A 72,089-nucleotide genomic window follows, 5' to 3' on the forward strand; every position below is an offset into this window, starting at 1 on the left:
TTGTTCTTGCTGGCTTCCAACCTTGATCCTCCTGATCTCTACCTCCTCAGTAGCTAGGGTTACAGGGGTGCCCACTGGCTCCAGTACGTCTTGACTCCTTGTTTTCTTCTCTCCTCCCTTCCCTCCTTCACGTAGGGGACGTAGGGGACCTGTCCCCCCTCTCCCCGCCATGAAAGTACACAGGTGAATGCGTTCCTTGCATAGTGCTCGGTACCTCAATTCGTCCATTTAAAAATAAGTCCTTCCCGCGGGCTGGATGGCTCAAGTGATGTAGCAAGTGTGAAGCCCTGAGTTCAAACCCCAGTGCCGCCGAAAATAAAGTAAGTGATTCACAACCCATAAAGAAAAAAAACCTTTCCCTAACAAATGGAAATGTCTCCATCCCATTGCACTCAAGGTTCCTGTAACTTAACAGGAACGAGGAGCTTACGTGGGGCAGGCCGTGTCCCGGCGAGGGGACTTGGGTCTGAATTGTGCGCACCATGGGATCCACAGTGAAATCCCCCCGTGTTAATAACGAACACTAGAAAATAAAATGAGGGGCAGGACGGGCCAGAGCAGGGCCGGTAGGCCGGTGTGTTTGGCTCGCGAGTGACTGGTGAGTCCAGCATCTGCCTCCGTCCCCTCCGCACAGTACAGGACGAGGGACGCCAGGGTTTGGACGCTCAGTGTTGCGACAGCGGCCTGGCGGGCGGAGAGGGAGGGACGAGCGGCTGGCCGCTGACGCTGCAGTCGGAAAAAGGGAAGGGACCTGGGCATGGAAACACTGTAAGGCTGCTCAGTTTTCTGTACGTTAGGAAACAGGCCTAGTAATCACTGCTCCCAAACGTCCTTTATTTACAACACACGGAGCAAGTTTCATCCGGCGTTTTTTCTTTTTCTGAACGCCTGGGGGTAGGGCAGGCCCTCTGCACCCGCTCCCAGATTACACACGGCACTCCTTCCCCACCCCCGCGCCACGGAAATTCCTAGATCTGGGCGGGCCTTTTTCTACTGAGCGCTCAATCAAGCAGCAACAGGACAAAGTGGCTGCCAGTCAGATATACCAGATACCCGGATGTGAAGCGGTGCGCGATACAAAGGCGAGTTTCCACCCTAAACTTCAACTGGTACAGTGGCCAATAGCCATTCCTCAGGCACTAAGTGACAGGAAACGTAACCAGTTACAAACTAGTTTCTGTCACGCATGTGGAAATTCGCTCGCTTAATCCAACCTACTTCTAATTGGGATTGGACAGAATTGTGAAGAGCGTCAGAGAGGTCCAATTAGGAGCGGAAGCGAGAAAAGGCACAGCCAATAGAAAGGTTCTCAGGGGGTAGGGCGGGGACCTAGGCCTTCGCCTCGGCGGCAGAGGAGACTCGGGGGCCATTTTGTGGAGAGACGAACACTGAACGGTTGTGTCCGTGTTGTCGCCCTCGAGCAACAGCTTCTCTGCGTAGAACCTGGGAGTTGGAGATTCAGGATCGAATCTCTGCTCCCTCCCCCCTCCTGGTAAGTGGAGGGTGCGGACGTAGGGGAGGTTGGGTTCCTCCGGCAGTGAGGGGGTGTGGGAAAGAAAATGAGGGAACCGTCCTCTCGGAGTAACCAGGCCTCCGTTTATTCTCTTCGCGTTGGGGATGAGGTCTGAAGCCGGAGAGTTTCACAGCCGTCGGCCTCCGCGTAGGTCTAATCTATCGTCCTCTAGGATCACGATTCGCAGGGAAGATGTTCTTTTTTTTTTTTTTTCCGCTCTCGGCGTTTAACGGCTGCTTTCCTTTCAGACGCCGGCTGAGATGTCGGAGGTGCAGGAGGAGATGTTTGCTGCCCTCGTGGAAGCTAAGGCGTTGCTGCCTTTATTACCGCTGGCTTCCGACTGGGAACCAGCGGGGGTGGGGGAGGGTCGCGGACGGGCGGCGTGCGTCCCCGGCGCGGCACATGGCACATGGCACAGGAGCACTCTAACAATAGGGCCCTCGGTTCTGGTGAATTTTGTCTGCACGCGGTGCGGTCCCAAGGAGTCATTTTCAATTCTGTCTGTAAAGGAGCTGCCGTGGTGGAATTGTATTAACAGCAACCTTTTGTCTGCAGGTCACAAATCGTTCGAAATTCTTAAGTTAGTGGAACTGTGCTTGAGGTAGGTATTCACCGTCCTTCGCAGTCGGAAACGTGCGGTCTAGGAGTGTTGGCTGCCAGAATCACATTAAGTCAACAGCGGAACTTGTAACGAATTTGACCAGTCGGTCGGGCACGTAGTTCTAGGTAGTTATTCCAGTGCTAGGTACTAAACAGACTGCTTAAAGTGTGTAGGAGAACCCAGTTGGAGAAACCTCGAGGGAACTGGACTTGGGACAATATTTATTGAACGCCTTAGGAAGATAGTCTATACTGGACTTGGGAAAAGTACTTAATTACAAGACTTGAACTTATTATTAATGTGATTTGTAAGACGACAAAATTTGAAATTAATCCCATCCATCTAAACCTTTGCAGAAATGCAGTTATATTTTAAATTGGGACTGGAGGGGTAGCACAGTGGTAGAGCCCAGGCTTAGCATGCAGGAGGCTACCTTGGGTCCAATTCCTAGCCAGAAAATAATTTTAAAAATTAGGTAAGCCTTTATCTTTAAGTAATTAATATTCACGTATCTGGGAAATTACCTTCTCGTTTTTTTTTTTAACCTGTGCATAAGGTTGGTTGAATTTATTTTTAAAAAAGCTACTAATAGAGTTTAAACCAATTGTGTTCAAAATTTATTCCTTAAACTTTAAGAAATTAAGATAGAGATCAAAATTGTTAACGCTTTTTTTGATGTTGGGGATCAAGGTCAGGGCACTATGCCTGCTGGGAACGTGATCTGCAGTTGAGTCATATCCCTAAACCCATGCTTGGTTTAGCGGTGCAGGGGACCTGTCTTACTGCCCCATACATGATAGGTAGGTGCTCCACCACTGAAGTACACTCACAGCAAACCATTTAAATTTAAACTGTAATCATCTATATTGCACTTGGGCTTAAAACCAGTTTATTGCTCTGACGAATGATCAGGGCTGAGGTAAGGCCTACCTGATTAATTAGAAAATTGTCTGTTGAAAAACATTGTTGTAAATAATGTCATATATTGATATAAAACAGGAGACTTTTCTTGCCATGGAGAAAAGTCTCAAGGGTTCCTGGGGATCAGGAATGTACCAAGGTAGAGAATTAATTCCTCTCAGTGATTCCTTGGTCACATTATAGAATATCAGACAATTCTAGATGTGTTCTCTACTTGGTAAGTGTTGGTAACATTTTCGTTTGACTGATAAGAGTTCAGGGTTTAAGGTTGACTAAGTTCCAGGTCTTTGACCTTATTTCGGATGGTCAAGCCATTCTTGGAAATGGTTGGGGTGCTTGCTCTTGAGAATTTAAACATAGCTTAGGTTTGTAATTAGATCTCTAGAGGGATTGACATAAAGTGGCATTTTCGATGGAATGGCTGTAATAAGAAATTCCAAATAGGTAGTTTTTCTTGTGTTACAGATTAATTATGGTGAACATGAGGTGTTTACTAGGGAGTGTAAAGAATCTTGGCGGAGGAGTTAGAACTGGATTTTAATCCCTTTGTTGATTGTCTCTATCAGTGTCAAGCAAAGTAATTAAAACTTGAGGGTGTCAGTTTTTTTTTAAATTTTTTTGGCGGTACTTGGGTTTGGATTCAGGGCTCTTTGCGCTTGCTAGACAGGCACTCAACACTTGAATGATGCCTCCAGCCCCAAGATACCAGTTTCATAGCCATAAAATAAGGCGGCCTATATGTTTTTAGTTAATTTTTAGTGGAACTGAGATTTGAACTCGGCTTCACAAAGCAGGCGCTCTACTGCTTAAACCACACCTCTAGTCCTAGACTACCTGTTTCAATTCCTTATTTACAACTCGACATTTGTTGTGAGAAGGCTGAAAAGTGCAGAAAGTTTTATTAAAAGCAGTTTTCTAAATCAGTAGGAAGCATTATTTGCTTATCCTAACTATGCATACTCATTCACTCTCATTGGGAATAGGGAAGATTATGGTTTTGTATCTGTTAGATTGACTAGAGAATTGCTGTGTGTACTGTAACTGCAGGTGTTAGATACTGAGAATTTTGAGTTTATAAAAGGAAAGAAAATAAGATGGTCATAGGTTTCACTTCTGATACATTTACTGTAAGAGGTTATAATGTTCTCATGTTTATTTGTATTACGACATTTGAAGCCTTGGTAATCCAAAATTGTTTGTCTCAGTGCACTGGAAAGATGAGACACTTTAAGGAATTGATTCTTAACTGGGGGGAAAGGGGGTTCCTTTTTCAAAATCTCACAGTGTTCTCAAAGAAGAGCTGACAAGAGAATTAGCAAGAGGGCTAGTTAAAACAGATGTGCCCTCCACTACCAGAGTTTCTAATGGAGCAACTCATGTGACCATAGAATTTGCATTTCTGAAATGGGTGAGGTGATGCTTGCAGTAATCCTAGCAGTGGGGAGTCTAAGGCAGGAGGGTCTCCAGTTGTAGACCAGCCTGGACCATAGAAGAACAATCTCAAAAAAGGTTTGGTTTCAAAAGAGTTTGGTTTTCATGTTATTGCTTGGTGTGACTCACTTCATTTAGAAGTTCAAATCTCATGGGGGTTAGAGGAAAACATAACAAAGTGTAGGGGTACCCCTGATTAAACAGCATTACAGTTGGTTTCCTTATTTGTTTGGTTTTCCCCTCAGTTTAGCATATCTTGGGGAAGACATCCCCACCTCTGCAAAACGGGATTGAGCTTGCATGAGCTGTATGACTTGAGCCATGCCTCCAAACATTTTTTTGATTTGTATTTTATATTTGAGATGGGGTTTCACTAACTTTGCTCAGGCTGGCCTCAAACTATTCCTCTTTCCTCCCACTCTGGAGTGTCAGGGATTTCAGGCTTGATCCACCACACATGTCTACATTTAGTGATACACAAATGCCGTTTCACATTGCTGCGTTTAGTTTTTGTCTGTGGCACACTTGTAAAAGATTTATGGCTGAGCCATAAAGCTAAATCCTGAAAGTTTGGGTACTAGGTTCAGGCCATGACTCCAAATAATGTTTTACTAAAGTTATAAAATACTGACTTGAAGGAGACAAATTTAAAATAAATGTACACTTTTTTTAATTCTACACATAACCTTTTCCCACAGTTTATTAGCATTTGTACAATTTTTTACATTAAAATACATGTCATGCCTAACTTCATCTACTTAAAAAACTTGTAGTTTAAAAACATAAAAAAATCTTAGAGTTATAGTACCTGTTCTCTTTTATTAGTATTTGGCTCAAGGAACACTTTTAAAAGCTCAATTTAAAATTTGAGTTTAGTAAAATTAGTATGAAATGTGAATGCAGTCAACTCATACTTAGGTGCACAATGAGCTAGTCTTAAGTACAATTCTTGTTTTAGCTGGTGAAACAACTGGTTTGTGTTACATATATTATTTTAGGGTCATTAGGTATCACATTCATATCCATACGTTGGAATTAGATCTATTAGATGATAAAAAGGAAGCACAGAAAAAAATTCCATAAACACCATAGTTTTTGACTTGTATTAAATATTCAAAAGCCATAATCTCCCCCCCCTTCCATCTTGTATGTTTTTTCATTCTGTCAGTGAGTGGACAGAAAGGACTCCTTATTTGAAACATCTTTCTCCCTAACTGTAGAGCCTTATCAAGGCTTGTGGTTTTGAGAATATATGAGTCCTCTCTAAGAGTGTATATATTCATGGTACACCATTCACCTTCAGTTTGTATTACTAATAGGAAAAATACATGGCTTTCCAGTTTAAAACCCATACATCTGCTTACCTTCATAATCTCAGTATTTGACATTTACTCACTTCATCTTTTATTTGTTGGCCTGTTTTTTTTCTGTATTTTCCTTGCCCAAACTGCTATTTACCAAGATGAACATTCAAATGTATACTCTTTATGGAGTCCCTTAAGGGGATAGGGACATGAATTTAGTGAGTTTTAGCCACCTATTAATATTGAAGAGTTATAAAAGAAAATCACTGGTATAAGTGATGATTCTACAAATGCTCGCCCCATCCCAGTGAAATGTTATGCTTTACCAAAATGTGTTAGATGCAATAGACAGATGTTTCTGTCTTGGGGGTTTAGGGCACAACATTTCTGAGGAACTCTGACTCAATCTGTCCCTTCTCCTTTCACAGGGCAGCAAGGCGAACCCCATCCCTACTCACTGGAGCTCAGCTTTGATTTTTAACCTCCCTTCCCACCCTCCCAGAACACACACATTCCCATTCCAAAACTGATTTTATAAAGACATTTTAAACATAATGATGCAACTTGGTGTGCACTACAGCAAATTTACAGGTGTTTTTTTTTAAATTGTTTCCAAAAAACGGGACCTGGATTTAAGGTGTAATTTTTAAAAGTTCTATTTCTATTTTTTCTGCAGCAGTTGGGTTAGAGGAGGAGGAGCCTTTTAGCCTCTCATAAACTGACCTCTCTATTTCCTCGTGTATTTTTAAGATTAATTGATGATGTGAAAAGGGCTTTGCTTGTCTGCTATTGAGAACATTACCCTTGCGGTTTTTGTGGAAACTGCTTTTGGAAAGAGAAAAAAAATGAACTTTACTGACTTGACATTTTTGCACCTCCCGTTTTTCTAATCTGGGCTATTTTTATTTTTGTTTTTTTACAGTGAGATTTTTTTGATCTTCAGCTACAGTAAGTTATTCCAATTTTTTTTTTACATTTTTCCTGACTTTCCGCTGATTTCCTTTTTATTGTTGTTACTAGTTATTATTTATTTATTATTATACTTATGATGGTGATGATTATGATGGTAATGGCACTTATGATTTTTAACCGGATTAAAATCGAGTTTTTCTGAATGTTCATAAGAATTTCTTCGGCCTCCTGATTGACTTTGGAGTTTTGCATCTTGGGAGAGAAAGTGAAGGCATTAGAATTTTTAAGTGGATTGATCACATAAACCTTTTCTCTCCCAACCCCACCCTTGCCCTCAACCCCTTCCCCCACACTGGAAATAATTTTACTGGCTGTTAAGTCTGTTACCTTATTTTTCCTGATCTTTAACTTAACTGTTTTAGAGCATCTCTGGACGTCTGTATTTTTAATTTTTTTATTTTTGTTTTTTATTTTTAATCTTTCATTTGTTAAATTTTTAAACTGTGCTGCAATAAAATGTGTGTGGTACTACTTAACACCTATGATGGTGGTGGCATTTTCCCAGAAAGCCATCTTCCTCCTGTTTCCCTTGAAATCCCATCCTGCTTGTCCTGTACACTACCCCTCACAAACCACAAGCCGCAGCAACATGGATGGCCAGCCTGGAGCAGCATCAGCCAGGATGACCTGGAGCCAGGGGGGCCTTCGGAACAGATGCACACCCTTCCTGGGTGATGGTAAGAGGTGTGAGGTCCACTTGGTTTCATTGCAAAGACTAGGAAATAGTTCAGTTGATGTGGTATAGGTCAGAGGCTCTCCAGTGTTTGGGCTAAGCCTGTTTTTGTGTGTATCTTGAGGTGTTTCCCAAGAGAGGCAACCTCAATTTGTAAAATAATGGAATGAATTTCTGATTAACTTGGACTGATTGGAGAATTTTTGATAGAACAGCTGAAATTTATTTGTACTTTGGAATGAAAACTGTTTCTTGTTTAAATGGTTAGCAACAAGACAAGAACATAACAGTCTTTTCAGAGTTATTTTAGAGTAACTTTAATGGTTTGTGACAGTAGTTTTGGATTGTATTTAATCTCGTTGAACATGAATCTTAACCACAAGAGATGTGTTACAACATTAAAATGATACCTCAGTGAAAGGTTTTTAAGAATTTGAGAAAAGGGTAGTTTCAGTTTTTAACCTCAAAGTAGGAAGATCTGTTTAATTTCTGGATCTGTATCAAGATCTTAGGATAATTGAGGCCCAGCTAGGTCCTGGAAAATCCAGTGTGTTCCTGAGGGTGGTGGCAAGGAATGAATCCTGATTATTCACAAGAGTAGTGCAGAGATTTATGAGGATGTAAATAACAAGAGTTAAGATTAGAACCCTGGCTAGGCATCGGTGGCTCATGTCTATAATCCCAGCTACTTAGGAGACAGCGATCAGGAGGATCGCTGTTGGATGCCAGCCTGGGCAAATAGTTCGAGAGACCCCCCCCCCATCTCACAAATACCAACACAAAACAGGGCTGGTGGAGTAGCACAAGTGGCAGAGCACCTGTCTAGCAAGCATAAGTTAAAATCCCAATACTGCCAAAAAGGGAAGAATTTTAATACAGTATTTTACTGAGTATAGAATTTTTTTCCCCATACTGGACTTTGAACTTTGGACTTTGTCTACCACTTCAGCCATGCCCTCAACCCTTTATTTGTGTTGTTTTTTTGGGTAGTCTCCAGGGTGTTCTAAAATCTCAATTCTCCTACCTACTACTCCCATGTAGCTGGGATTACAGGAGTGAAACACTGTATGTGGTTCTCCTTTTTTCCTGGTGGAATGGTACTAGGGCCTGGATGCTTGGTAGTGTGGCACTCTGCCACTTGAGTCATGCCTGCTAAGCCTGATTACAGAATATTTTGATGAACATTTTAGGTAGAGTTCAATATGTAAGGTAAGTAGCATGAGTCTCTCCCTCCCCTCCCCACCCCCCCCCCCCTTTTTTTTCTTTTGGTAGTACTACGGTTAGAACTCAGTCTTGTGCTTGCTAGGCAGACAGACACACTACCACTTGAGGCACTCTACCAGCCCTAGAATGACTTTTTTTTTTTTTTTTTTTTCCTCTGGCAAGAGATTCTTTATTGCCGGGTGGGAGAGGGAGAGACCAGAGAGGGGCAAGGGCTTAAATACCCCTCAGTGGGACTCAGCATGATCTGGTTGGTTAGGATCTTATGGTTCATGCTGATTGGAGGTGGGGGCAAAAGAAAGATTCAAGCTAGACTTGAGGCAGGACTGTGATCCTGGGAGGCAGGACCGTGACCCTGGAAAACAGAAGCTTAAGTGTGCAGTAAGAACTTTTTAAAGGTATATTTAGTGCTGTGGTACTAGGGTAAATCACATACCTGTCTTTTCCCATACTTAGTTTTGTTTTTGTTAGTAGTAGTGGGGTTTGAACTCAGAGCCTCACACTTGCTTGAGAGGCAGGCACTCTTACCACTTGAGCCATTCCACCAGCCCCCTACCTTTTCCAATACTTGAATCAGAAGAGTAAAGACTGGGTCAAGTGAACATCAAAGGTAGCCTCACTGAAGGAGACAGAAGAGGCCAAGTGTGGTGGCTCACGTTTGCCATCCTAGTTCCTCAGAAGGCAGGATTGAGGTTCCAGGCTAGCCCAGGCAAAAAGTTCAAGATACTTCCCATCTCATTCAATAAAAGCTGGGTAGGTGGCACTTGCTTTGTTATACCAGCTACTAGGGTAGTGTAAATAGGATCACGCATGTCCAAGCAGACTCTTCAAAAAACATAAAGCAGAAAGGGCTGGAGGTATGGCTCAAGTGGTAGAGTGCCTGCCTTAACAAGCACAGGGCCCTGAGTTCAAACTTTAGTATCTTTAAAAAGCAAAAAAGGAAACTGAATGAAAGTAAGTAAGGTCCTGAAGTTTTCTGGAACAAAAATGGCACCTTTTTTAATAGGTCAAGTGTTGATGCATTATATTGTGTGAAAGCTTTATCTTTTTGTTGCTCTGTATTGTATGGCAACTGTTCAGTTTCATTTATTTTTTAATTCTACAAGTCTTTTCGGCAGTATTGGATTTTGAACTCAGGGCCTCACACTTGGTAGGCAGGCTCTTTTACCCTAGAGCCATTCCACTAGCTCTTTTTTTGTGATGGATGTTTTCCAGGTAGGGTCTCAGGAACTGTTTGCCCAGACCGACTTTGAATTGTGATCCTCCTGATCTCTGCCTCCTGAATAACTAGGATTGTAGTAGTGAGCCACTGGTGCCCACCTTATGTTGGGTATTTTTGAGATACAGTCTGGAGAACTATTTATTTGTCCTGTCTGGCTTGGAGTTGTGAGCTTCCTGATCTCTGCCTCCTGAGTAGCTAGGCTTGAGCCACAGGCGCAAGTTTTTGTTTTTAATAAGGGTCAAGTTTTGGTTTGGGTGAGGGAGGGGAATACAAAAAAAGTATAATAGGTCTTATCTAAATAGATTTGCAGCCTGATGATGGATACAGGTGATCCAGATAATGACATGATTAGAGATAAGCACACATCCCAGAAAAACATTCAGAACTGCCTACCTAATGGACTCTTTAAGAGGTCAGGGAATGCATTTAAGAGGAAGGGAAATAAATCTTAAGATCAGATCATTAAAATTTCAATATCATGTTAAGAAGTTTGTATTTTTATTCAATAGGTAAACTATTGAAAGAGTCTAAAATACGAAGTGACAACAGATTTTTATTTTTAGAAATGTCATAGCTGTGTGGAAATGGCTTATAGGAAAATGAGACTGAAAGTAGGTGAGGAGAAAGCTGTTAATAAAATTCAAGGAATAATGATAACTTGACCTAGAAAAAGTACTGCTAAGGGGATTAGCAGTTATGGGATAAATTTAGGAGGATTTGGAGTGATATGTTATCTAAGTGGTAAAGTTGGCGTTAGTCATGGTTTCTAGCTTCTGGAATGAAGGTAGCCATTGGAGAATTTAAACAGCGAACAAATATGGATGAATTGGTGGGAAAACATAATTGCTGGTCTTTGAGGTGTTTAGTGAGCATTGAGGGTACAGATGGTTATTCATTAAACATTTTTGAGTGCTTATTCTGAAAGACATTATTAGAATTGGGCACATAGGGATGAACAATTCCATTTGGGAATGTAAATACCAGTTTTCACAAATCAATAAAGAACAGTGTGTGTGCTTTACTGGAGGGAAGATTGGAAATCACATTTAATGTCCCTAGATTGTGCATACCAGCAATCAATCCCAACACTCAGGTGTTACGAATATGAGCGAGGTTTGCAGGTTGGATGCCAGCATGGGCTATATTAATACCCAGATCTTGCCTCAAGAAATGAACAGAAACCTTGAGAATGTAAATGTGAAAGGGGTGATGCCAGTGAGGGATCAGTAAAGGAGTTAATGGTGAAGCTGTGATCTTGAATTTCATATGAAGAACAGATAATCAGTTCTTGGAGTAGGAAATAATATTGGGAGATACTTACATGTATAAGATCTAGACTCGGGCACAAGAGGTATCTATAGAAGGATTTTATCTTGTGTGTGTGAGTGGGTGGCTGATGCTGGAGATTGAACTCACAGTTGAGTAATGCCCTCCCTCTACCCCAGCCAACCTCTGAAGGATTTAGAGGTGGGAGAGATCTGATTTATTACTCCGGAAGTACCTTCTGTTTGTAATGTGGGAAATCTAGTCATGAGGAGTAAATGCAATGTCTCAGTCTCGTGAAGAGAGCTGTAGGCCAAGGGATACTTGTACTGGTTTTTCCAAATGAGTTTTCTTTTGTTAACAGGATGCAACTATAAATGGTCTGAAGCTGATAGACTGAATGATATTTCTGCAACACCCAGTTAATTGCTTTCTGATTTAGAAGGAAAAGAGTAATAATGACTTGATCCTCCAAAGTTTGGGGTTTTCAGAGTAGAGATATTGAACTGGTAAAAGTCTGTGCAAGTGTTTGAAAACCCAAAATGTAAAATACTGCCAGTACACCAAGTATTTTGGATAAGGGATAATCCCTTATCTAAATCAAACACTTGTGTCTACCACTGTTAATGCTCTTAATTTGTGGTAAATTGCTGTAATTTTGAGTAGATACTATTGATATTCTCATTTTAGCGGTGAACATTGAAGCACAGGATATAAATTGTCTCAAGTTAGATACATACCCAGTAAGTGGCCGAGCATGGATTCAACCTTGGCAATAAGACTAGATTTCATCTCTTAATGATTATCCTAAATTGTTTGGATCACCTTAATGACAGATTGAGTATTCTATAATAATATGGCTAAAGTAAAAGTACTCCTCCCCCTAAAAAAGAAGAAACCCTGTGATTTTGGATTTTTTTTTTTTTGATGGCACTGGGGTTTGAATTCAGGGCCTTACACTTGATAGGTGCTTAAGCCACTCCACTAGCCAGTGGATTCATACTATTCTTTAAGGCAGTTGCTTCTGCCATTTTCAGCTAATGAAACTCCAGTTTCCATGTCACTCAGACCAAAAAATTTGGAATTTTTTGGAAAAAAAAATTGGAATTAATAAGAAAATTCATCAAGAACCTGAATACAGCTAGTGAACCACACCCATAATCCTAGCTACTGGATGGTTGAGATTTAAAGGATCACTATTGGAGGCCAGACCAGGCAAATAGTTTGAGACCCCATCTGTACCACATAATCACTCTGCCAATCCTTCAATATGTATTTTTAAAGAGTAAGGACTTAAAAACTAATTATAAGTAGTTATACTTAAAGCTCTAAATTAGTACTATGAGGACTGAGTAAGGGATTCCTCAGTTCTGTTTTTTTTTTTTCTTTTTTTTTTGCTGACACATTCCACTGATATAGGGAATGTCTTTTTTAAAATTGTGTGTGGTGGCACACATTTGTAATCCCAGAGGCAGAGGAAGGAGGATCATGAATTTGAGGGTAGCCAATAGATTTTACCTTAAAAAAGAACCAATGTATTGGTTGGTTGGTTGAAGTTCTGGGGATTGAATCCTTTGTGATTGCTACCTACACCCCAAAATTTTACTCAAGGCTTCTGAAATTATTTTGCTGTGCTGGCCTAAAATCGTCTATCCACAATCCTGAAGTTTAAAGATACCTTTTTTTTAAAAATTGTGGTGTATGAGGGTACGTTATGACATTTAGCAAAAGTTCGTAATTTTTTTTTTTTTTTTAAGGCGGCACTGGGGTTTGAACTCAACACTTGCTAGGCAGGTGATTTTAACACTGGAGCCACTCCACTAGCCAAAAGTTCTTACACGATCAAATGTATCATTCTTGAATTCATCCCCTCTGTGGTCCTCCTTTATTCTCCTCCTCCCATAAAAATCTTAACTGGTTTTCATTGATTTAACATAGACTCATTTAGCAACAAAGTCTGACTTTGAATTACTTGGTTAAATTTAATGTGTTCATATCTACTCATGCAAGGATATTAGTATATTTGATTTAATATCAGGTTGCTTGGTAGGTGGTTTTTTTTTTTTTTTTTGGCAGTATTGGGGTTTGAACTCAAGGCCTTACACTTGCTAGGCAAGAGCTCTACAACTCTGCTAGCCCTTTTTTTGAATTTTTTTTTTTTTTTCGAGACACGGTCTCATGACAAAAAGATGGTGCTTTCTAGAAGATAATAGTGAAATGAAGGCTTAAATATAACTGCTGTCTTCTCTTGAATATGAACTCTAAATGTGGTGTCAGATGTGAAAGCTTCATAGGCGAAGTGAAACACATAGAAATACTGGTTTGCACGTTCAAGAGAAACACTGGTCTTTATTTTTCAACGCTCTGCCCCCACGCATTTATTTTATTTTATTTTATTTTTGGTGGGACTGTAGTTTGAACTCAGGGAGTCAGGCTTAGAAAGCAGGTTTTCTACTGCTCTGGCCACACCTTCAGTTCATTTTGCTCTGGTTATTTGATTGCCTTTTTTTTTTTTTTTTTTTTTGGTGGCATTGGAGTTTGAACTCAGGGCCTCACACTTGCTAGGTAGGTGCTCTTACTGCTCGAGCCACTCCGGCAGCCTTGCTCTGGTTATTTGGAGATGGGGTCTCATGAACTATTTCCCTGGGTATCCCTTGAAAGGCAATCCTCCCAGTGTCAAGCCTCCCACATAGCTAGGGTTACAGATAAGAGTCACTACACCCAGCTTCCACTCATTTGTTTTAATTTCGTGCTTAGGAGTTAGAAGTTTTGGTGTTTTTGATGTTTGGTGGGAAAGTTGAGGATTATGGGATAGCCACATTTTACGTAAACTTGAAATAATACAGTGTAAAAATGATTGCTTTATATACCTATTTTCAAACAGTTATTTCCTTAAATTACAGATAGAATTAACAAGTAATTTTGAAACATGTGTGGTCTAGAAGTGGTGATAATACATCAGCTCTAAAATGTTATATTGAATTATCTGAGTACTTATACATATTTTATATTCTGGTATAATTTGACCAACCTAAATCATAAGTAACTCTAAAGGGTCACATTCAAAATGTGAACTTGTGAATCAATGTGAGTTACATAACTATATTCTCCCCTATTTGTGATGCTGGATATTAAAGTCCAGGCCTGCATGTGTGCTAACCAAGCACTCTACTACTGGGGTACCTCTCTATTCCGTCTTTAAAAAACAAAACAAAAAACAAAAGCGAAGAATATTATGATTTCCTTATATAAAATTCCCCTTGAACTTTCTGAAGGAAATTTTGGCTTAAGACAAAGTCCTTAAATGTGAATGTCTAAGTAGAAACTTTTCTTGTCCAGGGGCATACACATAACCATGTTAACTGTGATTCACATTGATTTTCACCTACATTAGGAATGATAGGATTCTCTTAATGTTTAGTTACTTGTGCCTGTTCCCTTGATGCTTTCCATCCCAGTCATGATTAACTTCAAGCATCTTTTCTAGTTGTTTTGATATTGGTGATTCACATACATCTCCTTTTTAAGTGGCTTAAAATAATCCCAAAGTAATAGGTTCTGGTTGAAGAGAAATTTTACTACGTAAGAAAAAGTGGCTCTAGTTTTTTAAACCTGGTGTAACACTTGTAGAAACAAACATTTAATAATGGCACAATTAAGTATGACGGTTGAGAATGTTGAGAGCAGTCCAATGAATGGAAGTCCGCAGATTATAGAGTTCAGTATTCTGGTGAGTATATGTATTGGTGGTCTAGAGATGCCTATCTTCTTGTGCAGTTAAGAATTTTATTTATTTTTTAGTACTGTGGGAAATGTGATCGCAGCCTCCTGTTTGATAAGCAGTTGTTCTTGGGCCACACTTAGTTGAGAAAGGTAAAAGATTATTGACCAATTTAGAATTTTATAGAGGAACTTTGCTTAACTGAAGGCTAGCCATATATCGTAGTCATTAAGGTCCAGTGTAACATGCTATCTTTGCAGAGTAAATAGTAAACAAAAATTGAGAAGCTGGGCATGGTGGTTGGCACACCTGTAATTCTAGCTCTCAGACTCAGACAGGAGGAGAATCTTGAATTAGAGGCCAGCCTCAGCTACATAGACCCTATCATAAGAGAAAACTGAAAAATTGGGATAAGGAATATTTAAAAGCCTTAGAATTAATTATATGCATTTTGAAATGTCTAGCACCTAGGCTATAAAATTACTTGCGCATGCTCCTTAACATCTTGATCATCACTCACTGTCTAATGGATCCTATTGAAAATAGTATACACAGGGCCTGGTGGCACATATCTGTAATTCCACCAACATTTTGCAGGCTGAGGCCAGGGAGGGTTCAAGGCATGAGGACAGCTGGCCATCTCAAACTTGGAGTGGACCCATTCCAGTAGGAATTTTTCTTGCTTGGGAGAAGGAACATAGTATTTGGTTATATTTAGATTGTCTTTATGGTTATCCTTTTGAGTCCTTGAGCCATTGTTTGATATTAATGTACCAAAAATAGTAAATGATGTGTTACAAACCAGTTGCTTTAACAAACATGCTTGTTATGTACTGGTCCAACAGTGTTTACGGTTTCTGTAACTTATTTTAAGTAATACTTAGTTATAATGGACATGGCCTGAATTAATTTTTTTTTTGAAGTAGGCATTTAAAATTTTTGATATTCTTTTTTTTTCTTTTTTTTTTTGTTACTCCTTTTCAAGCCTAAAGCAGTAGGGAATTTCAGCATGCAAAATATACAGAAAAGCTTCTTAGTAGAGATTGAGTTTTCTAATTATCACTGTTGAGAAATAGAATTATAGCATGTTTGGTGGCCCACTTTGAGGCGGGTATCACTAGTATAAGACCAGCCTGGGATGTATATAGCCAGACCCTGAATTCCCCCCTTACCCCCATTTCTTTTTTTTTTTTTTTTTAACCCCCATTTCAAAAGATGTATATCATGGAAACTTCTTTCTTTTCTTGAGGGTGTAGGGCTGGACTTTTTTTTTTCTTTTTGTGCCATATTGGGGCTTAAACTCTGCCTACACCTTACCGCGATGGGTATTTTCAAAATAGGGTCTCGTGGAATTATTTTGTCCTAGGCTGGTTTCAATCCTTGGTCCTCCTGAGTAGCTAGGATTATAGGCATGGGTCACTGGAACCTGGCCAGCAGAACTTTCTTGAATTCAGGACTTGCCAAGCTGGCGCTCTTAGCAGTTCAACCATACCTCCGTTTCATTTTGCTCAGGGTTTTTTTGGAGATGGAGTCTGGAGAAATATTTCCCTGGGCTGGCTTTATTCTTATATTCCTCCTGATCTTACCTACCCAAGTAACTAGAATTATAGGTGTGAGCCATCAGTGCCTGGCCTGACTCTTCTTTAAATTACTTAGATGAGATTTCAAAATGAATCCGTGAAGTATACTCGTGTTTCCTCAGTGATTGTATTTAGATAGATATGAGAGTGAGATTATATAAAATAAAAACCTTTGTCCTTCATGTACAAAGAAATACAAAAAAATTACCATATTAAATCCATAAGGTTAGAATTTTTTTTTTCATTTTTCTTTTATTCATATGTGCATACAAGGCTTGGTTCATTTCTCCCCCCTGCCCCCACCCCCTCCCTTACCACCCACTCCCCCCCCTCAAGGTTAGACTTTTTACTTAACAGTGTGTTAGTGTTGATAGTGCCAAAGATAGAAATAGTGACGTCTGGATAATACAGTGTGTTACACACTTAAATTCCAAGAGCAACCAAGTTTGAACTGAAATTTTCCAAGTGATGTTGACACATTCAGCGATAACTAGTTATAAGATACAATTTTTAATTTAAGTTCTGAATTAAATATTAGAGTGTTTTGTTTTTGTTGTGCTAGAGATCACACCCAGGGCCTTGTGCAGGATACTAGGCAAGTGCTCTACCACTGAGCCACATGTCCATCCCAAATACCAGTATCTTTTGTGAGTTCTGGGCATGATAGCCCAGTCACTTGTGAGCAAGAAAGGATAAAGGGAAACAGCCTCTGAGTTTGGGTGGAGGACTGTTCAGCTACATGGTTTAACTTTGTTCAATATTGAGGATATGAAAATATTTAAATATACTTGGCAGTACCAATGTTTGAACTCTGTGTGTCAGTGCCTGCTAGGCAGGTACTCTACCATTTAAGCCATTCTGCCCCCCCTTTTCATGTTGGGTATTTTGAGATGGGTCTTAACTGCCTCTCAAGTAGTCCAGCCATGTCAAGATATTTGAAGATATGCCTTGCATACACATTCATAATTTCACAGGAAACTATCTTTATTCTAAAAGTGTTTTAATAAAGAACATTTGAAAGAAACATTGATACAGGTAAAGGAAATATTCTTCATGGGATTTAGACTTCAAATCACTATCAGCAGCTTAATATTTGGGGCCTGTTCTTCATACAGCTGTAGGTGTACATTTATGTATTTAACAGTATGAGATTGATAATAATGGTCTTTAAAGCCTCTTTGTATTTGTAAGTATGTTTCTCTCATTCTTCTAAAATCTGCTCCAAACAAATCTGCTTTAAACAAATACGGCATAATCTGAACTTTTACATTTTTTTTTTTTCCCCTTCTGTAGTGGTATTTCAACTCAGGACCTTACTTCTAGGTTGGTGTTTGACTGTATGGGTCAAACCCCAGTCTTTTTTTTTTTTTTTTTTTTTTTTTTTGCTTCAGTAATTTTTTGGTTAGTATCTCAACTTTTTGCCTGAGGACACAATATGGATCCTTCTACTTAAACCACCTGACCAGCTGGGAACTCATACACAGTTGTCCCACTTTTCTGTTGGTTGAGATAGGTTCTCTATTTGCCCTATCTGACCTGGATCCTCTATACTCCAGATTTCTGTCCTTAGTCTCTCAATTGCTGGGAATACTGGCATATATCATGGCAGCTCACCTTTGAAGTTTGAAATTTAACATCCTTAATTGCATAGTTAATAAAAGCATTTGAACCTCTTCTGCTATTGCTTACCTCTTTTTGCCTTTGGAATTTTATTTCCTTGTGGCGATAGATCAAACACCCCAGACCTTTTATGTGGTAGGCAAGTGCTTCTATCACTAAGCTACATCCCCCACCCCATTACTTACATCTTAAGAATTTTCAGGGATTAGGGTTGTAGCCTAATGTAGAGTTATGTCCTTAGCAAGTGGGAGGTCCTGGGTTCGTTCTATCTAACCCCAGCACCTCTCCCACCATTTTGTGTGTGTGTGTGTGTGTGTGTGTGTGTGTCTCTGTGTCTGTGTGTTTGTGTACCTATATGGATAAGGAACCTGTATTGGTTTACTTAGCAGTGGAAGTGCCAGTTTTACTCCACTGGGTAATCATTCTTACTAGCATATTTGACAGGAAAAAGTGCAAACTTGCTTTTATGGGATATTATAGTAGGATTTTACAGACTTTTCAAGTAGACATCTGTATATGTGTAGAACACACAATCTATTTCGGCTGGCATCTTGTTGTAGCAGCAACTGTATAGATTGCTATGCTGTTTCCTGTATATTTTTTCCCCTGTCCTGAATGATTCTAAACTCATGGATATACTTAGGAACATCATGTAAGAACTTGGCTGTGGGCCTGTGGTGTGCAGAGGCTCGAGTGGTACACCTGCCTACCAAACTCAAGGCCCTGTGTTCAAACTTTGTTACCACCAAAAAAAAAAAAAACCAAAAACACATTGGCTTTGTCTCCTTATAGATAATTTATGCTGGTAAATATTATCGAAACAATAAAAATTGGACTTGAGGCATGGCTTTTAAGAGGTAGAAGGCTTGCTTAGTTTGGTGTGCAGGAGACCAAATTGAATCCCCTACCACAAAAGCAGTGAAAACTCAGTAAGAGTGTCTCTTACGCTGTGCTGGAATTCTCTAGTAACCACAAAAAATGCCTTTTGTAGTTGCAAATGAAGTTGCAAACATTACTTTCTTAGTGCTGCGTATGTGTATATACACACATGGACATGTATAATGCCCTATAAACGTGATTGTTTTGTTTTCCCGTACATAGAACTAAGTCAAGAATATTGTGTAGGTGATATGTGCTTGTTAACTATTTTGGCAAATCAGGAGTCATATAAAGTGGCTCTGTAATTTCAGTTTTTTTTTTTTTTTTTTGGCGGGGAGTGGGGATGATTTCCCTGAGGTGGTAAAACCTATATAGTCTATAAAGATGCATGGTTTCCTTTTGTGCCTTAAAAATAATCTGCTTCCTTATCCAAATTAAGATTTACCATATTTTGATACTTTCCTCAATCCAATATTGAAAAAATACCAAGTTTTTGAGTCCGGGTATCTTTTTGTACTGAGCTGCACAGCCCTCTTTTTTAAAATGTTGGATATATTCGAGAGGGTCTCACGAACTATTTCCCCGGGCTGCCTTTGAACCACGATCCTCCTGATCTCTGCCTCCTCAGTAGCTAGGATTACAGGTGTGAGCCATCAGTGCCCGGCTGTTGGGGACTGTTTTGTATTTTGTAGTTGACTTTTAACAATTGCAATTTTTCTTCCCCTCCCCATCATTGGCACACTTTTTATTGCTGGGCAAGTGCTTTACCTCTGGATCACACCCTCAAGTCTTCACATGTAATTGATTGTTTAACATGTAACTTGGGGTCTATCTATAGTACATAAGGTATCTATGAGTGAGTTTGGTCCCAACATTTTAAAAGATGGCTACCTAATATTACCAGTTACTGAATTGTCAATTTCCTCCCGTTTTCTTATAATATCACAAGTATTAAGATACTTATTTGACTTAAGTATTTATAACAGTAATATAACAAAAGAAAAAAAAAGTTCCTCTCAAAAATAACCAGAGCAAAATGGACTGGAAGCGTGGCTCAAGAGATAGAGCACCTGCTTTGTAAGCATGAAGCCCTGAATTCAAATTCCAATCTCACCAATTAAAAAAAAGTTATGGGAAAGTAGCATGTGAGAGAGTATCAAAAGGGAACAAGGAACCTACAGGGGCAAAATAGGAGGGGAACTGTTTATGCACATGATGATGCTGTAAATAAAAAGAAATTCACAAATGGTAAGAAACTTAAGGAAATGGAGAAAGACCAAAACCTTGAGTCAAGATTGTTACCCCTTTAAAAAATGGTTCCAAGTCTTTACTGCCATCTAGTGCACTGTTTAAAAAATTCTCCAAAGGAAGAAGGGAAATAATTTTATATATTATTAGGAATTTCTGTTGAATTGCAAAGGTTATTTTAGGTTTGATGAAATAGTAATAAAATTTTAGAGGAATTTGTATTTGTTTGAATTAAGGGCCTCATGCTTTCTAGGCAGGCGCTCTACCACTTGAGCCACTCTACTAGCTGTGAATTTATTAATCTGAAACAGGTTGTTTGCCTTGTTCTTTACTGTGGTTTGACTTCTGATAAGCCATTCTGGTATTGTATAATCACTCTGGCTAGTGTTTAATATGATAAGGTAAACAACTTAGTGTAAATAAAGATGACAGGTTTGATACATCCTGTGTGTGGAGTTTTTTAAAAATTTCTTGGTTGCAGCATCTGAGAAGGCAAAGTAGAGACTGATTTCCATATCCATGAATCATAAGCATTTTTGTATCTTCACATTGCTACTAAAACCCCTTATTTTTGGAGTATCGGTGGTGATTCATGTAAATGCTGACCATTGAATTTGGTTCTGCCATCCTGTTTTTTTAATGTGGAGATTAAAAACTTAGTTGTGTTCTCTTCCAGGAAACCAGTTTATTTTCTGTTAGTGTGTATGTATCTAGGATATTACAATTTTTTTTCGATAACATACTTTAGTCTGAAGTAGGGTACAGTGTAACCTGAGATTATCTGGCTTTTTGGCAGGGGCTGGAGGGGTGGTAACTGGGGTTTGAATCACTCAGGGCTTCTTGCTAGGCAGTCTTCGAACTGTGATCCTCTTGATTGATCTCTGCCTCCTAAGTAGCTAGGATTACAGGCATGAGCCACTAGCATGCATCTTATCTGGCTATTTTTAAAACATTAAGGAATGCTACCCCCTTTTTAATAATTCTAAATAAAACCTGTAGAGTGTAAGCTCTGTGAACTGTATCTATATTATGATTTGTTTTCTGAAGTGTATAGGAACTTAGCAAATATTAAGTATTTGACAAAACACGTATACACGAGACAGGTTTATGCCCTTGAGAGTTAGTTTGTCATAATACACTTAATTGGTAGGCTAACTGGTACCTTTCATAATTTAAGGTTCTGTAGTAACTAACAAGGATGAAGCAGAAATAAATTAATTTTGTTACTTGAACCATATTCATGTTTGGGATAGAATGGCAAGAGCAGCAGACCTACATATAAGCTGATAAATTGTTAAATAAAAACAATGTCTTCTAAAAAAGAACCTGAGATGGTATACTGTGCACCTATAGTTGTAATAGGATTGAGCCTGTATTATTTTTTCCCTTCTTAGCTTGTCAGAAATTTATTGAGGAAGTTACAAGATCACAATGTTGATAGATCACTACTATATTCTGTAGCGCCATAATTTTTAAACTGCCTGGGGAGTGGTATTCTCTTTTTTAGCAGCTTCTGTTATCTACACTGTGTTCTAATGGCTAGTTTTATCATCTTCACCATCCAATATGAATAAATGTCCCAGATACAAAAAAATAGATTTTAGTCATGTGCCCCTATCGGAAGGTGGTATTTTTCTTTATCTTATGTATCTGTAGCATATGATAAATCAGTTATTACCTGGAAATCTATTTCCAGAGTAAATTAGATGACTTTAAATTTATTTTTTGTCCTATTTTATAAGAAGTTATATTCGAATGGTAAGGAAAGTAGGCAACGTACATTTAGCTAAAGAATCATTTGAGGTAGGCTTCGGGGTTTTATCTATTTTGGGGGAAATAGGTGATCCTTTTTAATATGTAATACAACAGTAATCAATAGTAAAGTATTTTTGTTCTTTTTAGTAAAGTATTGTTAAAACTAGCAAGTTGAAAAAAGTGGTAGAGAGCTTAGGGAATTCTGATTGGGTTAAAGACTTGAAATTACAGAATGGTCACTTGAAACTGTTTAAGAGGATTGTGTTGTGGTCTGAGGAAGATTTTTGTCCTATGTGAATTGCTAATCTATTGGTCTGGAATAGGAGTTGTTTTCTTTTAATGAGCACTAGGGGCAATAGGCTGTGAATAGATAATATACTTGATGCTGTAAGATTACTTGAGTGATTCTGTAGGTAGTTAAAATTAATGGTTCAAGATGAAAATTTTTTATCAAAGAATACTGTGAATCACATGAATGCTTTTTTTTCTTCCAGCTTTTCAGCTTTGTTAGAAACCTATCATCAAACACGATGGCTAGCAATGTCACCAACAAGACAGACCCTCGCTCCATGAACTCTCGTGTATTCATTGGGAATCTGAATACTCTTGTGGTCAAGAAGTCTGATGTGGAAGCAATCTTCTCGAAATATGGCAAAATTGTGGGTTGCTCTGTTCATAAGGGCTTTGCCTTCGTCCAGTATGTTAATGAGAGAAATGCCCGGGCTGCTGTAGCAGGAGAGGATGGCAGAATGATTGCTGGCCAGGTTTTAGGTAAGGTCTGGGTTCTGTAAATAATTTTCATTAATCTAATTCAGGTCTAATCTTTTTCCGTTTGATTAGCCACATATTCATTGTACAATTCTTTCTTCCTCCCTGTCTCTGGTAACCTAGTTTGAGATATAATGGCATGTTGTAGCTATAACTTTAATAAAAATGTCAGGCTTACAGATGTAGATGACAAAATGAAGGCTATTCTTCATTATGGCTTGTACTGGGGCTTGAATGCAGAGCCTCACACTTGCTAGGCAGGTGCTCTACCACTTGAGTCACTCTGTTTTTATGTTGGGTAGGTTTTTTTTGTTGTTTTTTTTTTTTTTTTTTTTTTTTTGTGGTACTTGGACTTGAACTCAGAGTCTACATCTTGAGCCACTCCTAGCCCTTTTTTGTGGTGGGTTTTTTTTGTGATAGGGTCTCATGAACTATTTGCTCAGGCTGGCTCGGAACTGTGATCCTCCTGATCTCTTGAGTAGCTAGGATTACAGGAGTGAGCCACTGGCACCCAGCCTTAATTATGCCATTTTGTGAGATAGTGATTGGCAGTGTTCAGGTTGATGGGCCAGATGATATTTAATAATGTGGAGATGCTACCTAAATGCTCACGTACTCTGGGAGAATTGTCCTAAGTCAAGCCTGGTTGTGGAGTCGGGCTATCCATTTTGCATTGGTGTTTCATAACTTTGTATGTTGAACTGGGCACATAGCATAGCTGAGTCTGTTAGAATGGACATAAGTCTAAGATAACACCTGTGTGGCGAGAGAATTAAGGTTTAAATAGTGATGAGAAGAAACTTTAAGCTTCTGGTATAACTCCCAAAATGTTACACTCATGAAAGGGTATGGAGCAGTTGTGGCTGAAAATACGAAATAGGTTTTCACACTCATTTCTCTTAGTACAAGGAAACCAGCAGTAACTTGTGGTGAAAATAACTAGAAGTTTTATCTTAAAATGAACACATTGCATGATTTATTTTGTCCTTCTATCATGTGTATGTCTCACTAAGGTTTTTTTTTTGTGTGGCACTGGAGTGTGAACTCAGGCACTGTGCCATGTGGTCCACATCTCAGTCCATTTTGCTCTAGCTGTTTTGGAGATGGGATGAACCTATTTAACCAGGCTGCACTCAGAACTGTGGTTCTCCTAGTCTCATCCTCCCGAGTAACCTGGATTGCAGGCATGAGCCACTAGTGTCCACCCTTACCAAGTTTTGACATTAGTGTTTGACCAGTCCTATTTTTTCAATTTTCCCTGTATCTCTTTTCAAAATAGTGCTTTTAAGACCTCAATGTATGAATTTTTAAACTTTAAATAAAATGTAAACCACATTCTCTTGACCAATTTATAGTACTTTCTTAACATCAAATATTTAATCCAAACTGAGACTTTTTCCTTTATTGTCTCAATCTTAAATTTTTTTAACTTAGTTTTTTCATACAGAATACGACCCATCAATACATATTATTTCTGAGATAATTTTATAATTTCTCATTATTTGTCCAAAGTAAAAAAACTTAATGGCAGAACATTTAAAAATTTAAAGACATTTAGTTTGTTGGAAAAATCTTACAATTTTCCAGATTGTACTTGTCTCATGAAACTCGCCCTTTCCCCGCCTTTTTTTGTGGCTGCATTAGGATTTGACCACAGGGTCTTGTGCTTGCTAGACAGATGCTCTACTATTTGAGCCATCCGCCTTCCCAAACATGTTCTTTTTTTATTTTTGTAAAACTGGTAAAGCTAAAATAGTATTGTCGAATAGAAATGCTATTGTGAATTGTGTTACTTTAAAATTGATTTGGATTGTTACTTACAGTGTTAAGTACTGCTTTTATTTGTTTTTGGTAGGAGTGGGGTTTGAATTCAGGCACACTGCTGCTTGAACCACCTTTCTAGACCACTTCTGCTCTGTTTATTTGAACTGTTTGCCCTGTCTGTACTGGAATGGTGATCCTCCTGATCTCAGTCCCCCAAGTAGCTCTTACCACAGGTGTGAGCTTTGGCACCTTCCTTGTGTTATGTGTTCTATATTGCTTTAACAACACATGGTGTAACATGGTTGTCTTGTTTTCAAGTGATGACAGACCTCTTCATTAAGTTTCCTGTCAATTCTTTATCTTATGGTGATCATTTGTTGATGATTACTACTTAGATATTTCATTAGGAGTTGCACAGCAGTGATTTTTCTAATTGTCTATTTGTTAGCTGTACTGTTTTTCAAAAATAAATTTCCGGTAAGTGTACTTGGATGGGGGGGTTCTGAGATTTGAACTTACCTCATGCTTTCTAGGCAGGTACTTGACTTGAGCCATTCCACCACCCAAATGTTTGTTCTTAAAATAGTGTCTCATTACAAAGATCAGATAAATATTGCTTTGATTCTTCATTGTTTTTCAAATTTCGACATATATCAGTTGGTAATGATTATTTGTAAATATAATAATGTAAGTTTAGTGATACCACTAATATCACTATCACTCTGTCACTGAGCTTCAAATTTGGCACTGATTTTGGTGTCGTTTTTCTGGGTGGGACAAGGGTTTGAACTCAGGGCTTCCACACTTGCAGTGTAGACACTTTATCTCTGGAGCCCTTCCTTCACTCCCATTTTGGAGATGAGATTTCAGTCAATTTACATGGGTTGACCTGGAGCAGTGATCCCCTGGATCTCAGCCTCCCAAAAAGAATTTTATGTTTTTAAATTTTTTAAGAGTTCAAAGTATCTTTGGCTAGTAGATAACCTTCAAGTTGATTTCTGGGGTTTTAAAACGCTGGCTTCTTTATTACATGGGAAATGGAAACCAGATCCTGTAATCAAGACACATTTATAAAACACATTTGTGTTTTAATTGTTTTAGGTCACTTTATTGAAGCAGGACAGAAGAAAAAGAAAGCCTTTTTGTTAATAAACACAAAATTTGTAATATTCAAATTGTTACCTCCTGTACAACTCTGGGTAACTTTTTTCTTAGCTTGTTTTATATATGCATTCCTTTAGTTTCACAATCTCATGACTTTTTACTAAAAAATTAAGATTACTAAATACTGTATTTGAACTTTTTAAGTACTTTGTATACATTCTAATCTGGAATTGACTGAAGTATGTTAGTTAAGAGTAACAAAATAATTCCTTGATCATTTTATTTCCTTTTTTTTTTTTTTTAACATCTTACTACTTTTCCAAAAATTTGTTTGTACCTTGGTAAAAAAAATGGTTACCTAGGCAAAATTGGAAAAGCAAGCGTGCTAAACTTTAGACATTAAAAATTAGAAATAAGCTTATGAAATCAAGAACTCAAGATGTCAGTTTTTCAAGTGATTATTTTTGTTGACCTGAATTTTAGAGAACTGGTTTTTCGTTAATTGGATTAAGATGGTCTTTTTTGTTAGAACAAGAGAGAACACAAACGTTTCTGCTAGGCAGAGGATAGCAGAATAAGTTTGGGCAATCAAACAGATTGTCTTAAATGTTAGACCTTTGCTGTGTTAGTTTTAGATGTGATTTGGATAGGGGGAAGGTTCTTCCTTCCCCCCCACCCCGTGCCTGGAATTGAACCTTAGGACCATGGGTATGAGGGGTTTTTTGTGGGATTTTTTTTGGTGTTGCCTCAGGATTTTCATTTTAAACAATACAAGAGTTGTCATAATTTTTTGGCTTTGTTTTTCTTTTTTTTTCAGATATTAATCTGGCTGCAGAGCCAAAAGTGAACCGAGGAAAAGCAGGTGTGAAACGATCTGCAGCGGAGATGTACGGGTCAGTACCAGAACACCCTTCTCCGTCCCCTCTACTCAGGTCCGGAACTTTATTATTTATAACTGCATTGTGTCCATCAGTGGGCATCTTCTCTATCTGTTTTCTGGATGTGGGGAGGGTTTAATGTAATGTGTTTTATCTTTGTAAAAATAATGCTTTACTAATGTTGTGTTACTATTCTTCATTTTGCCCCTTTCTAAAGATTTTTTGCTATTAATAGTGTAGTTTTTTTTATATATATATATATATATATGTATATATATATAGCATAAATTGACATCCTGCAAGAGGAATTACTTAGCATCTAACAAGCTGGGGAGTAAGAAAGGGAAGGGACATGATATAAATATAACTTAACTGTTGTATCTTTTTTTCAGTGCTTTTGTTTTAGCTGATATGTTGTGTTTTAATTTTAAACCTAAATTAAGAATTTGACTACTGCATGTTCAGTAGTCTAAGATGATTCATATTTAGTGATGTTATTATTTTTATTGTTATTATATACTAATACTGTTGATCAATTTGTTGTGGATATTTCCTCCCATCTATTGTTGTGAATTAGCATCAGCAGCTCCAAATTAATTTTCCTTGGTATTTATTTTTCAGCTCCTCATTTGACTTGGATTATGACTTTCAACGGGATTATTATGACAGGTATGTTCAAGGCATTTTCTTTCCTCTCTTGTAAAAAGCTATCTAGTAAAAGCCATTTCATTTTTTTTTTTTTTGAAGTAATGAACTGCATACATTTTCAGGCAAGTCTTAGTTAACACCAGAATAAGAAAAAAATGTGCCCCTCTGAGTAGTCAAGTAAACTAGGTAGGGCAATATTGCTATTGACTTAGCGTTGTAAAGTCATAGCAAAATTATATAAACCGTCGCTAGCCATAAATATCAATGTAATAAGCAGCATATAATGAACTAATAGTAGAAATTTCCTTAGAACTTAATATTTAAAGATTTATAGCACTTACAGGTTTTTCTAAGACACAATGAGGTTGGAATACTTATGATTTCTTTCTTGTATTTCCTTATTTTTGATGGTCCTGAGGTTTGAATTTATGAATTTAGGTGTGCTAGACTTAAGCCACAACCCAAGCCTTTTTTTTGGTTTTGTTTTGTTTTTTTTCCCAAGATAGCGATCCTCCTATTTGTGCTTCCCTGCATAGTTCGGGCCCATACATTGGTTGAAATGGGTTTTGCTGACTTTTTTCTTAAACTTTTTTTTAAACTACTGCCTTTCATTTTTAGATGGATTGTTCAAAGGAAGTCAGTAGCTTAAATGTTTAAAAAACAGGGGAAGGCAAAATCTTGGGCTTACGACAGTCACAGAAGGCTGGTCAAGGATCTGTATTCTTACAGAAGATAAATAGTGTGACTTTCCCCAGGTTCAAAGTGATTCTGCAGGTGTCACAGTTGTAGGTGTGGGACAGTACTTACTGCTAAGGCCTTTGGAACAGATCGTGCTGTTAGACAATGCAGGTTAGAGAGTGGGACAACAAAAAGTAGTCAAGGCACCAGCCAACATTCCTTGACTGGGCATTCATCATGTGAGTACAAAAGATGTAAGCATAGGTAGTATTGGGGTAGAGATGTCAGAAGCTGTTCACTAGTGCCACATGCTGCAACAACTTCCCAAAACCTTGACGCTCTTGAGGATTGAAGCTAGCATTCTTTTTGTGTCCCTTGGGGTTATGAAGGTTGATTTCTTCATTAGCCACATTGAGGTCCCCACGTAACACAAGCCCCTTATGGGAATCCACACCCTTCAGAAATTTGTGAAAAGCTCATCCCAGCTCTGCTGATATTTGTCTTACCAGACTGCTGCCTGCGTCAGGTGTGTAGGCTGTCAGCAGCACCATCGTGCCTTCCTGAACATGTTCCTCTTCAACAGTGCTGCAAGAGACTTAAATTTTTATTAAAAAAGTACAAAGTTTATAATTTTTTTCCATAAAGTCTGTACTATATCATTCATGAACCCCTGTGGAACATCAGCAAAATTCAAAAGAAAACATGATAAAAATATGTTATGTAGACCAAAAGTACACATTGGATCTTTTAACTACTATCCAATGTGTTTATGGTTTTGGTTTTTTTTTCTTTAATTTTTTATTATTCATTTATTCACATGTGCATACATTGTTTGGGTCATTTCTTCCCCCATGTATCCTTCCTTATGATGGAGCTGACCAGTATTGATGAGATAGTCCAGTCAGTTCTGGAAGTTCAGCTGGTAATTTGTTCTTCTAACATTTGGTCTCTTGAAGGCACAGGGTATTTCGGGCTGCTTTTATACAATCTGGGAGCCAATCCACATTACAAGAGCAGATACTGAGTGTAGTGGATTTGCCACTGGGTAAGGTTTTCTGATCTGGAGTGTCCTCATACATTATGGGGCCCTCTCCTAATGCCTCTTGTTTTTCTTTGCTCTTCCCTTAATCTTCTTGGTCTTTGGCTCTATAAAATGAGTAAGAGATAATGATGAGAGTTGTAGAATTAATTCAACCTTAGCCAAGACCTAGGAAGAGCCTTAGGTGCTCAGACTTCTCAACAAACTCCTGCAGCAATATGACTATTTAACATTCATGGAGGAATTTTCAACACTTACACCACAGCTTGTAGGGACGTGCTGGTTTTGTTACCAGTCTTGGGCTCTTCTGCATCTTCGGCCTGTGTTCTCCCATTTTCTCAGGCTTTGGCATCCCTTAAGGCACGCCCATCGAAGCACTATTTTTACCATGTTGCTTACAGACTCAAGGAAATTATGAAGTAGGCTAGGGAGAGGAACACACCTCTCTGTCATGACCGACCTCAGGTCCTGGCTTTCAAACCATCTGTGAGTTCTTTCCCTGCCATTGAGTACAGTAAGCCCTTTAGCACGTCATCCACATTAGGTCATTTGAGCGCCTGTATTCACAACTTCTGCCCTTCTGCCCACTGAGTATCTTAATTACCGTCCCAGTTCAAGCTTGAGGATCAGACAAAACCCCTAAGAGGAGCAGAATAGTAATCCTGAGTCTCTTGCTGGGCTTGCCTCAAAACTTTGGTCTTCCTGATAAAGCTAGGGTTACAGGCAAGAGTCACCATGCCCAAGCTAATCATAATTTCTCATGCGTTCAGAGTATCATTAGTGGGAGTTATCTAGGAGTAATGTATAAGCCGATTGATCTGTTAACATTGGTCTTCATACTAAAAAATTATGGGCTTTATTTGGATTGCTCCTTCTGAAATAAGTAATATGTGGGAAATACTTCTGCTTTATATATACTTCTATTTTTATATATAGTGTGAAGGACTCTATTGCTTTTTTTCCATCTTAGAATGCCAGTTTTCCAAATACCTATTTTTATGTTAATATATGACTTTTATACATCTGTCTTTGCTTTTATAGAGTGTAATAGATTCCATAGATTATAGAACTTTTCACAGAATTATTCAAAGGATTTATATAAAGGAGTCAAGTTAGCCAGTTAATACTATGGTATACTATGGTATATTAAAGCTGGAAAAATTGAGTCTTCATCATAAAAGTTCTTGGATTATACATTAAGATCGTATGGTTTGGTGCTGAAGACATGGCTCACTTGGTAGAGCACGTGCCTAGGAAGTGGGAAGCCATGAGGTGAAACTGCAGTGTCATCAAAATTAAAAAAAAAAAAAATATATATATATATATTTAATTACATGTTTTGAATCTCAGTGCCTCACCAGAATGGTTATTTCATTTGTCTGTTGAGATTTTTTTTTCAGATCCTTATTCATGTTCAAACATATATTTGAAAATTAATGCTTTTGTGTCTAGAAATTCTGTTTTTAAAAGTGGGGGTAGAACTTAACACTTGAAGGACTAGATCTAGGTATTTTTTTTGCTGCTGATTGGTTTGATGGAATGCATTTAAACCAAGTGTGAATGAAGCTCCCTGAGCTTAATCTGTAGCACCAAAACAAAACAGAACAAGAAACTGGGGATGGAGGGAAAATAAACCCAGTGAGTTAAGGTGAACCAGCTTCCATATCTGTACATAGGAGTCGCGTAGCCACATGTTAAGTGTAGTCAGGCCACTACACCGGTTAGGGATTGTTACCCAGCTAGTCTTAGGTAGACCCTGAGGTTACTGGTATCTTAGTTTTGTTTTTGAGACAGTCTTAACTGTGTAGGTCAGGGTAATTTGGAACTCTTGAACTTCCTGACATAGCCTCTATAGTGCTGGAATTGGAGGCATGTCCCACCGCATTCAGATATACTACTTTTTTTTTCTTTTTAAAGTTCTCTGTATGTTTGTGTCAGGGTTGACAATCATTGATACAATCTGAAGGTGTGATTTTTGTTTCATGACTCTCTTTAGAAATATTTTAATCTGGTGCCATAAATTCTGAGAAACTCAAGTTTTAAATTGTGAGTGTATAGAAAACTGTTTTGGTTGTGGTGTTGTGTATACAACCCAGGAACTATACTTCAGCCCAGTATTTGCTGCCTTTTTGGCAGGTACTCGTTCACTTGAACCACACCTGTAATCTCCTTCTCCCACAGTAGTTACTTCCTTTTTGGGAGGTTGGCACTGGGTTTTGAACTTAGGGCTGCATACTTGCTTCTCAGTTGCTCCCTGGCTTGAGCCACTCCGTCAGCCATTTTGTGATAGGTCTTTTCAAGATAGGGTCTTAGGAACTATATCCTCAAGATCTCTGCCTCCTGGGTAGCTAGGATTACATACAGGAGCCAACATTGCCCTTTTTAATGAGAAAAGTCTTTAAGTTTTAATCTTGATGAGACAGATGGCTGTGAATTTGAAAAGAAAAGTTCTTAGTGGGGGTTTTGGAAAAAGTAAAAAAATAGACAACATGGAATGTTGAAGTAACTTTATATTTGCAAAAATACTTTCACATTTCAGATTTCTTACCACTTTGTGGTCTTGTTCTTGAAGTTCCTCAAGATACTGTTAGCTATTCTCTGATGAATCAGTTCATATTTGAGTATAGTGTCTTCTACTCTAGCTTTAGCCAATACAAAAAGTTTTCTGATGATTAATGGAGCGCATAGATGGTAGCTGGTAAGTTGACTCCACTAGAGTCCTGCGATTTGTGGTGGAGAAGTAACTATGTTTATTCAGGAGTTTTAGGAGATTATTACATGTTGAGAAGGACTTGAATGCCTCATATTGACTTGGAGGATTCAGTTTAGGAAAATGTTACTCTTGTAAGAAGTCATTCTGAATAATTTGTAAGGTTCAGGTTTTGTTTTAAGTCAGTAACTTAGTGAAGTTTATAGTAAAAGAAGTTAAAATTTTGGCTCTGACCTGTGCTTGAAAGTGTCTACTAAATTGGAATTTCTTTAACTACATCTATAATGAAATTTTCATGATTCATGATACAGTTTTTTTTTTCCTGAACTATTAAGTTCCATCATGTATTATTTTGATAGGAAGGTAGGTATACGGAGCAGAGAAAAGAAAAACTGAGAAATGCAAAAGCCTTGTCAGTTAACAAGACAAGCTGTGACCAGAGCCATTATTAAATAATGTGGTTCTTTTGAGGGGAAGAATGGAATTTCAGCTCAGTGCTTAGAGTTTGCAAAGCAGGCACTATATAGCTTGAGTCATGCCTCCAGTCCTCATCTCTTCCTTACCCCCCTGTCAACGCACCCCACCCCAAACCCATCATCCTTTTGGTATCAGCTAGGATTATTTGTCTGAGCTACCCGCACTTTGCTAAATGATGAATATTAATGAGAATAATACCTACTTAATTGGGTTTCTCTGAAGACCATATGAAACATGAATCATGTGGCCTCATGTTAACAAGTTTTGCTGTCAGCTATTTCCTTCTATGTAGAGAATAAGGATTCCTGTGTTTGACATTTTACATAATTTTATAAGCAGGATTTTTGGAGGGGGAGATTTATTCAGACTGAGTCATAAAAGGCGGTATTTGAGCGTGACTTCTGAGATTAAGAAGTTTTTAGGCAGACAGGGCGAGGGTACAGCTCTGGTAAAGATTTCAGTAATAAGAAGTTTCCTTGTTTGCCAGATATAGTTGGAAAGAAATGCTGATTGTAAGGGCTTGGTATAATATAAGAAACTATGTCCTACAGTTATTGACAACTTAGCAGAAGTCTCATAGCTAGAAACGAGGAGCTTGGGAGAAGTGTATTAAATAGTGAACCTTGTCCAGATGTTGAAATGGAAAGGAATGGATTCCTCTGGTGTGTTCTGGTGTGTGGTTTTTTTCTTGCTTGTTTGTTTGGTGCGGTTTTGTTATTTGGTTTTCTTTTGGTGGGACTGGCATTTGAACTCATGGCTTTAAGTGTGTAAAGGAGTTGATCACAAAGCAGGCTCTCTGTATCACTTCAGCCATACCTTTATGGCTCCACTAATTTTGGAGATGGGAGTTGTAAAATATTTGGGTTGGCCTTGAACTGTCATCCTCTGGATCTCAGCCTATCAAGTAGATAGGATTGTAGGCACGAGCCACCAGCTAGCATTGTTTGGTTTTTGGTACGCAGTCCTGAGAGCTGGGATATGTATGTGCCACCACCCTAAGTGTGATGGATGTGAATAATAGTCAAAAACTATGATTTGCTGGGCTTCAGGTAAATCACGTCTGTAATCCTAGGAGAGATCAGGAGGATTTGAGTTTTGAGAAACAAGCTGTTGATTGTAGAGGGCATCTTCCAGAAAGTATCTTGATAGACTTTGGATAGTAGTTGATGTGAAATACTTGCAGTGTAATACACATGATAGGGAAAATCATACTTCTTTATTTTTCTGTGCAGAATCCTGCTATTTTCCCTAGGTTGAAAAAAGATGTTAGACTTTCTATTACATTATAACAAGTAAAATCCAAAGAGCATTAGTTGATAAACCAGTCCCCGTCTCAGTTAGATTATTAGGACCTAATAGTTCGCTCTCCTTTTCCATATTCTGACACTCAAAAGAATAACTTTGTATGGATGTGTGAAGAGAGAGCACTGATACAGTTAGTGAAATTTTGGAGTGACTTATCTGGAAAGGATTTTCACTGTATAGAGTAGCTAAGAGATGACTTCATGTGACTGGGTGGTTACTTTAGACTTTATTATTATTATTATTTATTTTTTTATTTTTTTGCAAAAATCCAGAGCCCCACTAATTGATTGTAACTTGAGAACCTGAATAATCTGCATATGTGCCAGGAGGATTTATTTATTTATTTGTTGGCTATAATGGAGTTTGAACTCAGTCACTGAGGCTTGTTAGGTAGGCCCAGGCCCTCTATCACACAAGCTACTTCTACAGCCCTATGTTGACTTTTTTTTTCTGGCATCTCACTTAACATTTTGCCCTAGCTGGCCTCGAATCTCAAGCCTCCTGATTCCTGCCTCCGAAGTAGCTAGTATTTAGCAGACATTGAGCCCCTGTTCCCAGGAAGATTTTAGAACCTATTTTGCTTAACATTATTCTTAAGCTAGGTTCCTGTTTTTATTATGTCCAAGATGCAGTTGATTACATGAGATACAATTCTTTGAAAGATAAACATTTGAGCCTGGATCAGAGACTCTACTATGACTCCAAATTGAGTTCTGTTTTTAACTATTTCCAAGTTAGCCTCTAGGGTTTTAGAAATCTACTTCATCTAACAGATAACACCAACTTCCTTGTTGTTAGCTTTTCCTGTTACTTTTATTGTGATGTAATTTATACTCTCTAACTTGCATCTGTTCAACTGTAACTTTCATTTTAATATATTCAGTCATAACCATTATCTAATTTGAAAATACTGTCACTCCCAAAACAGACCGGGAGTGCACAAGAAGTTGCTTCCTGTTATTCCCCATCTAGGACTAGATAAACCACTATTCTAGTTTTGTCTATAAATTTTCTTATTCTGTACATATTACAATGAGATCCTACATCTCTTTAGTGACCGGGATCTCCATTCCTTTTATTGCTGAATTATATTCCATTCTGTGTATAATACCATGTTTAGTTTATTCATCACTTGATAGAAATTTGTTTTCACATTTTGAATATTGGTACAAGTTTTGTATTGACCTGTCTTCATTTCTTTTGGGCATTTATGTAAAAGAATTTTCGGGTTGTATTCAATTCTAATTTAATCTTTTGAAGGATTGTAAAACTTTTTCACAAAAGTTAACCAGTATTTATTGATTTGTAAATTTTGTGTATCTGCATTGTTAAGTGCAGTACCACATGTGGCTAATGACTAGTGGCTTGCACAGTGTCTAGAATTCTACAACCTTAGCCTTTTTGGATTTAGTGAGCTGTGTTCAGTCTAAGAAATAAATTTTTTTTTTCATTTTTCTTTTATTATTCATATGTGCATACAAGGCTTGGTTCATTTCTCCCCCCTGCCCCCACCCCCTCCCCTACCACCCACTCCGCCCCCTCCCTCTCCCCCCGCCCAATACCCAGCAGAAACTATTTTGCCCTTATTTCTAATTTTGTTGTAGAGAGAGTATAAGCAATAATAGGAAGGAACAAGGGTTTTTGCTGGTTGAGATAAGGATAGCTATACAGGGAGTTGACTCACATTGATTTCCTGTGCGTGTGTGTTACCTTCTAGGTTAATTCTTTTTGATCTAACCTTTTCTCTAGTACCTGTTCCCCTTTTCCTATTGGCCTCAGTTGCTTTAAGGTACCTGCTTTAGTTTCTCTGCGTTAAGGGCAACAAATGCTAGCTAGTTTTTTAGGTGTCTTACCTACCTCACCCCTCCCTTGTGTGCTCTCGCTTTTATCATGTGCTCATAGTCCAATCCCCTTGTTGTGTTTGCCCTTGATCTAATGTCCACATATGAGGGAGAACATACGATTTTTGGTTTTTTGAGCCAGGCTAACCTAAGAAATAAATTTTAAAAAGCCTACTTTGTAAGCAGGAAATGGAAGAAACTTAACTGCAGTTTTATCACAGAGTTGGCAAGAAGTATTGAAAATGCTCAGTCATCCAGGGTTATTTTTTTGTTGAAAGACAGGTTAGGTATTTGCTAATAGGGTAAGATTGCACTTTGATACCTTTTGAAGAAATGTAGTTAAAGAAACAAGAGTCTACAAAATAGAATTTGACTTGTTAGAGCCAACCATACCCTCCACCTGGAATTTTACTATGGTGATGAATGGACAGTGACTGCAGAGTAAGTGGAGTTTGATGAGGTAGACAATATTTGCAGCACTTTTTAAAAATGTAATAATTAAAATTTACCTCTAGAAATTTGAGTTTATTTCCATATAGCGTGTGTGAGACTAGAAATCTCAAGTCACACACTGTATAGCACAAGTTTTATTTATTTATTTTTAGTGTTGCTGTGGTTTGAACTGAGGCCCTTACTCTTGCTAGAGAGGCGTTCTAACAGGAGCCATTCTGACAACCATTCTTTGTGTTGGATTTCCCCCGCCCCACCACCACTAGTTTGGACTTACTTAGCTCTAAGGTAAATAAGTGACTTATCCTCCTATGAGACAGTATATACAGAGTATATACTGCAGGTTGAAATGCTTTGTGCATTTTAAAAAGTATTGTGTGTAATCATCTTTTACTCTGAATGAGATTGGGAAACAGAGCAGTAAGAGGTCTTAATGTGATGCCTTAAAGATTGAACTTAACAAGATCACTCTTGAAGGAGATTAGAAAATAGGTAGCTGTTATGTAGCTTCCTAATGAATCCTCCCTCTTTTGCTCATACAGAGAATTAGACTCAGGGCAGAACTTCAGTTGAGCTCTAACATGTGAGATACAACCCCAGCCTTTTTGTTTAATATTTTATTTTGGTTTTGAGATTGTCTTGGTAACCTGTAAGTAAGTTGTCTTCGACCGCCTTACTAAAATCACTACATTTTAGGGTGCGTTCTTTCATATTTTACAAGTTTATAAAATTCAAATAAAATGTTCTGGACAGCAGATTATATTTCTTACAAAGTTATTGAGTGGAACCAATCTACATGTTTAGGCTCTATTGATTACTCGTTATAGTTCAAATGTGGCATTCTCCAATTTATTTAGATTAGTGCTTTTGGACAGATCTCAATCCACAGGTTGATAATGAAATCTTACCTGCTCCCTTCTGTGCTTGGCTTGCTTTTTCAGTACGGTATTTTTATGCTCCTATGTTTTGAATGGCTCTGTATAATTATAGTGGTGAACCAATAGGCATGCTGATGTATCCTTTAGTCTGTTTCAGGTGAACATAGCAGAAATAACACAAATCCTAAAAATCTTAGTTGTTGTGTTTTGAGTCTCAAGAATAAGAGTATCAGTTTGATCCTGAAAATAATTTGTTTTGGGTCCCATTTTGACATAGCTTATTTATATTATAATAATGAACCATAAGTGCCAAGTTTTTTCAGTCTTTTTTTTTTTCTTAAGCAACTTTAATAGCCCTGTTTACTTACACCACACAGAAAACTTAAGGGTTTTTTTTGTCTTGTTTTTTTGCGGTATTGGGGTTTGAACTTAGGGTCTCCAACTTGAGCCACTCCACCAGCCCTTTTTGGTCTTTCTGATCTCTGCTTATTGAGTAGCTAGGATAATACGTGTGAGCCACTGGCACTTGACTTTTTATTTTAAAGAAGAGTATTTTTATATAGAAAGTACAGTTTTTTGGTATTGTACAAAGGATTGATTCCAGGATCCTTCTGGCTACTTAAGTCCCTTATATAAAATGGCATTGTGTTTATTACCTATGCAGTACTGCTTTATACTTTATTTTTTATGGTGTAGTTTGCACAGACTATCACCACAGGGCTTTTTGTTGTATACTGGGATTTGAACTCAAGGCTTCAAGCTTGCTAGGAAGGCACTCTACCACTTGAGCAATTTCACCAGCCCTTTTTATTTGTTTTAAAAGCCAATTACATTTCATTTAATGATGCTGGGGTTTGAGTTCAAGACCTCATTTTGCTAGGCAGACTCTGTACACTTGAACTTCGCCACCTTCTTAAATTCAGTTTTCTTTTGATTACCATCTTCTTATTCTTGGATTTATACTTACTTTTCTCTGTATCTCTAAAAAAGCATGTTTTTTAAAGTGACCACGAAATAGTCTAGATTTGCTCTTTGTACATTCAGATAAACTGGAATGTTTTACTTCTGGGCCTATGTTTTTTGGCTTTGTTTTTGTGTTTTACCTTTTTATTAATAGGTACACTCAGAATTTTAGCAAAGAGGAATTCTCAGGCATCATAAATGTTAAAGTAGCTAGTTAGTTTAAAAAACAAAACCCTGCATTTTCCAGGAAAATCAAGATCAAATTGAGCAAAAATTATCTAGAAAGTTTATTATAGACTAAATATAACGGAGATGGTGGCTCATTCCTATAATCCTAGCTTCTTGGGAGCTAGATCCAGGAAGTTCAAAGTCCAGGCCATCCAGAAAAACTTAGGGAGACCCATCTGACCTAAAAACTTTGTGAGTGGGATAAGGGAATGGGTCAAGTACCTGACTAGCAAATACAAGGCCCGGAGTTCAGATTTCAGGACTACCACAACAAAACAAAAAAACACCCTAGTAGTAGCTGGCTGTGGTGGCAAACCTCTATCATGCCCATCTATAAGAGGAGCATAAATAGCCTTCCCTGGTCAAAGAGGGGATAAGGGCTGTGCCTCAAGTGGCAGAGCAGCTGCCAAAAATAGTAGCAATAATAGTAATAGAACTCCAGAAAAAGTACCTTCCATACATGAGGGTGAAATTATAGTGGGGTTGCATTGTTAATCTGAATTTGGTAAAACCAGTGTTGGCCAAGTAATTTGTTAGTAAGGATTAATTTTTAGAAAAATCATTTGAGCAGTTCTTGAAATTCCTAATCTTAATCGATTCTTGTGTGCAAATTATTTTGTTTCAACTTTTATTCCCATTATAGTTTGCTCTCCCTGTTGTAAGATTCTGTATGTGGATTTAACTAACTGATGATCAGAAATAATGGGGGGTGGTGTTGTCTGAACATTTCCTTGCTCTGAAAACAATTGTTTCCATAGCATTTACTTCCCCAGAGCAGTTGCCCGAGGAACTATATACTCTTGAGGGAAATTATATCTGAAAATGAATTTGTCTCCAGAATTCCCTTCTTTTTAAGAATTGCTATTTTATGATAAAATCGTAAAAATTATGAGATGAAAATACTTAGCCCGAGACATTTGTAAATATATTCAGGGGAGTCAAGTTAATAGAAAATTCTAATAATTTCTACTTTGGTTTTATGATTGATTAGGAAGATTTGAGGTGCTTGAAAAGTCACTTATGGTCACAGAATTTTCAGTTTTGAGATGATTGACAATGTTGGTGTAGTTTTGAATGGAATTTAGCATGAATAAAGTGGGGATTGACAATTTATATTATCATTATAATGTTTATTTTTGTATGATTCTTTAAAAGAGGTGAAATGACTGCCCTCTCATAGGTACAAAATGCTTGTTTACAGATCCAGTTTTTTTTGTGAGACTTGGGGTTTGAACTCAGCCTTACACTTGCTTGTTCTTGGGCTTTGAACTCAGGGCTTTATGCCCTCTAGGCGCTGTACCACTTGAGCCACACTTCCAGTCCATTGTTTTCTCTGGTTATTTTTGAGATGGTGTTCTCTCACACTATTTGCCTTGGTGGCCTTGCACCTTGATCTCCCAATCTCAGCTTCCCAGGTAGCTAGGATTATAGGTATGAGCCACTGACATTGCCTTGCAGTCCTTTTTATGAGCACTGTATTGAGCTTTATATGAACTGTTGATTGTAGCTACATCTGAGAAGAATAAAATCACAATAAAGTCCATTATTTTAAAAAAGTAATGTTCTGGTTTCAGACTAGCCCTAGGCACAAAAAAAAAAGTTACACCGTATCTGAAAAATAAAGCAGAAGATGGCTGGAGGCACGGCATAAGTGATAGAGTGGGCACCTTGGCAAGGACAAGGCCCTGGTTCAAACCTCATTACTATAAAAATAATGATGCTATAGTAGTAAGGAAACATGCCAACTGAAGGGACAGTCAACAGCATCATTTGGTATATATGTAATATTTTCTTAACAAATTGCTGCAGAAGTAAAGTCATTTCATCAAGGAATAGAGGCTTTAGCTAGTCTTGTGCCTACTACTTACTTTGTGCCTACCTACTTTGTAGTCTTGCTGTTGGATCTTGCTGAGCTTTGTGAAGGAATTTTTATTTTTATTTTTTTATTCAATAGGATGTACAGTTACCCAGCACGTGTGCCACCACCACCACCTATTGCTCGGGCTGTAGTGCCCTCTAAACGCCAGCGTGTATCAGGAAACACCTCACGAAGGGGCAAAAGTGGCTTCAATTCTAAGAGTGGTCAGCGAGGATCATCATCCAAGTCTGGAAAGTGTATGGTTTATTTCAGCTCTTTGGTTCTTGTATTATTGTTTTGAAGTGGGTAAATTATTAATAGAGTTCCAGAGTTCTGTTATATAGCTTTGCATGAACAAAAAAGGAGGTGGGTAGCTCATGCCTGTAATCCTAACTTCTTGGTAGGCTGAGATATGGAGCATTCCATTTAAGGGCTCCCCAGGCAAATAGTTTGCTAGACCCTATGTCTAGATGGGTCCATCCAGAGCAAAATGGACTGGAGGTATATAGCTCAAGCAGTAGAGCACATGCTTTGTAAGTGCATACCCTTGAGTTAAGCCCTAGTCCCTGCCCAAAAAAGGAGGGTGCAGAGAAGGGGTTCTACTCTACAAGCCTTGTTTTTTTTTTTTTTTGGTGGAGGGGTGGCTCTTATAAATACGGAATACACATACATATTCTGTGAATTCATGAAATACTCGTATAGCTTTAAAGCTGTTTAGGCAGCATTACTGCATATGGGAAATTGTTTGGGTTTTAGTTTCCTGTATTAATCTTCATGTTAGTAAAACATAGAAAATGTTTAAAATAGAATTGACTTCTTACCTGTGTCATCATGCCTCTGATAGAAGGCACTAGGAATATTAGCTTTTAACTTTTTAGCTGCAGATAACAGATTGAAATTTCTTGGCTTCTGTTGTATAAATGGTTATGTTGCTCCCTGGAGCTGTTTTTGCTTTCTTGTTTATTTATAGTAGAGTGGAAATAAGTGATTAAGTGTGTATATTCGGGTACATTTGACATTTCGTTTCTGTTGAAGTGAAAGGAGATGACCTTCAGGCCATTAAGAAGGAGCTGACCCAGATAAAGCAAAAAGTGGATTCTCTACTGGAAAGTCTGGAAAAAATAGAAAAGGAACAGAGCAAACAAGCAGGTAAAGGTCTCCACTTATTGGATATAAATTGAGGTAGCTACCAGAGGTAGTTCAGAGTCTCTGAAACTTGGGATATTTGAGTTGGCTGGGGCATTTTTGTGGGGGGTGGAAGTTAGACATGTCCTGCATTTCCATAATCATTAGTGGTGATTGCCTATATCCTGTGGGCATACTTGGCCCTACACAGACTTTTGTCTTTTTCATCTCCAGTAGAGGTGAAGAATGAAAAGTCAGAAGAGGAACAGAGCAGCAGCTCCCAGAAGAAAGATGAGACTAATGTGAAGATGGAATCTGAGGGGGGTGCAGATGACTCTGCTGAGGAGGGGGACCTACTGGATGATGACGATAATGAAGATCGGGGGGAAGACCAGGTAAAAAGTTTGGGAGAGGAAAGGAATAGGTGATAGAAGGGGGGACCAAGGAGTGTCTCTAACTCCATCCTATTTGTGTCTGTTTCTTCCACAGCTGGAGTTGATCAAGGATGATGAAAAGGAGGCTGAGGAAGGAGAGGATGACAGAGACAGCGCCAATGGCGAGGATGACTCTTAAGCACATAGGGGTTTAGAAATCTTACCCCTTATTTCTTTACCTAGGCGCTTGTCTAAGATCAATATTTCACCAGATCCTCTCCCCTAGTATCTTCAGCACATGCTTACTGTCTCCCTATCCTTCCCATGTCATTCATTCATATTGCTCTGCGCCTAGTTCCATTTTCACTTCCTTTGATGCTCCTAGTAGTTTTGTTAAGTCTCTCCCTGTAATTTTTGCTTTTAATTTTGATACCTCTTTATGACTTAACAATAAAAAGGATGTATGGTTTTTATCAACTGTCTCCAAAATAATCTCTTGTTATGCAGGGAGTACAGTTCTTTCCATTTATACATGATTTCAGTAGTTGCTTCCCTAACTGCAAAAGCAATCTCATTTAGTTGTAGCACCTGAGAGCCGCTTTGAGTTGGAGGTATGTGTGTTTTACCCCACATAAGTACTGTGTGGGGCTGTTCAACACAAATGTAACAATGTATTTTTGTGAATGAGAGTTGGCATGTCAAATGAATCCTTTAGAAAAATAATTAGTGTTACAGTCTTAATATTTGTTTTCTAAAGTTGATACTGTGGGTTATTTTTGTGAACAGCTTGATGTTTGGGACCTTTTTTCTCAAAATAAACAAGCCCTTATTAAACCAGGAATTTGGAGAAAAACCCCTGGTTTTTTTATTTTTGTATTTTATAATTGTTCTTGTCATGATCATTACGCATACTACGTACACTGCTCAAGTTAATTTTACCAGGATACATCTTGCATTAAGAAATGAAGTAACTGACATTGTTGTCCTTTACTGGATTCTGAAGTTTGCACCTCAGTGTCACGTGTAAATAGGAAAATGTGCTCTTTCTGATTGTGTGCTTTCGTCAGGTAACAAAGAATTTGTGAGGGTATAAGTTTATTTTCCTTAAGTGCGCAATCCCTGTGAAGTAATCCTTAGCCCTAAACTAGTCTAGGCTCAGTTTAATTTATATTTTATCCCTCAGTTTTTCTCACAAAGGATTCCTTGGAATTTCCTACTATTTTAGAACTTGCAGCACAGGCAATTTTTCCCATCCTATGTATTTTGAGAAAATGTCCTACTTATAAAGGATTTCATAGGTCTTTTTATGCAACAGGTAACAAATCTAGACAGAATAAAGAGGATAGAATAGATAGAATGAACTGGGGTTTGGAGTTTCTATTGTATGTAAATTTAATCACACCAATCCCCTTGTACCCACTCTTGGTTTTTGGTCTTAATGTGATCTCCGTTACACAAACATTTTATTTAGCAGGTCATCCATGGGTGCAAAATCATCTGTATGCTTAGTTTTACAATTTTACCGCTTAACAGTATTTAGCACTTTGTGTTCTGTCATATTAGTGGTTATTTTTAACTTCAGAAACTGGAAAGCACATTCTTCAAGAAATGACTGCACACATCATTGCTAATATCAGTGTACTTGTTTGTCTTAATGGGGAGGAATCATTTCATACACTAGGACTCAGGCTATTGTGAATTAAGGTTTCTTCCTGTATCTAAGAGAAAAACACAGGCATACTCAGTACTTTGGTTCCTAGGCCAACGCTAAAGCAAAGTACACATGTTTGAAAAATTAAGTCTGTAGTAAGTATCATTTGAAATCTGATCAAATGCATGTTCGTGCTTCTCAAAGGCTAATGGCCTTCAAGTCGTGGGTCTAATAATTAGGTACTATTGTGGCATTATTTAGTTCTGGGCCCTGGAACAGTTGAACAGTAGTTGTATCAACACACACAGTTTCTCAATATGCAAAGAAATCTGACAAAATAGCCTGAATTCTTATATGAATTCAGTTTTAAGTTAGTGAGCAGGAAATATGGGTGATGATTAAAAAGAATATGTTTGAAACATTTCTTTTTCTGGTGGTGCATAGTTTCTGATTTGGAGACTTATTTGGAGCCCACTGATCTGTGATAAATTTTCTAATTTGCTGATCTTTCTGAAAGTGGTCAAGGTACAGTATCTGACAAGTTTAGGGTGCTTTAAAGGAGGGCTCTTATTGTATTTCCATTCACATGATACCTCAACATCTAAGACCTGCAAAGATTGTAAGGTTAGTATCCATTGCATTTGATACTGTGTTCAGATAGAACCAGTTACAATAGAAAACCAGAACAAACGAGCTGGAGTCAAATGGAAATTTTAGAAGAATGTAACTACTAGATGTGGAGGGGTACAACCTCTGATGCCAACTGGACTGCATAATGAGCCCTTGCCTCAAAAAAAGTAAAAAAAATTTAATGGAACTTGTAGAACAGTAGCTATCTGTGAGCCGTAGGATAACCATCAGGTGCACAACTTACACAAGTACACAATCTTAGCAAGATTTTTTAAAAAACTTTAGAGCACGTATTTACTTTGCTGTAGTGGTATTGAACCCAGAGCCTCGTACGTGTCAGATAAAACATTACCATTTGATCCACACACCCAGCAGTAATGCATTGTATAATACGACAAGTTACTGGTGTTTTGAGGTTGTAAAGTGATAGGGCTTTGTGGAAGTTGGAAGACAGGTGTATGTTTAATTGAAAGATACTTTTTGTGACTGCTTCTGTAAGTATTGACCACCGAAGAATGGATTGCTGGGATTGCATAAACATCATTAATGGTTAATGTCTGGAAATAGTATAACTTGGCCATATACCATTTCCTTTAGACACCTGAGCTTTTTTTTGGGGACAGGGTTTTTTTGAGATATGGTCTCCCTGTTTGTCTGGGCTGGCTTCAAACCTCGATCACCCTGACCTCTGCCTCCTGAGAAGCTAGGATTGTGGGGTATGAGCCACCATCACTGGCAACAGCTGACCTTTTTTTCTTAATATATACCAATATTAAAATAGTGTTTCTATTTCTGGCCTTCGTTCAGGTTACTTTGACTAAGGAAAAAATGCACTGATAACCACATAGAAATTGGCAAGTGAGTACATCACATAAAAGTGCAGGTTGTGGTCTACCAGTGGTAAGCTTAAGGTATGACACATTCCTACCCCCCCATCCCCGCCCCCTCCGGTTCTAGGGCTTAGTCTTACGGCTTTGTGCTGGATAGGCACGCACTCTACCTCTTGAGCCATGCCTCCAGCTTGCAAATGTTTTATATCCAAGTAACCGAAATTGTCTATTATAAAGTTAACGTTAACTTTTGAGAGTCAGTACTGGAGTTTGAACTCAGGATGTTGCATTTCCTAGGCCAGTATCACTTGAGGCACACTCCTACCCCTAAGAACCTCATAACTACATACAATTCTGTGCCTCAACAGTAATCATGGGATGCCAGGGGCATGGGAGCTTTTAAGGTTATATTTTAAGCACTTTTGTAAATTGTGCAATATCTTTAAAACAGCAATCATAACGTGTGTGTTCTTACTAGCTGCACACATCGTAAATTTTAGTGTTTAAAAGCACCATGGGATCAGTAAAACGTGGCCAGTTATATAGTACAGAGGTAGGTGCAGATGTGTCTGACCAGGAATAAGTTTTTCAAATGATTATAGGGAAATGGACTTAAAAGCTCCAAATTTGACTCGGGAAGCAGAGATCAGAAAGATCGTTGTTTGAGGCCATCCTGAGAAAAAGTTTGTGGGACCCCATTGAAAATACCCAAAACAAAGGGCTGTTGGAGTGGCTCACATGGTAGAGTGCCTGCCCAGCAAGCATGAGTCCCTGAGTTCAAGCCCCAGTACTGCAAAAAAAAAAAAAAAAAAAAGTTCTAAGTTTGAGTTTTCATTAATCAACTTAGTTCCAAAAAGTATATCATGGCCAGGGTGTAACTTCAAGGTACAGTGCTTGCTAGCATGTGCAGTCATGAGTTCGATCCCTATCACTGAAAAAAATAGAGGCTTGTAAGTGTGGCTTAGTAACTTAAACTGAAAAATCAGTTTTAAAAAGCAGAATCTAACTGTACTGAAAGTCCTGTCATAAACTGGGGTGAGAATCTTCCCATTGCTTTATTAGAACTACAAAGAAATGTCGGTGGTGAATAATAAGGACAAAGCAGTTAATAGGAAGGAATTGACTCCCAAGGTGACTGGGCTGTCACTCCAGGTCTAGCCATGTCAGTTTATATTCTCAAGTGTAGTCTCTCTAGTCCAAGTGTGCTTGCCTACATGTACTTAGGTCTTGGTTTAGACCTACAACACTAAAAATGCTGAAGGTAGTATGTTCTTAAGGCAGACACCAACATTTGTGTATGCAGAACTGCTTCAGTTCTAGAAAACTTATAGTTGGGTTTAGTATATTTTCTTTAGGAAAGTTAACTAGGAAGCGTTAAAGATTCTGACATCCACATATTCCTCCCAGATCTTCATTGGGATTTACCAGTATTTTTCAGTTTCAATTTGCTTCCAAAGGCAGGGAACCACTTCACAAAGAAGCAAAAACTTCCCTTTGGTAAAGTGGGTTATGGGTTAGGAAATTACAGGACATTCAGGGCATTGCTTTCCAAAGGTGACTGGATTGGAAGGAAATTGGTAAGAAGATGCGTAGGCATATCTTGAGGAGATTTAACAAGGGGAAAAGGCTTTTCAGTTTAAAATGTAAAACAGCATACTTGCATTTTAGGAAACATAGCTGTTGAGGGATAGAAGGTGTGAGGTAAAGGAAAAACCCTTCTTCACTGAGGTTGCACAGCATGCTGAAGTAAGCCAGTAGTGACTTTCCTGTCACTTTTTTAAGACTTAACATTTCCAGTAAAAACTTGTGGGAATGTTTTGTAATACATTGAGTCTTGAATTGTGCTAGTGTAATATTTTATTTCAGTGAAATTTAAGTCGCTACATGTGACAACTTCATTTTATCATATAGTACTTGAGATAACATGTACAAGTAGTTATTCCTATTTAGAAATGGTAGGTACTTTGTCCAATGGACCATAGTTAACTAAATGACGGGCCCAAAGTTTCTATGCATTTTGGAGCTTAGAACTGGAAATGTCTTTGAACTCCAAGTCCCAAGTCCAAGAAAATGAAACTTGTCACCAAACTGTAGGTAACCAACTGTAGGACCTTAGCACCTTCTCTCTGAAACTTTTAAGAGCAGAAGAATATTCCCACACCATTTTTCTCTTATCACTGAGGACTAGGGATTTGTAGCCCTAATAATTTCAAGGGTATTACTGGAAAATTGGATATGGCTAAAGTTCAACCATTTAATGCAGTGTGGAATTCAGCCTCTTCTACTCATCTTCCTTAGCTTGTAGAGTTATGAGAGAGCTGTGTCTTCACAAATGGGACTTAAATTGTAAAAGGAAATCAATGACATGTCACCATGCATACTCATGCAATCCAAAATAATGAACATCTGTGCAGAGACTGTACTGCCCTTCAATGCTGCAGGCCCTGCATTCACCTGTTAGATTGGTTAACAGCTTTACTAGTTCCCATTCAAGTTTAGGAATCTCTGTGTGTACCATGAAGTCCTGGCATCTCCTATTTTGTCCCTGCTCTAAAACATACTTGCCTCTCCTGGCAGGAAATTATCCCAACCAGGGGGCTTATAGTGGGAGCCAGGGAGTCTACTAAGCTACCCAGCTAGAGCTAGCAACTAGCCCAGTCACCCAGACCTAGAACATTCTGGTTCCTGCTTATAGCCTCACAGAGTTAAGTCTGCCCCTTTCTCAGATCCTTACATCTCTCCATTCTACAAAAGCTTCTCAATTACCAGCTAAGTTACACCCTGGTTTTCAGAAGCCAATGCTGTCGAAATTGCTGCAAAGGTCTTAGGTCACTGCCATTCTCTTGTCCTTATTCTGGGGTATCCTAGCTCCTTTCCTTGAACACCAAGAGGAACAGCTCTTGGTAGAGTTTATTTCCTCGGGAAATCTACAAGCTTTCATACTGTTACCTGCCCAGCTCTGGAATCAACTCTGTTACCTATGTCTCATTCCCTCATCTAGGATTACAATCTTCCAAGCAACTGTAGCACCACTGTTCTTCCCATTGCAGGTTGGTCGGGCACAGGGCAGCACTGAAGAGTCCTATCTATGCTGCCTTGTTCTGTCCCAAGTGTAAGGAGTATCTGTCCTACCAGTTACTAACTCTTTTTTTTTTCTTTTATTATTCATATGTGCATACAAGGCTTGGTTCATTTCTCCCCCCTGCCCCCACCCCCTCCCTTACCACCCACTCCACCCCCTCCCGCTCCCCCCCCCTCAATACCCAGCAGAAACTATTTTCCCCTTATCTCTAATTTTGTTGTAGAGACAGTATAAGCATTAATAGGAAGGAACAAGGGGTTTTGCTGGTTGAGATAAGGATAGCTATACAGGGCATTGACTCACATTGATTTCCTGTGCGTGGGTGTTAAATAATATCCTTCGCTTTTTTAAAAATTGGGACTGGCGTTGGAACTCAGGGCTTTGCAAGTGTTCTACCACTTGAGACATACCTTCAGTCCATTTTTCTCTGGTGGTTTTGGAGATGGAAGTCTGTTCACAAACCATTTCCCCAGGCTGGCATCAACCTCTGACCTCCCTATCTCAGCCTCCTAAGTAGGGAGACTTGAGGTTCTGGCGCCCGGACTCCTTCACTTTTTCCCCCTGAGACCTCAACAAGTCTTGGGAAGGAAGCATCATCCTAGCTTTGGTGTATCAGAAGAGCCTTAAAAAAAAAAAACTTTTCCCACACAACAGTCTCAGTCTCTGTAAATTCATTTTTCACTCAGTATCTGTACTTGGCAGCTTTAGAATTTCCCAGGCACAATTGTTACGCAGTATTGTCCCAATGCACCTTTTGTCCTAATAACCAAAACCTGTAAAATACACATTCCTGTATCTAATTGATGTGTTTGGTCTGATCTGACATGAAGATGTCATTTTATATGTAAATACCTGAATTGTTTCACTTTGTGCCACCTTTCCAGTCAAAGCTACTATCACCTTGCTTCTGGTTTATTATAATACTCTCCAGTCTACCCACTTCCTCTTTGATGGCTTTGTTATCTGTCCAGACAATAGGCATGTATGTTAGTCTTTTTTTCTTTTTCTTATACTTTTTTTTTTTTTGCCATCCTAGGATTTGAACTCAGGGCCTACACCTTGAGCCACTCCACCAGCCCATTTTTGTGTTGGGTTATTCTTGCTTCTGGTTTATTATAATACTCTCCAGTCTACCCACTTCCTCTTTGATGGCTTTGTTATCTGTCCAGACAATAGGCATGTACGTTAGTCTTTTTTTCTTTTTCTTATACTTTTTTTTTTGCCATCCTAGGATTTGAACTCAGGGCCTACACCTTGAGCCACTCCACCAGCCCATTTTTGTGTTGGGTTATTTTCGAGATAGGGTCTCATGAACTGTTTTGCCCATGCTGGCTTCAAACTGCTATCCTCCCAATCTCTGCCTCCTAGTAGCTAGGATTATAGACGTAAGCCACCAATGCCCAGCTTTTTTGGGCTTTTTTGAAGCCTGCATCTCAAATCTCCTCCTGCCTGTCAAGTTTTGGGATTATAGGAATGTCCTACCATGCCTAGCATATTGAACGTTTGTAAGCATAAATCATGGCAGTTATTGGCTTAAAAACATTTTGGCTTTACTTTTTGGAATGGCAAAACAGCATAGTGTACAGGGCCAAAGATGGTCTGACCCTTTTCCAGCCTTCACCTTATGATCCCCCACCCACCCCTCTGTTCCTATCACATTGGACTTCTCTTTGTTTCTGTTACTCTCCAGGCTCCCCCTCCCACCTTTGCCCATTTAGTTCTTGGTTAACTTACAGTCTTTGTTGTGTTTCAAGTGTTACTTCCTCCAGGGATCCTTTTCCTGCCTGTAACTGGTTTCAATAGACTCAGAACCAGGAACTTCTTCATAGCTCTATACTCTACACATCAATTTGTATGATTGATTAATTCATTTTTCTTATTGTGAAACTCAGAGCAGGGACCACGTCTACTCAATATATCCCCAATGCTTAGATGAAATGAATCTATGCTGAAAGAAGGAACGAGTGGGAAAAGGTGAGGAAAAATTGGGGAAGGTAGCTCTGACTGAGGCAGTCTTGGAAACAAGTGCAAACCAAGGTTGAGGAAATGACTTCACAACACACCTAAAAGCATACTGTAAATCTGTTTACCCGTGTTAAAGGTGAATTTCACTGCCCTTGCTTTTACTGTGATCAGTCGTAATGTCAGCCTACAGCACACTCCTCAGTTACCCATAACTGATGCTAATGATGAAAAGAAAAGGCATGTCTAAAACAGGTGGACATATCCATAGTCCTGTCCATACCTTAGTCCAGTTGACCTGACAGTGCATTCAGCAGCTTTCCTACCCCTCAACAACTACGTTTGTTAATTTTGAAGATTACAAGATAAAACATACTATAAAATGGGCAAGCAGACATCCCCTCACGTCCCCATCCCATCATTACTCCCACTAAGTTACCACTCTTCTGACTTGTAATACTGTACACTTTTTTGGGGTCTGGTACTGGGGATGAACTCAGGGCCTCCGTGCTTTCTAAGCAGGCGCTGTACCACCTGACCACACCGCCAGCCTTGTTTTTTAAGCTATATAAATGTAATAGTATTGTGTTGAAATTTGGTCTTCCTGTGAGAGCAGACCTAGAGAGAACAAGTTGGGTGCAGTAGCTGGAGGAGATGATTCTGTTGGCTCTGGTTCCCAATTGCTTAAGGGATTCCCCCAGGGAGGCCATCTTCTCTGCAATTCTTATCTATACTGGTCTTCATAGGCACTAGAAGCACTGAACCACGTTTGGGTTGTTTTCAGTTTGGCATAATACTATTAGGAACAGTGCATGCTGTAAGAACATACATGTACACTTGTGTTGGCTGTATATTAGGGGTGAAATTGCTGGTTCAGAGTGTGTACATTTACCTTTAATGCTGCCAAAGATTTTCTAAAGTGATTGTACAATCTAATTTACATTCTCACAGGCTATAAAGGAACATTTCAGTTGCTCCATAAATGTGGCCAGCACTTGGTATTGGCAGTCCTTTTAATTGTAGACTTTTTTCTTTTGGCAGTACTGGAGTTTGAACGCAGTACTTCAAACTAACTAGGCAGATGCTCTACCACTTAAGTCATGTCTCCAGCCCAATTTTAGGCTTAGTAGGTGTGTAACATTATCTCATTTTGTGTATTTGCTTTTTGGCAAAATTTATTGCTGTATGATTTCCACAAAGTGCATAAATCATGTGCTTACTAGCTGTTTTGTGTGTGTGTGTGTGTGTGTGTAGTACTGGGGTTTGAACTCAGGGCCTACACCTTGAGCCACTCCACCTGCTCTTTTTTGTGATGGTTATTTTTGAGATAGGGTCTCTCTCGGGCTGAATTCCAACTGTGATCCTCCTGATCTCTAGCTCCTGAGTAGCTAGGATTTACAGGCATGAGCGCCAGGCGCCCAGCTTAACTCTTAGTTTTCACACACTGAGCACACACAAACAGCAATAGCCAGGCATAGTGAGGCATGCATGTAATCCTAGCACTGAGAAGGCTGGCAGGTCATGAGTTCCAGGACAGCATAGGCTACATAGTGAGACCCTGTCTCTTAAAAAACAAAACAAAACAAAAAATCAAGAAACTAAGAAATGGAACATCATCAACGCTTCTCCAGCAATCCCATGTGTGTTGTCTTCCAGTTACTATATCACTATCCCAAGGACATCCATTGTTCTGACAAATGTGTTTTTCTTAATGCCTGTATTTGAGCTTGAAATAAATTGACTAATATATTATGTGTCTTTGGCACTTGGCTTCTTGGATTCAGCAATATGTCTATAGGAATCACCTGTGTTGTTGCATGCTGTAGTTTCATTCATGCTGCTACTTATAACACTGCACTGTATAAATTCATTCTACTAGTAGGTATTTGGGCTGTTGCTAACTTTGGTGATTATGAATAAAGCAGCTATGAACACTCTAGAGTTGTGTTTGGTTGAACATATGTATGTGTTTCTGCAGCATATAACACTAAAAATGAAATCACTGAGAGGGCATTTCTTCACACTTGTCACCTCCTTGCTATTTTCTCTCAGCCATTTTGTTAGGCGTGTGATGGCATCACAATTTTAAAACAATCTTTGCTTTTCTAAAATTTTTAACATAGGAATAATGTTAGATTTACCAAAGAGTTTCATAGACAGTATAGAAAGTTCTTTGAATACTGCTCATCCAGTTTCCCCTAATGTCAGCATTTGAATGCTGCTATCATGGTAAATTGGTCAAAACTACGAAACCAATCCTGGTACAGTTGGCACTAACTAGGTTCCTGACCTTGTTTAGCTTTCATTGCTTATTAATGCGCTCATGAGTAAGTGTATGTGCATTTAGTTGTGTATCTTTTTTTCTTTTTTTGCAGTACTGGTGCTTGAACTTTGGGCCTATACCTTGAACCACTCCACCAGTCCTTTTTTTGTGAAAGTTTTTTTTTTTTTTGACATAGGATCTCTTTTTACCTGGCTGGCTTTTAACTGTGATCCTCCTGATCTCTACCTCCTGAGCAGCTAGGATTACAGGCGTGAGCCGCTGGCATCCGGCTCTGCCAAAGCCTTTTAATTTTGATGAAGTCTAATTTATCATTTTTTTTCTTTTGGGGTTTGTGCTTTTAGAACAGTCTCTATGAACTCATCGCCAAGGTCTAGGGCATGATGATTTTGTGCTGTTTTCCTAAAACATTTTATAGTTATGCATTTCACAAGTTATCCATTTTGAAACGTAAGGTGTCAGGTTCAGATGAAGGTGTGAGAGTGTGTGCTTTGTTTTCACTGTGGACACTCTGTTGCTTCCATATGTGGATCTTGTTCTTTTTTGTTGTTCTGTTGCTCAATATATTTATTACTCTGCCCACTCTATACCTTTTATTACTTTAGCTATTTAGAGAATTTTAAAATCAGATAGGGCTTTTCCTCCCACTTTGTTTATTCTCCACTATTATTTTAGCTCTTTCATTTGTCTTTCCATATAAACTCTAGAATAAGCTTGTCTGTATCTAAAACTTATACTTAAATTATGGTAGGAAATACTTTCAATGTATGGATCGATTTGAGAAGAATTGACGTCTTTACCGTGTTGAGTCCTGTGATCTGTGGACATGGGGTCTCCACTTGTTTTGATCTTGGCTTTCATGATGTGATGCCGATTTGAGTAGACATGATATGCACAGATTTTGCTAAGTTTACACTGAAGTAGTTTTGAATGATTGCAAGTGATATGTTTTCATATGCTTTGTTCATTGCTAGTATATAGAAGTTGAATTTATTTTTATATGTTGCTTTTGCATTCTGCAACCTTATTGAGTTGCTCTTGGCCTGAGGGGCTTTTTTTGTGGATTCATTGACAAATTTCTTTCCTCAGTTCCTTGAGCATTTCATTGGTGAGCATATTATTTGCAAATATGGAGGTTTCCCTCCTCTCTTTGCAGCATGTGGCCTTTCATTATTTGCTTTTTTTTTTTTTTCCTGTGCTGGATTACATCCATTGCCTTCCAAATACTGAACAACCCACGCATCCTAGAATCATTTTGTAATTCTTTCTACCCACCAATAGACTGTTTGTTAATACTTGGTGGATTTTACTGAAAAAAATTTTTTTGGTATGGTGTTTTTTTTGGTTTTGTTGTCTGGTATCTTAGTAATACTGGCATCAAGCAATCACTTGGAAAGATTTCTATTCTGTTTTTTTCAGGAGATTATGTAGAGTTTGTGTTGAATCTTATATTTGGGATATTTCTCCACTAAAACTATCTGAACCTGGAATTTTTTTTTTTTCCTTTTTGAGACAGAGACTTACTATGTAGATCAGGCTGGACTGAAACTCATTACGTAACCCAGGCTAGCTTTGAGCTCAGGTTCCCCCTGCCTCCCCCTTCTATATGCTGGGATTACAGGCATGCACCACCACACTCAGCCCTTGGAAATTTATTTTTCAGGAGTTTTAAAACTAGGAACTTGATTATGTATGACCTGTTTTGTATTGGGAAGTTATAGTTGTTTGAGTAATTGATGCACTTCTTCTAAATTGTTGAATTTATGTCTATCAGCCCTGTAATGATATACAGTGTTTCACATTTTTTTTCTTAGTAGTATTGGGGTTTGAACTCAGGGCCTGGCACTTACTAAGTAGGTGTTCTGCCACTTTCGGTAGACCCCTCTCTCCTTTGGGCGTTAGTTATTTTTCAGCTAGGGTCTTGTGTTTTCCTCTCCCCCAGGACCAACCTCAGGCCACTCTCCTACCTTTGCCTTGCAGGAGCTGGGATTACAAGTATGATCCGCCACACCAACTTATTTATTGAAATGGGGTCTTGCTAGCTTCAAAATGTTATCCTCCCAATCACCACCTCCTGGAGCCACTACACTTGACCTTCCACTGTTTGATCCTTGCTTTTTTATTTGTGTCTTCTCTCTTGGTGAGGATTGCTAAAAGTTTGTCAAGATTGGTGATATGTTCAAAGAACCAGTTTTTTAATTTATTAAAATATTGCTTTTAATCATAATTCTATATTGGATAATCATTTGATATGCAGATTATCACAGGAAAAATTGATCTTTAACCACAAATAAGTCATGTCCTGTGATATAGATGACTTTTACTTACAGATTGTGACAAAATCTTCTTTTGTCTTTTTAAAAAAATTTTTTATACTTTATTAAAAAGGGATACATTGTGACATTTACAAAAATTTTTTTCAGGCAGTGGGACTTGAACTCAGGACGTTGAGCGTGCTAATCAGGCACTCTACCACTTGAGCCACCCCACCAGTCACATTTCTTATAATATATCATAGTTGAATTCACTCCCTCCCCCATTTTCCTTTTTTCCTCCTCCCCCCATTCCTGAAATAGTTTGAACAGATTTCATTTTTCCATTTACATACATGTGTACACAGTATTTGAACCATATTCACCCTCCCTGTTTTCTCCCCCCTCCCACTGGTACCAACCCCCAAGACAGGACCTGTTTTTCCTTCCTGTTCTCCATTTTTGTAAATATAAAAATGACATTTTTGTTTGTTTAAGATAGCTATATGGGGTGTTTCATTGTGACATTTCCATGTATATATGTATTATAAGCTGAATTGGTTCGTCCCCTCTATTTTTCTCCTTTCTATGTTAGTTTCCTTCTTATGGTGATTTTAACAGGTTTAAAATGTCTACATTTGTTGTATAGAGAGTACATCACCCATATTCACCTTCTAAACTTCTTTCTTTTACCCTCCCCCTCTCGTATGTGACCTCTCCTTTGTGTGACCTGTTTTTCATAATATTGCTATATTTGTGTTAGGTCTATAATCCACATATGAGAGAAAACATGTGACTTTTGGCCTTTGAGCCTGGCTAACTTCATTTACGATGATGTTGTCTAGTTCCAACAGTTTAGTTGCAAATGATAAAATTTCTTTCTTTGTGGCTGTGTAAAATTCCATTGTGTATAAATACCACATTTTCTTATCCATTCATCAGTAGTGGGGCATCTTGGCTATTGTGAATATCGCTGCAGTAAACATGGGTACGTTATTGTAATCTGAGTCACATTCCTTTGGGCACATCCCTAGGAGACTGGTATTCTTGGATCATATGGTAGTTCTATTTTTAGTTTTAGAGAAGCCTCCATAGTTTTCCAGAGTGGTTGCGCTAGCTTGCCTTCCCACCAGCAGTGTATGAGGGTTCCTTTTTCCCTGCATCCTTGCCAACATTTGTTGTTGGTGGTGTTCTTGATTGTAGCTATTCAAACAGGAGTAAGGTGGAATCTTAGTGTGGTTTTGATTTGCATTTCCTTTATGGCCAAGGATGTTTAGCATTTTTAATGTGTTTTTTAGCTGTTTGGACTTCAGTTCATTTTCCCATGTCTTTATTGGGTCATTGATTTTTGGGGAGTTTAGTTTTTTGAGCTCACTGTTCTGGCAAAGAACCAATTTTTATGTAACTGTTTTGCTTTCCATTAACTGGTTCTTATTCATTTCTGCTATCATCTCTATTCCTCTTCTTCTGTTTGCTCTTGGTTAATTTTCCTCCTGTTGTTTCTTAGTGTAAGCATTTACTATACACGTTTTTCCTTTTTGCTCGTGTTTGAACTGTTTCCCACTTTTTTTTTTTTTGGTGGTACTTGTGTTTGAACTCAGATCTTCATGCTTGCTAGACGAGGGGCTCTACTGCTTGAGCCACCAGCCCTTTTTGCTCAGGTTATTTTGAAAATAAGATCTCACTTTTTACCCAGTCCAGCCTCCCCTGAGATTCTCCTATTTTATGCCTCCCACCATAGCTGGGATAACAGGTGTATGCCACCATGCCCAACTTTTTTCTATTGAGATGGGGCCTTGCAAAGTTTTTTGCCCATGCTGCCTGGAACCCAGATTCTCCCAGTCTCAGCCTCCTGTGTAGCTTCGGATGACAGACGCACACTACTGTGTCCAGCTACTGATTGAGACGGAGTCTCCCAAACTCCCTGTGCAGTCTGGCCTTGAACTGTAATCCCTTCCCTCTCAGCCTCTTAAGTAGCTAAGGTACAGGTGTGAACCACCAGGTCCCGGCTTTTTTTTTTTTTTCTAGATTCTGCATATGAGAGAAGGCATGTAACATTTGTCTTTATGAGTTTGGCTTACATCAGTTAGCATGATGATCTCCAATTCCATTCCATTTTCCTGCAAACAACATGATTGTTCTTTTTATGATAGAAAAAAACTCCACCGTGAACCAGGCATTAGTGGCTTACAGCTATAATCCTAGGTAATTGGGAGGCTGAGATTGAGAGGCTGGTGGTTTGAGGCAGTCTGGGCAAATAATTCAGGAGACCCCACATCTCCAAAACAACCAGAGCAAAATGGACTGGAGGTGTGGTTTAAGTGGTAGCGTGCCTGCTTTGCAAGCATGATGCTCTGAGTTCAAATCCTAGTTCCACCCAAAACAAAATACTCCACTGTGTGTATGCACATTTTCTTTATCCATTCATCCATTGATGGGCACCTAGGCTAATTCTGTAGGTTGGCTATTGTGAACAGTTTGGCAATAAATATGGGTGTGCAAGTGTATAGTATGCTGGTTTTGATTCCTTTGGGTATACAGGTGGTTCGTTTTTTTATGGAGGCTCTATAATGATTTCCATAATGGCTGCAGAATTTCCACCGGTACTGTATAAGAAGGGTTTCTTTTTCCCTGCATCCTTGCCAGCATGTGTTGTTTTCTTGATGATAACCATTCTAGGGTAAAATGAAATGTCAGGATAGTTTTGATTTGCATTTCGCTGATGGCTAAGGATGTTGAAGATTTTTTTCACGTATTTTTGGCCATTTTCATTTCTTTTGAGAATTGTTTAGTTCATTTTCCCCATTTTTTGGTTAGATCATTGTTATGGTGGGTTTTTAAAAATTTCTTTATATACTCTGAAGCTTCTGGGGTTTTTGGGTTTGGTTGATGGTACTGGGCTTTGCACACAAGGCCTCGGGCTTGCGAGCAGCTGCTCCATCACGAGCCACTCCGCCAGCCTATATTCTGGATATTTATCCCCTGCTGGATGAATGTCTGGCAAAGACTTTCTTACAGTCTCTCCATTGTCTCTTCCCTCAGGAAGTTGTTTCCTTTGCTGTGCAGCCACTTTTGAATTTGATTGAGTCCTGTTAATCTTGCAATTATTTTTTTATTATTCATATGTGCATATAATGTTTGGGTCATTTCTCCCCCCTCCCCCCTCTTGCAATTATTTTGAACTATCAGAATCCTATTCAGAAAACCATGGCTGAAGCCTCTCTCTGGAAGTGTTTTCCCAGGTTTCTTCTAGTACAGCTCCTAAGTTTCAGGTCTTAACATTAAGGTCTTTGATCTATGTTGAATTGATTTTTTGTACTGGGTGAAGCAATAGGGTCTCATTTCAGTCTTCTACATGTGAATAGTAGTTTCTCCAGCACCATTGGTTAAAGCAGCTTCTTTCCAATGTATGTTTTTGGCACCCTTGTCAGGAATCAGAAGATTGTAGCCACGTGGGTTTATTTCTGGTTCCTGTAGTCTATCCCATTAGTTTTTGTATCCATAGCATGCTGTTTTTATTACTATGGCTCTGTAGTATTACTTGAAGTTTTGTGATCCCTCCACTGTTGCTCTTTTTCCTCAGGAGTCCTTTTGCTATTCGGGTCTTTTATGCTTCCATTTGAATTTTGGGATTGAATTTGTTGTTTCTGTGAACAGTGAGTGGCATTGGGATTTTGGTGGGGATTGCACTGAATCTCTAGATTGCTTTTGGCAGTATAGCCATTTTCGTGATACTAATTCTTCCAAACCATGAACTTGGGAGGTCTTTCCATCTTTGGCTATCTTCTTCAATTTCTTTCTTCTATGTTTTTTGTTTATATTTGTGCTGCATATTTTCAATCTTTTTCACCCCCTCAGTACCTCTCCTTATAGGGCAAAGTGTTTGTAGACTTAACCCTGACTATGTATAATTTGAAGTCCAACTGCCTTTTTGGTCTCTATGACAATCTTTTTGTTTTTTTGTGGTATTGGGACTTGAACTCAGAGCCTACACCTAGAGCCATTCCACCAGTCGTTTTTTGTGATGGGTTTTTTCAAGATAGAGTCTTGAGAACTATTTCCTTTGGGCCTGGCTTAGAACTGCAGTCCTGATCTCTTCCTCCTTATTAGCTATGATTACAGCCATTGGCTCCCAGCTCTAAGACCATCTTAAGAAGAAGAAAAAAAACACATAATTTATTTCGGATACTGAACAAATACTATCATTTAAAATGTTTATTCTCTATTTCTTTTTGTGGGACTTGGATTTGAACTCAAGACTTCATACTTGCAAAGCAGGCACTGTAATGCTTGAGCCATACCTTTAGTCCATCTTGTTATTTTGGAGATGGGGTCTCTTGAAGTATTTGCCCAGGCTAGCCTCAAACTGAGACCCTCCCAATCCTAGCCTCCCAAGTAGCTAGGATTATAGGCATGAACCACCAGTTCCCAGTCACTCATTTATTTTTTTATGTGTTGACTTTGTATTCAGGTTCTTGCTAAATTTTCATAATAATTCTATAGGTTCATTTCAGATTTTTTAAGTATACAATCATGTTTTCCGTGAATAATGAAAAATTTATTTCTTCTTTTTCAATATTTATATCTTTAATTATTCTTCTTGCCTTATTGCAACCTGTTGAATATAAATTGTGTAGTTTGCCAGGCATTGGTGGCCCATGCCTGCAGTCCTAGCTACTCAGGAGGCAGAGATCAGGAGGATCACGGTTTGAAGTCAGCCAAGACAGATAGTTTGAGAGATCATATCTAGAAGGCACCCAACACAAGAAATGGCTGGTGGAGTGATTCGAGTGCTAGAGCATGAGCATGAGTGGTAGAAAGCATGAGGCCCTGAGATCAAACCCCAGTACCACAAAAATTTTTAAAAAAAAAATTGTGCAGTTCAATATTGAGTCAAAATAGTGGTACAGGATGACCTTGCTTCATTACTGACCTCAGGAGGAAAGCTTTAATACTTCTCAAATACGATGTTTGCTTTAATTTTTTTGTAGTTACCTTTTGTTAGATTTAGGAAGTACTCTTTTATCACTAGTTTGAAAAGTCACAAATGAATCCAGGAATGGTGTTGCATGCCTGTAATCCTGTCACTCGGGAGGCTGAGACAAGAGGATTGTGCATCAGAGGCCAGCCTTAGCTAGATAGGAAGACACTGTCTCAAAATATCAATAGCAAGAACAACAAACTCCACAGATATGTATGGAGTTTTATGAAATGCTTATTCTTCCATTGTAACAATCATGTTTTTATCCTTAATTTCAGGTGTTAAGTCAATTTTCCATTTGTGGAATAAACCTGGCATGTCACTTGAATTTTTTTAATATATTGCTGGATTTGTTTTTTTAACTTCTCATTTAGGAGTTTTTCTATAATATGTTCATAAGGGGAATTAACCTGTAGATGTTAATGCTGTTTAATAAGTTTGACATCAAGGTCCTGCTGGCTTCTTAGAATGAGTAATTCCTCTCTATCACCTGAAAGAGTCTGCAATATAGATATTATTTCTTCTTTAAAGTTTTGGGGACTTTTACTGTGGAGTTTTCTCTGTAAGGAGTTTTTAAGTAACATACTTAAATTTCATTAGATACAGAATTATTCAGTTTATTTCCTCATCTCTGTTCTATGTAGGTCAGTTATGTTAAGGTTGTTAGTTCTCTTGTTTATATCTTTACATCCTTACTGATTTTTTTGTCAGATCATCCTATGGTGGTTCAAGTGCTTTGCCTTGTAAGTGTGAAGCCCTGAATTCAAATTCCAGTACCGCCAACAAACCCCCAAAAGATTGTCCTGTCATTTTCCAAAAGACATGTTATAATCTCCAATTATGATTATGATATTTTCCCCTTTTATGTTCTGTCAGGTTTTTCTTTGTATGTGTTTGCAGAAATGCTATTAAATACATTTAGTTTTAGGATTATTAAATCATTGTTAGATTGGCCCTCTTATAATTATGGGATATCCCTTTATCTTATTTTTTCACTTAATTATACTTGCATATGAGCATAGATACACTAGCTTTCTTCCAATTAATTTTACTTTCACCTTCTCTTTGCCTTCATATTTTAGATGAAGCTTATATGGGAAATGCAGAATAAATGCTTTTTTTTTTCCCCTTTGGTATTTTCAAGGCACCAAATTGAGTTTTATTATCTTACACATGTGGCTGTTGTGGTCAGCCCCAGTGACCTTCAGCAGCCCTGAATAAGGTTGTCCTGAGTAACAATAGAAAACTGAAAATAGTTGTGTTTGCCTTCTGAGACTTCCAAGGTCATAAAATACATTGACTTCCTCCTTGCACTTCCTTTGTTCACTTCCTGAGTGGAGAGTCAGTCAGCAGGAGACTCTTTTTTTGGAGAGCTCCATGAGGAGAGGTCCTAAGGCCTCCTGCTAATGGTGAGCATTACCACTAGCTGTGAACAGGTTGTCTTGTAAGCAGGTCCTTCTTGCCTTCTACTGACTGCAGCCCAGGTTGGCATCTTAACTTCAGCCCCATTACAGAACCAAGCCGTACTCCACAGCCATGTGCTTCCAAATTTCTCACCCACAGAAACTGTGTGAGACATTAAATGCTTTTTGTTCTTTTTTTGTAGTAAAAATAATAGTAAATTTATTAGAACAGGAATTTAGTTTAACAGAATAAACTCAATTCTCTTCTTGGGGAGAAATGGAAAAAAAAAGGGAGAATCAGTTCCTGCTCCTCATGTAGGAAATGGGAATAGAGTCCAGTATTTATTGCTCTTGTAAATTGCTAAATTCTAGGGCAATGTCTTACACAGCAATAGATAACTAATACAGCTTTTGGGGAGTAAGGGTACAGTTTATGATAGATTACTTGCCTAGTATATGTGAAGCCTTAGATGTGATACCCAGCACCACAGAAAAAGAAAAGTACAGATTTCTTTGGGCATCAATTTAAGATGTTGCCCTAGGCAAAACCTACAAAATTGGAGTGGCTTTGATAGTGGGAGGACGCTGGGAGGCCTTGAGATAAATGTCACTGAAAGCCTGAAGGTCCTTGAAAAGATGTTAATAGCTTTGGGAAGGCTGATAGTATAGACTTGAAGAAATGTGGAGAGGCCAGGTACTTACTTGTGATTGCAGCACTTGGGAGGCAGAAGCAGGAAGACTGAGAGTTTCAGGCTAGCCTGGGCTATATAGTGAGACCCTATCTCACAAAAAAAAAAAAAAAAAAAAGGAAAGAAAAGAAACAGAAAAAGAAAAATAGTGTCAGGGGCTAGTGGCATGTTGGGGACTGGTGGCTTACAGCTATAATCCTAGCTACTCAGGAGGCAGAGATCAGGAGGATCATGAATTGAAGCCAGCCTGGGAAAACAATTCAAGAGACCTTATCTCAAAAAAACCCAACACAAAAAAAGCCTGGAGGAGTAGCTCAAGTCGTAGAGCATCGCCTAGCAAGTATGAGCCCTGAGTACTACCAGTACTGCCAAAAAAAAAGAAAAAAAAGAAAAAGAAAATGATTTCAACCTTCAGATGGCAAAAAAAACTGCTAACCCTGGCTGGGGGATTACACCTCCCAGCTGCTGCTTCTCAACCACACATGGAGCATTCTCAGGTCAGATCATATGGTAGGCCATAAAATAAGTCTTAATTTGAATTTAAGAAAATACTTAAGAGAGATTTCAGAACTGCCAAACACATTTTATGAAGCCAGTATTACACTTATCCCAAAACCAGGCAAAGACACCTCCAAAAAGGAGAACTATAGGCCAATCTCCTTAATGAACATTGATGCAAAAATCCTCAAGAAAATAATGGCAAATCGAATTCAGCAACACATCAAAAAGATTATTCACCACGACCAGGTAGCCTTCATCCCAGGGATGCAGGGGTGGTTCAACATACGAAAATCAATAAACGTAATAAACCACATTAACAGAAGCAAAGACAAAAACCACTTGATCATCTCAATAGATGCAGAAAAAGCCTTTGATAAGATCCAACATCATTTCATGATAAAAGCTCTAAGAAAACTAGGAATAGAAGGAAAGTTCCTCAACATTATAAAAGCTATATATGACAAACCTACAGCCAGCATTATACTTAATGGAGAAAAATTAAAACCATTCCCTCTAAAATCAGGAACCAGACAAGGATGCCCACTATCTCCACTCCTATTCAACATAGTACTGGAATTCCTAGCCAGAGCAATTAGGCAAGAAGAAGGAATAAAAGGAATACAAATAGGTAAAGAAACTGTCAAAATATCCCTATTTGCAGACGACATGATCCTATACCTTAAAGACCCAAAAAACTCTACTCAGAAGCTTCTAGACATCATCAATAGCTATAGCAAGGTAGCAGGATATAAAATCAACATAGAAAAATCATTAGCATTTCTATACACTAACAATGAGCAAACGGAAAAAAGAATGTATGAAAACAATTCCACTTACAATAGCCTCAAACAAAATCAAATACCTAGGTGTAAACCTAACAAAAGATGTGAAAGACCTCTACAAGGAAAACTATACACTTCTGAAGAAAGAGATTGAGGAAGACTATAGAAAGTGGAGAGATCTCCCATGCTCATGGATTGGTAGAATCAACATAGTAAAAATGTCGATACTCCCCAAAGTAATCTACATGTTTAATGCAATTCCCATCAAAATTCCAATGACATTCATTAAAGAGATTGAAAAATCTACTGTTAAGTTTATATGGAAACACAAGAGGCCACGAATAGCCAAGGCAATACTCAGTCAAAAGAACAATGCAGGAGGTATCACAATACCTGACTTCAAACTATATTACAAAGCAATAACAATAAAAACAGCATGGTACTGGCACAAAAACAGACATGAAGACCAGTGGAACAGAATAGAGGATCCAGATATGAAGCCACACAACTATGAGCAACTTATCTTTGACAAAGGAGCTAAAAATATACGATGGAGAAATAGCAGCCTCTTCAACAAAAACTGCTGGGAAAACTGGTTAGCAGTCTGCAAAAAACTGAAACTAGATCCATGTATATCACCCTATACCAAGATTAACTCAAAATGGATCAAGGATCTTAATATCAGACCCCAAACTCTTAAGTTGATACAAGAAAGAGTAGGAAATACTCTGGAGTTAGTAGATATAGGTAAGAACTTTCTCAATGAAACCCCAGCAGCACAGCAACTAAGAGATAGCATAGATAAATGGGACCTCATAAAACTAAAAAGCTTCTGTACATCAAAAGAAATGGTCTCTAAACTGAAGAGAACACCCACAGAGTGGGAGAAAATATTTGCCAATTGTACATCAGACAAAGGACTGATAACCAGAATATACAGGGAACTTAAAAAACTAAATTCTCCCAAAACTAATGAACCAATAAAGAAATGGGCATGTGAACTAAACAGAACTTTCTCAAAAGAAGAAATTCAAATGGCCAGAAAACACATGAAAAAATGCTCACCATCTCTAGCAATAAAGGAAATGCAAATTAAAACCACACTAAGATTCCACCTCACCCCTGTTAGAATAGCCATCATCAGCAACACCACCACCAACAGGTGTTGGCGAGGATGCGGGGAAAAAGGAACCCTCTTACACTGTTGGTGGGAATGTAGACTAGTACAACCACTCTGGAAAAAAATTTGGAGGCTACTTAAAAAGCTGGACATCGATCTACCATTTGATCCAGCAATACCACTCTTGGGGATATACCCAAAAGACTGTTACTCCAGAGGCACCTGCACATCCATGTTTATTGTGGCACTATTCACAATAGCCAAGTTATGGAAACAGCCAAGATGCCCCACCACTGATGAATGGATTAAGAAAATGTGGTATCTATACACAATGGAATTTTATGCAGCCATGAAGAAGAACGAAATGTTATCATTCGCTGGTAAATGGATGGAATTGGAGAACATCATTCTGAGTGAGGTTAGCCTGGCCCAAAAGACCAAAAATCGTATGTTCTCCCTCATATGTGGACATTAGATCAAGGGCAAACACAACAAGGGGATTGGACTATGAGCACATGATAAAAGCGAGAGCACACAAGGGAGGGGTGAGGATAGGTAAGACACCTAAAAAACTAGCTAGCATTTGTTGCCCTTAATGCAGAGAAACTAAAGCAGATACCTCAAAGCAACTGAGGCCAATAGGAAAAGGGGACCAGGAACTAGAGAAAAGGTGAGATCAAAAAGAATTAACCTAGAAGGTAACACCCATGCACAGAAATCAATGTGAGTCAATGCCCTGTATAGCTATCCTTATCTCAACCAGCAAAACCCCTTGTTCCTTCCTATTATTGCTTATACTCTCTCTACAACAAAATTAGAGATAAGGGCAAAATAGTTTCTGCTGGGTATTGAGGGGGGGGAGTGGGAGGGGGTGGAGTGGGTGGTAAGGGAGGGGATGGGGGCAGGGGGGAGAAATGAACCAAGCCTTGTATGCACATATGAATAATAAAAGAAAAATGAAAAAAAAAAGATTTCAGGAAATTTGCAAATATATGTAATTAAACATTAGGCTTCTGAACAACAAATGAGTCAGAAAACAAACAGGAAATTTTAAAATACTTCAAGACAAATGAAAATGTACAACATACCCAAATTTATGGGGTGTAGCAAAAGCAGTTCTAAGGAGGAAGTAAGAAATGCCTAGTATGCACAAAGAAAGACTCAAACACACTAATGTTCCATCTGAAGGAACTAGAACCAGAAGAAAAGACCAAGCCCAAAGTAGTAGTAGGGAATGATAAAAATCAGAGCAGAAGACAAATGAAATAGACTCAAAAAACAATAAAATTATATATTTAAAAAAACTAAGAGGTTTTGTTTTGTGTTGTTTTTCCTTTTCAGTACTGGGGTTTGAACTGTAGCCCTTTTTGTTTTAGGTTACCTTTTAGATAGATCTTGCTTTTTGCCTGGGGCTACCTCAGAATCCCATTACAGGTGTGCCCTACTGTGGCAGAAGGCAGGGAGGAAGAAGAGAGATTAATGAGTGCTATAGTAAAACAAAGGAGAACCAAATTTGGGGAATATTACCTGGAGACCAGAGGTCTCTTTGCACCAGAAGTTAAAACAGCCAATAAAATAATGTGTGATTCTGTATGGGACAGGCTGTACCACCTCCCCCCCCCATTTCTGTAACCTGCTCTAAATGTTATATAGGGAAATCCCCCTTTGCTCTCGGGGCTCAGCTTTGGACATGAGTCCACTGAGTCACTGCTGGCTTGCTTAATAAGCTTGCCTCCTGAAAGCTTTGGTGTCCTCTTAGTCTCTGTCTCAGCCCTCCTGTAACATTTCTGGGGGCTCAACCAGGATTTGGAGGGTGGTGTTTTCACCTCCTTGTCACTGGCTCAACATCCCCGGCCCACCAGGAGAGCTGCCACTGCCAGGTGCCACTGGACTGTGTTGATCCAGGGAGGGTGCCTCTCTCCTGGCAAGCCAAGGAGGTGAGTTCTGATTGTGCAAAAGAACCTGAAAAGGCTTGGGAACCAACCTGGGAGATCCATTCATCAGACTGGTAAGAACCTGGGTTCAAATTCAGGCCTGCCTCAGGAGGCAGAAGTGGAGTCTGATCAACTCTCAAAAGGCACCCGAGTAACTCTTTTCTGGGGGTGAAACTGTCTTTCAGGTTCAGGGAGTGGTGTGGAATTACTGTTCTGTGTGAATGTGTGAAAGTGTGAGCCTGAGATGTAGCCTGGTTATGAAGCAAGTGTGGAGTCCTGATCCACGGTACTGTGGTGAACTCATATGGTTTAGGGTGATACCTAACAAGGCCTCTGTTCTGGGGCTTATATGGACTTACTGTGGCCTAGAGATGCCTAAATCCCTGTGAGGGGAGTGGTTGGAGATGGACAAGGTGAGTGGTGTTGTTTTACCCTGTGTGCCGGAGAGGAGGACCCCTTACCTCCTCTCCACAGCCCTCATCCCTCTGTCTTTGTCTGTCTAGACATCTGGCAAATGGGAGGAATGGGAGGAGGCCAGAGTAAGAACACCACACCCTAGAACTTTAAGAGGGGATTTAATACAGATTATGGGCTCAAACTTACTTCTGAAAAGCTTAGGCTGTCTTTGAAATAAACTGTCCTGCTTTTGGTGTAGGATGGCTCTTGGAGGGGTCATTAGATAAGGTCATAGTCAGTAAAGTTTTTAAAATGGTTGTAGGGGATCCTGAAACACAGAGACGATTCCTTATATGGACTGCTGGCAGAATGCAGTCCTCAGTCAGCCCACATGGCTAAAGTCCCACCTAGAGAAAGCATGTAAGGTTATGGTAGCCAGGGTGGCAGCAGCTTCCAAGTACAAGGAAAAATGTAAAAAACAATAAAAAATCCCCATATTACTGGGAGACCCCGAGGAGTGCCCCCCCCTTATGTGCCACTGTACAGATTAGAGAATTTCTAGGATATGCAGGTTTCTGCAGGATCTGGATCCCCAAATACTCTCTCTCTTTGCAAAACCCTTTATGAACCCATGAGGTGTGAAGAGTGGGAACTCATGGTATGGGAAGAAAAACAAAACAAAACAAAAAGTCCTTTAAAAAAATTAAGAGGGCACTCACAAATGCCCTTGCCCTGGACCTGCCATATAGGATAAAGCCCTTCATCCTATATGTACATGAGAGGCTGAGAGCTGTAGGAGTCTTGACCCAGCTGCTAGGTTCCTGGCACTGCCCAGTGGCCTATTTATCAAAGCAACCTGATGCAGTTTTCCCAGGCTGGCCACCCTGCCTGTGCGCCCTGGCAGCTTCTGCCATCTTGGTGGCTGAAGCAGACAAACTTACTTTGAGACAAAAACTCAAAAGTTGCAATGAGTGTAATTAGTAGGGCTCAGGCGTTGGTGTACGACATGTTGGCGGATTCGATGATAAGGTCTTTGGAGTAAAATCCTGTTAGGAAGGGTATGCCTGTGAGTGCTAGACTTCCTACTGTTAGAGAGGAAGTTGTGAATGGTATGGCTTTGGCTAATCCACCTATTTTGTGGATGTCTTGTTCGTTGAGGCTATGAATAATGGATCCTGAGCATATGAATAGTATTGCTTTGAAGAATGCATGATTGCAGATGTGGAGGAATGATAGGTAGGGTTGGTTAATTCCGAGGGTAACTATCATTAGACCTAGTTGACTGGAAGTTGAGAATGCGATGATTTTTTTGATGTCATTCTGTGTTAGAGCACAGATTGCTGTGAAGAAGGTTGTGATAGCTCCTAGGCATAGTATAGTTGTATAATTAGTTGATTGGATTCTAGGAGGGAGTGAAATCGGATTAGGAGGAAGATTCCTGCTACAACCATTGTGCTTAAGTGGAGTACGGCTGATACTGGTGTGGGACCTTCTATGGCTGAGGGGAGTCATGGGTGGAGTCCAAATTGGGCTGATTTTCCAGTAGCAGCTAGTAGTAGGCCTAGTAGGGGGATTGTTGTTATTTTAGGGTCTATGAATAGTTGTTGTAGTTCTCATGAGTTGGAGTAAATTAAAAATCATGCTATTGATAGGATGAATCCAATGTCTCCAGTTCGGTTGTATAGGATTGCTTGTAGTGTGGAGGTGTTGGTGTCAGTGCGTCCTGGCATCAGTGCGTCCATATCATCATCCGATAAGGAGAAATGATATGATGCCTACTCCTTCTCACCCGATGAATAGTTGGAATAGGTTATTTGCTGTGACTAGGATTAGTATGGTGATAAGGAAAAATAGTAGGTATTTAAGGAATTGGTTGATGTTGGGGTCAGAGTGTATGTATCATAGGGAGAATTCTATGATTGATCATGTTACAAATAGGGCTACTAGCACGAATAGTAATGAAAAATAGTCTAGTTTGAGGCTGAGTGAGAGTTTTATGGTATGGATGGTGAGCCAGTGTCAACTGGATATGATGGTTTCGTTACCTAGGTGGAGAAATATGATTATGGGGATTATGCTAGTGATGAATGCTAGTTTGACTGAGGTTTTGGTGTATTCAGGATAGTTTTTGTTTTTTTAAAATCTGTTAGGGATATTAGGATGGGGTATATAAGGATGGTAAATATTATAATTATAGATGAGGTTAATACATTTATTACTTTTATTTGGAGTTGCACCAATTTTTTGGTTCCTAAGACCAACGGGTAGCTACTATCCTTTAAAAGTAAGAAAGCCATATTTTTAGGTATGGTGGCATGAGTTAGCAGTTCTTGCGTACTTTCTTGGTAAATAAGAAAATTTTATTTTCTGACTCTAGATTCACAATCTAGTGTTTTTGTTAAACTATATTGACAGAATATTGTGCCGAGAATGATCTTTGGATTTAAAGATAGTAGGAGTAGGGGGAGTAGGTGGAGGAGGATTAAGGAGTTTTCTCATGTGAATGATGGGTGAATGTTATTTATGTGATAGGTAGGTTTGCCTCCTTGAGTCGGTGGTTAATATATATAGGGTGTATAAGGCTGTGATTAGTGTGTTAGTTCCTATAAGGAGGATGGTGAAGTTGGATCATGAGAATGAAGAGGTGATGATTATTAGTTCTCTGATTAGGTTAATTGTTGGGGGTAGTGCGAGGTTGGTTAAGCTTGCTGAAAGTCATCATAGAGCTATAAGTGGGAGTATTGTTTGTAGGCCTTGAGTTAGGAGTATGGTTCGACTATGTACTCGTTCCTAGTTTGTGTTTGCTAGGCAGAATAGGACTGATGAGGTTAGAACATGGGCTACTATTAGTGCTGTAGCTCCTATAAAGCTTCATGGGGATTGGATTAAGATGGAGATGATTACTAATGCTATGTGGCTGACTGATGAGTATGCAATTAGGGATTTTAGGTCTGTCTGTCATAAACAAATTGAGCTGGTCATTACTATGCCTCATAGTGAGAGTAGTATAAATGGGTATATTATGTGGTTTGTGACGGGTGATAGGAGGATGGTGACTCGTATTATACCATATCCTCCTAGTTTTAGTAGAACAGTAGAACAGCTGCTAGTACTATGGAGCCGGCAATAGGTGCTTCAACATGGGCTTTAGGTAGTCATAGGTGTAGTCCATATAATGGTATTTTAACTATAAATGCTATTATGCATGCTAGTCAGAGCATGTTGTTTGATCATGATAGGTTTAGTTGCTCTGAGTAGTTGTTTAGGATGTGAAGGTTTAGGGACCCTAGTGAGTTTTGTAGGTAGATTAATGCGACTAAAAGGGGTAGGGATCCAATTAGTGTGTAGAATAGGAAGTATAGGCCTGCGTTAAGTCATTCTGTTTGGTTTCCTCATCGTGTAATGATAATTAGTGTAGGAATTAGTGTGGCTTCAAATAAGATGTAAAATAAGATTAGTTCTGTGGATGTAAATGTTATAATTAATAGGACTTGTAGTACTAGTATAGTAATATACATTTTTTTTCATTCTACTGGTTCTTTGCTCATGTGTTGTTGACTAGCTATAATTATTAGTGGTAGTAGTCAGGCTGTTAGGATTAAGAGAGGGGTGGAGAGGGAGTCTGAGGAGAATAATAGTGAGAAGTTAAGGTTGTTTTCATTTGATTGGTTTAGGGTAAGTAAGCATAGTATGCTGATTAGTAGGCTGTAGGCAGTGGAGTTAATTCAGATTATGTTGTTCTTTGAGAATCATGTTATAGGGATGAGTATGATTGTGGGTATAATAATTTTTAGCACTGTAAGAGGTTTAGGTTTTGTACATAGTCTGTTTTGTATGAGTTTGATATTGTAACCAGCTGGGCCAGTCCTACTGCGGCTTCGCAGGCTGCGAAGACTAGGACGATAATGGGGAACATAAATGATAAAGTGATATTGAAGTTCAGGGTAATTAGGGTTGCGGTGATAAAAATTGATAATATTATACCCTCTAAGCATAGGAGTGAGGATATTAAGTGTGATTGATAGATTAGTGCTCCTAATAGGGATGCTAGGAAGGCTAGGAAGAGGTTAATTAGGATAAGGGACATTTTGGTACTTATGAGTGGTTCATAATCTAATGAGTCAAAATCATTTGCTTTGTATTAAACTAAGCACCATATTCATTTCATTCTAATCCTTTTTGAGACCATTCATAGGCTAGTCCTAATGATAGGATGATGATTAGGGCTAATGCTATGAGGATAACTGGGTAGAGGTTGTTTGTTTGTAGTGCTCAAGGGAGGGAAAGAAGTAGGGCAATTTCAAGGTCAAATAAGAGGAAGGTGATTGCGATGAAGAAGAATTTTATTGAGAATGGGAGTCGTGCTGAGCCCATGGGGTCAAATCCGCATTCATAGGGGTTCAATTTTTCATTGTAAATGTTGATTTGTGGGACTCAGAATGTGATAGTGATTAAGAGGGTTGCTAGGAGGGAATTTAGGGTTAATGCAATAATTAGGTTGATTGCTCTTTTTTGGGTTTATACCAAATCTAGCTGATTGGAAATCAGCTGTACTGATTAATACTAAGAGAGCATGAGCCTCATCAATAGATGGAGACGTACAGGAATAGTCATACCACATCAACAAAATGTCAGCATCAGGCTGCGGCTTTGAAACTGAAATGATGTTTTGATGTAAAATGGAATTTTAGTTGTCGAGTTAGGCATACTAGGAGGAATGTGGAGCTAATAATTACATGTCGGCTGTGAAATCCTGTTGCTATGAAGAAAGTTGAACCATAAATGCCATTGGAGATTGTGAATGAAGTTTCAAAATATTCCAAGGCTTGTAGGAGGGTGAAGTAGATGCCTAGTAGAATAGTGATTGATAGTGCTTGGATTATATTTTTTCAGTTTCCTTCCATTAGACAGTGGTGGGCTCAGGTAATGGATACGCCTGATGTGAGAAGAAATGATGTGTTGAGAAGAGGGACATCTAGGGGGTTTAGTGGGTTAATGCCGGTGGGTGGTCAGCAACCTCCTAGTTCTGGGGTTGGGGCAAGGCTTGAGTGGTAAAAGGCTCAGAAAAATCCAGCGAAGAAGAATACTTCTGAGACAATAAACAGTACTATTCTGTATCGCAGTCCTTTTTTTTTTTTTTAGTGGTACTGGAGTTTGAACTCAGGGCCTCATGCTTGCCAGGCAGGCGCTCTACTATTTGAGCCACTTCCCCAGCCCTTGCAGTCCTTTTTGAACAACTGGGGTATGGTGGCCTTGGAATGTGCCTTCTCGTACTACATCCCATCACCACTGGTATATGGTTAGTGAGTTGGTGAGCAATCCTAGTATTAAAAGGAATGTAGAGTTAAAGTGGAATCATATTGCTAAGCCTGATGTTATTAGGAGGGCGGATAATGCTCCTGTTAGTGGTCATGGACTTGGGTTGACTATGTGGTAAGTGTGAACTTGGTGGGTCATTATGTGTTGTCATGGAGATATAGGCTAACTAGGAGTGTAAATACGTAGGCTTGGATTAGGGCTACCGCGAATTCGAGAATTGTGAGGAGAACTAGGATAATAAATGTCACGAAAGCTGTGGTTGGGTTAATAGTTAGTAGTGCTAGTGTAGCTCCACTGATTAGGTGGATTAATAGGTGACCTGCTGTGATGTTAGCTGTTAATAGAATGGCTAGTGCTATTGGTTGAATAAACAGGCTAATAGTTTCAATAATGACTAGTATTGGGATTAAGGGGATCGGGGTTCCTTGTGGTAAGAAGTGGGCTAGGGATGATTTTATTTTATGGTGGAAGCCTAGGATTACAGCTCCTGCTTAGAGTGGGATAGCCATTCCTAGGTTTATTGATAGTTGAGTTGTTTGGGTGAAGTATGGAAAAAGTCCGAGTAGGTTAGTTGACCCAATGAAAATAATAAGTGATATTAGTATTAAAGATCAGGTACGTCCTTTAGAGTTGTGCATTGTTATTATTTGTTTAGTGATTAGTTTGATTGCTCATTGTTGGATGGAAGTTAATCGGTTATTGATTAATCGGTTTGGAGCTGGGAGTATAATACTTGGGAAGAGGATTACTAAGGTGACAATAGGAAGTCCTATTATAGTAGGGGTAATGAAAGAGGTAAATAGATTTTCTTTCATTTTTTTTCTCAAGGGTTTTCTTGTTTTATAGATTCGATATTTTTGGGTGTAGGGTTGGGTGAAATGTTGAATGTTTTTACTTTTAATTGGAAAATAATAAACAGGGTGAGAATTATGGAGGTAATTGTAAATCATGTGGATGTGTTGAGTTGTGGCATATCATTATGGAGAGCTAGCTCTCTGTCTTTAACTTAAAAGGTTAACGCTGCGGTAGCTTCATAATGTACTTAAAGTATAGATAAGGATCAGTTTTCAAAGTATTTGAGTAGGACTATTTCTAACACGATTGGTATAAAGCTGTGGTTTGAGCTGCAAATTTCGGAGCATTGGCCATAGTAAAGTCCTGGTCATGTGGAGGTGAGGGTTGCTTGGTTGAGGTGCCCTGGGATGGCGTCTGTTTTTAGGCCTAATGATGTGATGGCTCATGAGTGTAGTACATCTTCAGATGA

At 38.8% G+C, this 72,089-nt stretch overlaps 1 protein-coding gene and 1 pseudogene across 8 annotated transcripts; one reads left to right on the forward strand and one right to left on the reverse strand.

Moving 5' to 3' along the window:
* Nucleotides 1-1,341: 1,341 nt before the first annotated feature.
* Hnrnpc (heterogeneous nuclear ribonucleoprotein C) lies at nucleotides 1,342-41,853 on the forward strand. 8 transcript variants are annotated; one of them, XM_074068418.1, is made up of 11 exons: nucleotides 1,354-1,492; nucleotides 2,069-2,114; nucleotides 6,693-6,718; nucleotides 7,248-7,419; nucleotides 22,419-22,695; nucleotides 26,378-26,492; nucleotides 27,060-27,107; nucleotides 39,610-39,770; nucleotides 40,549-40,662; nucleotides 40,873-41,033; nucleotides 41,128-41,853. In XM_074068418.1, exons 4-11 carry the CDS (start codon nucleotides 7,417-7,419, stop codon nucleotides 41,209-41,211), a joined length of 963 nt encoding a protein of 320 aa, XP_073924519.1. In that variant the 5' UTR covers nucleotides 1,354-1,492; nucleotides 2,069-2,114; nucleotides 6,693-6,718; nucleotides 7,248-7,416; the 3' UTR covers nucleotides 41,212-41,853. The 8 variants fall into 8 exon arrangements, with proteins under 8 accessions (XP_020026171.1, XP_073924519.1, XP_073924520.1 ...); XM_074068419.1 differs by lacking the exon at nucleotides 7,248-7,419; XM_020170576.2 differs by lacking the exon at nucleotides 2,069-2,114.
* Nucleotides 41,854-67,670: 25,817 nt separating this feature from the next.
* Nucleotides 67,671-69,501, reverse strand: LOC141421419 (NADH-ubiquinone oxidoreductase chain 4-like; annotated as a pseudogene).
* Between the last annotated feature and the right edge of the window lie 2,588 nt (nucleotides 69,502-72,089).

Source organism: Castor canadensis, chromosome 3 (assembly GCF_047511655.1).
Source record: "Castor canadensis chromosome 3, mCasCan1.hap1v2, whole genome shotgun sequence".
Classification (NCBI taxonomy): domain Eukaryota; kingdom Metazoa; phylum Chordata; class Mammalia; order Rodentia; family Castoridae; genus Castor; species Castor canadensis.

Excerpts from the sequence above, each read along its gene's own strand:
- Hnrnpc (XM_074068418.1), top strand. Across the intron at positions 39,771-40,548 it reads ATCATCCAAGTCTGGAAAGT|TGAAAGGAGATGACCTTCAG; the intron begins GTATGGTTTATT and ends TTTCTGTTGAAG. Across the intron at positions 41,034-41,127 it reads AAGATCGGGGGGAAGACCAG|CTGGAGTTGATCAAGGATGA; the intron begins GTAAAAAGTTTG and ends TTTCTTCCACAG.